General features: G+C 40.5%; 1 protein-coding gene across 5 annotated transcripts; it reads left to right on the forward strand.

Moving 5' to 3' along the window:
• The first annotated feature begins 19,785 nt into the window (after nt 1-19,785).
• tfec (transcription factor EC) lies at nt 19,786-40,107 on the forward strand. Of its 5 annotated transcripts, none has more exons than XM_077593782.1 (8): nt 19,786-19,887; nt 32,989-33,237; nt 33,607-33,708; nt 34,952-35,072; nt 35,849-35,905; nt 35,992-36,067; nt 37,420-37,567; nt 38,576-40,107. In XM_077593782.1, the coding sequence occupies exons 1-8, from the start codon at nt 19,861-19,863 to the stop codon at nt 39,014-39,016; spliced, it is 1,221 nt and encodes a 406-aa protein (XP_077449908.1). In that variant the 5' UTR covers nt 19,786-19,860; the 3' UTR covers nt 39,017-40,107. The 5 variants fall into 5 exon arrangements, with proteins under 5 accessions (XP_077449908.1, XP_077449905.1, XP_077449909.1 ...); XM_077593779.1 differs by lacking the exon at nt 19,786-19,887 and adding an exon at nt 28,347-28,473; XM_077593783.1 differs by lacking the exon at nt 19,786-19,887 and adding an exon at nt 28,347-28,473 and having other exon boundaries at nt 34,952-34,997.
• Nucleotides 40,108-62,956: the final 22,849 nt, after the last annotated feature.

Genomic DNA, 62,956 nt, shown 5'->3' on the forward strand with positions numbered 1-62,956 from the left:
TATAAAGAATATTTTTTTCCATCTTGAAATTGATAAATGAGTATTTTGGTTGTATTTTTTAATGTAAATTATATTTATATATATATAATTTACATAAAAAATACAACCAAAATACTCTATCAATTTCAAGATGAAAATATATATATATATATATATATATATATATATATATATATATATATATATATAATTCACATTAAAAAATACAACCAAAATACTCATTTATCAATTTTAAGATGGAAAAAAAATATATTCTTTAAATTATTGAAATTGTATTTCTCATTAATTGCATATTCTTCATACTGTATTTACATATATTAATATTTTATACATACACACAATCAAATAACAAAAAGCAAAACAAATATAATTTTAATGAAAAAATCATTTATATAAAAAACAGTAATAATTCATTTTCAATTTATTTTGCACTTTTTCTTGCAATGTTTTTTTTTTTTAAATCTCTTTATTATTAGCTCATCTTATTAAAAAATAATGTATTCATTTTAAGAAAGAAAAAAAACCTGTCAATATACCCTAACTCTGGTTGCTCTCAAATTTTACAACATAAATTTGAAATATTAGAGAATAAAAAAAATAAATAAACTTAAACTAAACATGAAGTCAATACTGATAATGCAGACGATTACCGCGACATGCTGCAACTTTGACACCTGTGTGATCACCATTTCTTAACCATCCGAAAACTAAATTCATTCTATTTCCATACCGCTTATCCTCACAAGACATACTGAATTTGAGGCCAGCCAATCGCAGGGCACAAGGAGACAAACAACCAATCACACTCATAGCTAGGGGCATTTCTCCATACAATTAACCTAGCACGCATGTTTTGCGGCAGTGGGAGGAAACCCGAATACCCTGGGAAAACCCATGCAAGGCCGAGGAGAACATGAGAACTACAGTGGTACCTCGAGATACGAGCTTAGTTCGTTTCGGGACTGAGCTCGTATGTCGATTTTCCCGTTACTCAAACGGACGTTTCCCATAGAAATTAATTAAAAACAAATTACTTTTTGCACGGCAACGCGCTCGTAACATAACAAACAAATTTAAATGAACTTGGATTACGATGCAGACACACTCAAAAATAAGTTTAAACTAACCTTACACTAAACTTAATTCTAATTTTGTTTTACATTTTTAAACCTTTCTTCTCCCGAGTTGGCTCTATTGGCCCCGCCTCCAACCTGACTTTCAGATGCAACCAATCGATGGTCGATTGCTCAATATCGAGGGTTGTTTGCGTTTGTATTCCCTTCAAAATATTCCCAAAATGATGCACACAAATGTCCTCACAATTGGATAACGCACGACCACTTGCCAACGAGAAGTAGTCTATATAACTCGTATTAGCGATCGCCTCGCCATTCGCAATGACTAACTGTACAAGTATCTGCCGAACGCTAGCATGCCGTTTGTTTTTGATTGTTTTCGTCACGTCGTGGCATGTCAGGATGACACAGCGATAAAATCCTCCTTGGCAAAGTTCCTCATATGCCACTTCCTCATATGGAGTCACCTGATTTGATATCATTGGGCCCCCTGAACTTCTCTCTTGGGGGCATGCACAACATATGGGCAGAAAAAAAAATGTCATGGTGGATTGGGCGGGGCATTCAGCAATAGCGTGAAAGTGTGCATGTCACGTGCACACTGTTTGGTAACCGTGCTTGATCACTCGTGTCTGAGTCACATCTTATTTGCAAAGTCATTCAGGGAAGCAAGGTTAGGAGTGCTAAATTCAAAGAAATCCATTTAAATTCGCTTTGCATATATCTAAATACATGAAAAAAAAACAGATTCCCATCGTTAAAGGTCTTTGATAGGAAAAAATATCTCTCCATGTTTGTAACATCTTTAAAAAGTCTAAAAATTTATTGAGGATTGAAGGTTTTGAAAGTTCTAACATGGATTGTCTAACGCAAGGGTGTCAGACTCGGGTTGGTTCATTTTTTAATAAATGGATTAAAAGAACTGGATTAAAAGCCCTGAATATTCAGTTTTTTATAGATCTAAAACAATGTTTATTTTAGCTTTTTTTAAAATATATTTTTAGATATTACAAAATGATTTTTGAACTAAAAACACAGAAAAATTGATTAAAAAATTACAATTATTGATTTAAAAGGGGTAAAATCAGGAAATTTAATATACATTCATACTCTTAATTTTAATTTGATCCTAAAATAGAAAGTTAGCACTCATGATTTACTTTCCCGGGCCACACGAAATGATGCGGCGGGCCAGATTTGGCCCCCGGGCCGCCACTTTGACACAGGTGGTCTAACGTATTAGGTGTTTGGGCCTTTTGTGTTACCCAAGAAAATGTAATACTAATTGTTGCAATAATGACATTAAAAAGCATCATTACAATACACATATGCATAAAAAATACATAAGAATGAACTGACAACTTAAGTCATTTAGGAAACATGGAAATAAATAAACTTTGAAATAATACTACTATAAAAAGCTCCAGTGGTTAGCACGTCGGCCTCACAGCTCTGGGGTCCTGCGTGGGTTTTATCTGGGTACTCCGGTTTCCTCCCACATTTCAAAAGCATGCATGGTAAGCTGATTGGACATTCTAAATTGCCTTTAGCGTGAATGTTTTTTTTTTGTCTTCTGTTGCCCTGCGATTGGCTGGCCACCGATTGAGGGTGTCCCCCGCCTCTGGCCCAAAGTCAGCTGGGATAGGCTCCAGCACCCCCTGCGACCCTAGTGAGGACAAAGCGGTCCAGAAAATGAGGTAAAATGAGAATAAACAACATTTTTTGTTGGCTCTAGCAGCCCCTGGTGTTCAATGTAAATAAAAAAAGATATTTTCTACTACCAAATAAATGATTTGCATTATTTTTAGCCACGACAAAGAAGACTATCGACGTATAAAGCCAAGAAGATTTAGCTGGCTCGACGAGAGCGTGTCGGTGGGGCGTTCGGGTGCAAGGCGATGCGCGGCGGAAGAATGTCAACATTGTCTGCTCGGAGGCACGGCTTCAAAGGCGGAGAGCGCTAACCTCCGAACCCTCTTGAAAGCGAAAGTGAATGCTTATCCACGGTCTGCGGATTTGCTCTTTCAAGTCCCAAAATGCAGCTGATTGGCTGGCGTAGTAAAGTCCACGCTCGTTTGACCCCCATTCAACCGAAACTCAAAAGCTTCCCTGTAAATATGAATTCACCTTTAAGGAGGCTCAAGGAGCATTCATTCATTTTCCGTACCACTTATCCTCACAAGGATCGCGGGGGGTGCTGGAGCCTATCAAAGCCACCAGACAGGGGGACACCATGCCAGCCAATTGCAGGGCACAAGAAGACAACCAACCAATCACTTAGAGCAGGGGTGTCAGACTCGGGTTGGTTCACGGGCCGCGTTAACGTCAACTCGATTTCATGTGGGCTGGACCATTTTAGATATAATATTTAGATTTTTTTAAATAAATGGATTAAAAGCCCTTTATTTTAGCTTTTTTTCTATATTTTTAGATTTTACAAAATGATTTTTGAACTAAAAACACAGAAAAAATTGATTAAAAAAATACAATTATTGATTTAAAAGGGGGAAAATCAGGAAATTTAATATACAACTATACTCTTCATTTTAATTTGATCCTAAAACAGAAAGTCGGCACTCATGATTTACTTTTCCGGGCCACACAAAATGATGCGGGGGGCCAGATTTGGCCCCTGGGCAGCCACTTTGACACATGTGACTTAGAGCTAAGGGGCAATTTAGAGTGTTCAACCAGCCTTCCTTGCATGATTTTGGTATGTGGGAGGAACCGGAGTACCAGGGGAAAAGCCACGCAAGCTTGCTAACTCCACCCAGGAAGGTCCGAACCTGGGCTTGAACCCTCGATTTTCGAACTGTGAGACTGACACGCTAATGCTAAAGGAGTGTGAAGTCTAGATTGCACAAATGATTTGGATTTTTTTGGAAAAAATGTGAAATAGGCACAAAATGGAGGGGAAAAAACCCTATTTCTTTCTTTAAAAAAAACACCATTTCACCCTTTAAAAAAAGCATGAAAACATTATTATTATCTTACTATGATAGTCGATTTGTAAGACCTTTCAAATTTCTATTCCAGACCTTTTAGGAGATTTTTAGAGAGGCCTTTCAAATTCAAATGATTGGATTGAAGACTTTTTTAGACCCCGAATCGGGAGACGGGGCAGCCTGCCGTCCTTCCACTGACTTTAAATTTGGACATCAGTATTGTAGCACGGGAAGTTCCTACCTGAGCGATTGCCTTGAGGCCTTCCATACTTTTCTACCTGAGCTGCACACCAGGAGACCTTCACAGTTGGCTAAAAAAAACAGAAAACAGCAACATCACAAGTTAACGACGTCATCGTCTCATTGTCCTCGCATTGTAAAACCATTCAGGAGCTAAACTGCGTTTTCCACGTGAGGCTAGTTAATGACCCAAAACACTTTAGGCTTCTCTTCTAGTTTGTTAATAACATACAGTGGTACCTCGAGATACGAGCTTAATTCGTTCCGGGACTGAGCTCGAATGTCGATTTTCTCGTCACTCAAACGAACGTTTCCCATTGAAATGAACTAAAAACAAATTCATTCGTTCCAACACTCTGAAAAAACACCAAAAACAGGAAATCGGATTGGAATTTTTTTTTTTATTTGTTCTAATTTGCTATCTATTAACAAAGTATCAAATAACCAGTGGTTTAATAGTATACTAAAATGTGTTTAATAGAACTAAAATTAGACGGATTTCACGAAGGGTAGAGAGAGCGGGACTATTTGCACCGGTGAATCTTAATATAACATAAACAAATTTAAATAATCTTGGATTACGATGCACACACTCAAAAATAAATTTAATCTAACCTTACACTAAACTTAACTCTAATTTTGTTTTACATTTTTATACCTTTTTTGGCTCTATTTGCCCGCCTCCACCCTGACTTTCAGATGCAACCTATCGATGGTAGTTTGCTTTTGTAGTCCATTCAAAATATACTGAAAATTATGCACACAAATGTCCTCATAATAGGATAACGCACGACCACTTGTCAACGAGTTTTATATATAACTTGTATTAGTGATCGCCTCGCCATTCGCAATGACTAACGGGAAAAAAAAACACTGAAAAAATGCAACGCTCCGCCCAGTGCTCGCAGAGACATTACAAAGAGGGAGTTGCGACCAGAGACATTACACAAGGGAGTTCCGGGGAGAGAGACAGTGGCCATGATGTTCTTATGAGCAGCATCTCGCGTCCGCTGTCTGCTCGTATATCAAAATTTGTCTCGTATCTCAAGATAAATATTTGCCCGAAATTTTACTTGTATCTCAAATTTCTCGGATGTCGGGCCACTCGTATGTCGAGGTAGTGGTACCTCCATCCCAAATGCTAAAATTCAAGGAAAGAGCATGGGACAACTATTAATGAATTCAATGAAAGGGGCACAGTTGAAGATGTTAGACAAAGATAAGTCTGATGTTTGCAGAAATAGAATTGCAATTTTTCACAAAAGGATTTAGATTCATTCAACTCCTGCTTGTTGGTATTTTAATCCGGTTAATAGAATGCAACTCAAAAAGCAAACCCTTTGATGCCAACGAGGTAACTGGCAATTTATTAAGAGATCATTTGTGTTTCAGAGATGTTCCTTTCCAACCGGGACGAGCGGTGGATGACCAGGCGTGATGGCGGACAGGCTTTGTGGAACTCCGGAGCGCCGGCGGACGGTTTACTGCAGTTCTGCAGCACGTGGCCCAGCGGTTGGGCTCAATTTCCCAACAGTGGCGCCTACAGAAGCGTACCTTCGTCTGCTTTTTACCCCTCGCAAAACACGTGGAAGGTAGGTGAAGAAAATGGTGGATTTACAGCCACGCAGGTTTTTACACCCGAATTAAAACAGGGTTGTCCAAATTTTTGTCCTCCCCATCCTCATAAAAAAGTAAAGACCTACCGTATTTTAACGACTATATGGCGCATCGTATTTTTAGCCGCAGTGTCAGTAACGAGTGCTATTTCTGTATTTTAAACACACAAAGGACGCACCGTTTTTTAGACGCATATATATTATATATTATATATGAATATCTAACTGCAATAGCGCTGGCTACCGGAAGCAGCCCCAAACTCTATTTCCGGTTTCCGGTGCGCAGTGACTGCTGGGATATATAGTTCTTGCACGCTACACCCACACGCTAAAAACACGTTTTTAAAAAGGCAATGGAAGCAAAACTGAGTTCGGTTGTACTTTATTTAGCCATTTTACAACTTAATCACGTCACCATCACCCACAAATCCATCCAAATCCTCATTTTCTGTGTCCGAATTGAACAATTGTCCAAATTAGTCATCGAAAACGCTGAGTTTTATACGTTCGTCCAGGCGGCCACAATCCATTCGCAAATAGTTACAGGCCACAATCCATTCGCAAATAGTAGCTAGCTGGTAGCTAGCGTAACTTTTCCAACAGTGCTTACCATGCTTCGTCAAGCTGTATTGCTGTCGATGTATACAGGCCACAATCCACTGGGTGTATTGACAAAAGAACTACATTTCCCAGCAGTCACTGCGCAGTACTTTGTCTACAGGAAAATAGTAGAGTTGGTGTACCCTATCAACTGATTCATTTTATATTATCGTGATAACAATTTTACTATTGGTCCATATATAAAGCGCACTGGATTATAAGGCGCCCTGTCTATTTTGGAGAAAATTTAAGACTTTTATGTGCGCCTTATAGTCGTGAAAATACGGTACTCGAATGACTTCCATCTTCATTTGTTAAAGAGAGGATTGACTTTGCCTGCATGTGTACGTAAAAAAACGAACCAAAACACAAACATCTCTGAACGATGTGGCTTGCTAAGTTAACCATATCCAGCACGAATGGAGGCAAAATGACTCAACGGGGAACGAAAACAAAGAATTCCCTGCTTTGATGCAAAATTGAAGGCCAACTGGTTCAAAAAAAGGGCCCAATGAGTCCCAGTATGACCACGTTGAGAAGGGAACAGAAGATGAAGGTCCACTTGGGCTGATATGAATCAGATTTGTAAAGGAGGAGGAAGAGAAAACATCCCGATGTTAGACGGGCGACTGATAGACGGGCGACTGATAGACTTCAAAGCATTGTTACGTGAGACGTTCCGCTTCCGCAGGGGGGCTTTCATGTGTTAACGTCGCTCCGGCGAGGGCGAGCGTGTGTTCGTATCGGCCTCGAGGTACAAGCCAGGAGCTTTCCAGAGGAGGAGATGATGAGCAGTTCTCGTGAGAATGTGCTCAGGCATGGGCGGATCCATCAGGGTGGCATGCGGGGGCAAGGGCCACCCCAAAAAATTACAGTAAAACCTATCACCACATCACGCTTTGGATCTCCCAAATCGGTATGCACTGTTTACAGTGTATGAACAATATTACAAACATGAAAAAGGAGTGAAACAGGCAAGTCACAATTGGAGAGTATTTCACTGGCCACTAGGGGGCAGTGTCTACCTTCGAGAGTTCAATAATAGTACAGTGAGGGTTTTTAAGTCCAAATAAACAACATAAAAACAAGGTTCCTACGTAGCGGTTATCCATCTATTGCGGCAGATCTTGGAACATATTACCCGCGATAAACGAGGTACAGTGTTACCTTGAGATACGAGGTTAATTCGTTCCGGGACTGAGCTCGTATGTCGATTTTCTCGTAACTCAAACGAATGTTTCCCATTGAAATGAACTAAAAACATATTAATTCGTTCCAACCCTCTGAAAAAACACCAAACACAGGATATTGGATTGGAAAAACATTTTTATTTGTTCTAATTCGCCATCTATTAACAAAGTATCAAATAACTAGTGGTTTAATATTACTAATATGTGTTTAATAGAACTAAAATTAGATGGATTTCGCGGCGGGGAGAGAGAGAGGGACAGAGAGGGGGGGAGACTTTTTGCACGGCAACGCACTCGTAACATAACATAAACAAATTGAAATGAACTTGGATTACGATGCAGACACACTCCAAAATAAATTTAATCTAACCTTACACTAAACTTAATTCAAATTTTGTTTTACATTTTTATACCTTTCTTCTCCCGGCCGGGTTGGCTCAGTTTGCCCCGCCTCCACCCTGAGTTTCAGATGCAACCTATCGATGGTAGTTTGCTTTTGTATTCCTTCAAAATATTCCGAAAATTATGCACACAAATGTCCTCACAATAGGATAATGCACGTACTTGCCAACGAGTAGTATATATAACTCTTAGCGATCGCCTCGCCATTCGCAATGACTAACGGAAAAAAACACTGAAAAAATGCAACGCTCCGCCCAGTGCTCGCAGAGACATTACAAAGAGGGAGTTGTGACCAGAGACATTACACGAGGGAGTTGCGACAGGAAAGACAGTGGCCATGATGTTCTTATGAGCAGCATCTCGTGTCTGCTCGTATATCAAAATTTGTCTTGTATCTCAAGACAAATATTTGCCCGAAATTTTACTCGTATCTCGAATTTCTCGTATGTTGGGCCACTCGTATGTCGAGATACCACTGTATTACTGTATTCCTTCCCTCTACTCATTACGTCACTCAGTGCACAAAATCCTTCTCATGAGAACCGCAAAGTGCAAAAATTGGTTTGAAAACAGGACTGGCAGCACATCCTATTCTAGTCTGGCTTGCTGGGCTGTCACTTTAAGGTCGAAAAACCACAAGTAAACGACTCCGCTACGCTTGGGACAAGTCCCAGCTTGTTGTGTTCCAATCAGTGAGTCACGGTGGGAAGTCGGCGTGTCATCAGGTGCCGTGGGACAAACTGAGGTTTTTCAACAGATTTAAACCGTGTCCGAACATACTCCACGCATGTGCGGAATTCAACGCAACGATACGTGATTGGAATATGTTCCCTTTTGCCTTTGGAAAAGCCGATTTTTGTTGTGTTTCCTGACCTATTACCAGACCGTCGTTAACTGTTGAAAAAATAAAGGCACACTCATGATAAATGATAGAAACTCATCAAGGAATATTCAAAAAGAAATGATCAAGGCTCACACTGATCCATAACGATTGAAATTCTACAGTAAATATCATTGATGTAACAGTTTGCTGTAGGAAATGTCATTTCACCACATTTAAGAGTTACACAATAGAAAAATGCGGTCGAGGAAGTTTTCGCACTTTGGGGCTACAGACCACCCATCAGGACCGCCTGGGCAACTGAGAGATTTGAACCCGAACGGATGAATGGAGGTGCTGGCACCTTGCACGAATCCGGCGCAGTGACTCGGCTTGAGAAAAGCTCAAATATAGGAAATCCGAAATACAGTGGTACCTCGAGATACAAGCTTAATTCGTTCCGGGACTGAGCTCGTATGTCGATTTTTCTCGTCACAATAACGAACGTTTCCCATTGAAATGAACTAAAAACAAATGAATTCGTTCCAACCCTCTGAAAAAACACCCAAAACAGGATATTGGATTGGAAAAAATGTTTGATTTGTTCTAATTCACCATCTATTTACAAAGTAACATAACTAGTGGTTTAATACTACTAAAATGTGTTTGATAGTACTAAAATTAGACAGATTTCACAGAGGGTAGAGAGAGAGGGACAGAGAGGGGGGGAGAGACTTTTTGCACAGCAACACACTCGTTACATAACATAAATAAATTTAAATGAACTTGGATTACGATGCAGACACACTCAAATATAAGTTTAATGGAACCTAACACTAAACTTAATTGTAATTTTGTTTGACATTTTGATACCTTTGTTCTCCCGGGTTGGCTCTTTTTGCCCCGCCTCCACCCTAACTTTCAGATGCAACCTATCGAGGATTGTTTGCTTTTGTCTTCCCTTTAAAATATTCCGAAAATGATGCACACAAATGTCCTCACAATAGGATAACGCACAACCACTTGCTCTACAGCAGGGGTGTCTGAACTTTTTTCTACAAAGGATGTTCCCTGCCTGGTGCCTATAGTTTGCTGGGATAGGCTCCAGCACCCCCCCCGTGACACTCTTGAGAATACGTCGTTCAGAAAATGAAACAAGTCATTGATTTAAACATGTCAAGTTTTGACCTCTGAGCTAAAGGAGAGGCACTATTTAAGTAAGTAGCTCCATCTACAGTTAGAAGTGAGAAGTGGAACAAAATGTAGGCTGAATTAAAGCTTCTCATGTGGCCATATTCAAGAATATTTTTATGATTTGTCCCGGACCAATAAAAACTGAGCATAGTCAATGTACTAGTCCGACTGCACATCAAATCAGTTGGTATCCGAACAAATCTTCCTCATAAGTTTCCAAGCCTCAAACGTTTGGCGTGCACGACATACACTCAATTAAATTAGAGGATTAAATCAGGCTTCCAGTTGAAATTGTCTTGTCTGACTAGAGGACAAACGACCATTCTTTCCCTCATCTCTAAAAAAAATCCTTAAATAAAGCCACGCACTAAAATGAGGAAGATGATGACTGTTTATTTTCCTTTTGTGTGCATCATTTTGGGAATATTTTGAAGGGAATACAAACTCAAACAACCCTCGATATTGACAGCTCGATATAGTCAGTGTGGAGGCGGGGTAAAAAGAGCCAACCCGGGAGAAGAAAGGTATCAAAATGTCAAACAAAATTAGAATTAAGTTTAGTGTTAGGTTCGATTAAACTTATTTTTGAGTGTGTCTGCATCATAATCCAAGTTCATTTAAATTTGTTTATGTTATGTTACGAGCGTGTTGCCGTGCAAAAAGCCCCCCCTCTGTCCATCTCTCTCTCTCTCCCCCTTCGAAATCCGTATAATTTTAGTATACTATTAAACACATTTTAGTAATATTATACCACTAGTTATGTTACTTTGTTAATAGATGGCAAATTAGAAGAAATCAAACATTTTTTTCCAATCCAATATCCTGTTGTTGGTGTTTTTTCAGAGGGTTGGAACGAATTCATTTGTTTTTAGTTCATTTCAATGGGAAACATTTGTTTGAGTTACGAGAAAATCGACATACGAGCTCAGTCCCAGAACGAATTAAGCTCGTATCTCAAGGTACCACTGTATTTGAAAACCACTAATTGGATGAGTTCTAATACTGTTCTTTCTCTCAAATGTGCCTTATAAACGCCCCCCCTAATTCACCCTTAACCCTTCCCAACCCAGATTGGATGAAACATATCGTAATCCCTCACGGTGGCCAACGTTGCGACGCTTGGGGCGATCCGAGGCCACCAAGACAGCTTATTCACAGTGTCCAGACCTCCGGGGAGGAGAGATGTTGTGAGGTGTTGGTATGAGACCCCGTCTGACACACATGGGAAGAATGGTGATTAGCGACAAGCGACGGATGATAGCGTTTTCAAGCTTTCGTAAATGGTCTTGATCTTGGCTTGTTCTGGTCTGGAATTCTAACAGTCTTAGCGCGAGTGCTTAACCTAAGCGTCCCCAATGATGCGTTCCAACCGGCTTTTTTTCTTGGCAACGCTATCGTAACATAACATAAATAAATTTAAATGAACTTGTATTACGATGCAGACACACTCAAAAATAAGTTTAATTGAACCTAACACTAAACTTAATTCTAATTTTGTTTGACATTTTCATACCTTTCTTCTCTTGGCTCTATTTGCCCCGCCTCCAAACTGACTTTCAGTCAATATCGAGGGTTGTTTGATTTTTGTATTCCCTTCAAAATATTCCCAAAATGATGTACACAAATGTCCTCACAATAGGATAACGCACGACCACTTGCCAACGAGAAGTAGTATATACACGCCATTTGCACTGACTAACGGAAAAAAACCCTGAAAAAATGCAAGGCTCCGCCCAGTGCTCGCAGAGACATTACAAAGAGGGAGTTGCGACCAGAGACATTACACGAGGGAGTTGCGGGGAGAGAGACAGTGGCCATGATGTTCTTATGAGCAGCATCTCGCGTCCGCTGTCTGCTCGTATATCAAAATTTGTCTCGTATCTCAAGATAAATATTTGCCCGAATTTTTTTCTCGAATTCCTCGTATGTCGGGCCACTCGTATGTCGAGGTACCACTGTATTGTGACAAAAGTACATTTGTGTTGACACATCGGCAAAAGTCTCAACCCGTGAACAGAAACAATTTTCAGTTCATGTCACGTAAAATAAGCCCAAAACCTTGTAACATTGTTAAATAAATCCTGTGATATTACCATTTGGATATCGTAATATTAAAACTGCTAATCTCTTCATAAAATGACTTGAATTGAACCTGTGACAAGACCTGATTGGAATTTAAATTTGCTTTCAAAAAATTCATGGCAAAAACCCGGCCAAAGAAAAACGAGTTTGTGACTATACCCCTGAGAAAGTGATCAAAAATGAATGGACAGTGTCTTTAAATAGCTTCACCTACTTTATGTTATCTTTGTATTGTATTAACTATTCATGTATTTGGACAAAGCTAGACTCTTTAGCAATGACATTCCCATAGGAGCCCGGTTCTGGACTTGGTCGAGGACTTAAAATAAACATTTATTTGAACTTTGAACTCAGCTACCTCTAATGGTCCAGCTTGGCGGAATGTATAGATTTGACTTTCTGACCTGTAGGTTTTTACATGCTTTATCTGCACCTTAACCATGTAGTCCATACTACAGATAGCTTTTTCTTTTAATCTAGTTATTGAACTCTTCTGTTCTAATTGAGTTCCATTTACAGTCAAGCTTTTCTTCTTCTGCTAATCCGATCGGATTGTTTTTTGTTGCAAGCCTTTAAAGTCCCACTGCCAGCAGGAGTTTTTCTTACACACTAATAAAAGGATAGAATCTAAGAGTATTCACAAAATCAATGATCAAGACTTCAATGCATCATAATCATTGACATTCTGCAATAAAAATCATTTTTATATACAGTCATACGAGTGCCCCGACATAGGAGCAATTTGAGATACGAGTAAAATTGTGAGCAGATATTTATCTTGAGATACGAGACTAATTTTGATATACGAGCAGACAGCGGACGCGAGATGCTGCTCATAAGAACATCATGGCCACTGTCTCTCTCCCTGCAACTAACTCGTGTAATGTCTCTGGTCGCAACTCGCTCTTTGTAATGTCTCTGCGAGCACTGGGCGGAGCGTTGCATTTTTTCAGTGATTTTTTTCCCCGTTAGTCAGTGCGAATGGCGTAGATACTACTTCTCGTTGGCAAATGGTCGTGCGTTATCCTATTGTGAGGACATTTGTGTGCATCATTTTGGGAATATTTTGAAGGGAATTCAAAAGCAAACAGCCCATCGATAGTGAAAGTCAGGTTGGAGGCGGGGCAAATAGAGCCAACCCGGGAGAAGAAAGGTATCAAAATTTAAAACAAAATTAGAATTAAGTTTAGTGTTAGGTTAGATTAAATTTATTTTTGAGTGTGTCTGCACCGTAATCCAAGTTCATTTAAATTTGTTTATGTTATGTTACGATTGCGTTGCCGTGCAAAAAGCCCCGCCCTTCTCTCAGTCCGTCTCTCTCTCTCCCCCCTGCGAAATGCGTATAATTTTAGTACTATTAAACACATTTTAGTCATATTAAACCACTAGTTATTTGTTACATTGTTAATAGATGGCGAATTAGAACACATCAAAATTTTTTTTCCAATCCGATATCCTGTTTTGGGTGTTTTTTCAGAGGGTTGGAACGAATTAATTTGATTTTAGTTCATTTCAATGGGAAGCGTTCGTTTGAGTTACGAGAAAATTGACATACGAGCTCAGTCTTGGAACGCATTAAGTTCGTATCTCGAGGTACCACTGTACCGCCAATTATAGATGTTACGCTGTTACTTTACTATACGAACCCACCGTGAAGGAAAAGACTACAAGTTGTGGCTCAGTGAAGTCCAATTAATGAAATTCAGCTAAACTACGGGATAAGAAGATTGTCATTTTGCCCATTCTGACGCCAGGCCTTGCAAATCCAAGCATATTAAAAAAAATCAAACTAACGGAATGTACGCTTTACAAAAGATTATGATCTAATCTCGGACAACTAGCGCAAAAGCAAAGGGACAACCGAGCGGTTGAAAAAAAAAAAAACTAAAGACAATGAGCTTGCATCATCGCTAACGTGGGTGAGCTTAATTGCGTGGACCGAGCAGGTGTCTGCAAAAAAATTCCACCGCCGTTTGAAAAACTCCCGGCCTGTACAGGCATCCTTTAATCCTATTACGCCTAATTGAGTGAAGTCGACAGTCTTTTGCAGTTAAACTATGTTCACAGGCTAATAGGATTCAAAAGAAGCAGGGTGGGTGGGTGATAGCTTGAGGGACACAAACGTACAATGCGTGGCGAGTCGTGAATGGCGGTGCCGGTGAAGCGGACCGCTTGCTGTAGAGACCATGCTGATTCGGGGGTTCTGTGTTTACGGAGGGTAGTGGGCCAGAGGTCTTCCCGGAGGTTGGATAAGCTTAGACTGAGGTGGGAGGGCTACAAGGTGCACATCATTGCTATTCGGGGACCCCTTGGTGTGGCACTAAGTGATTGAATGGGGAAACATATACAGTGGTACCTCGAGATACAAGCTTCATTCGTTCCGGGACTGAGCTCGTATGTCGATTTTCTCGTAACTCAAACGAACATTTGCCATAGAAATGAACTAAAAACTAATTAATTTGTTCCAACCCTCTGAAAAAACACCAAAAACAGGATATTGGATTGGAAAAAATGTTTGATTTGGGGTTATCTATCATCTATTAACAAGGTAAGAAATAACTAGTGGTTTAATAGTATACTAAAATGTGTTTACTAGAACTAAAATTAGACGAATGTCGCGGAGGGTAGAGAGAGAGGGGGGAGATTTTTTGCACGGCAACACGCTCGTTTCATAACATAAACAAATTTAAATGAACTTGGATTACGATGCAGACACACACAAAAATAAATTTAATCTAACCTTACACTAAACTTAATTCTAATTTTGTTAGATTGTTCTGTCTGCTCGTATATCAAAATTTGTCTCGAATCTCAAGATAAATATTTGCCCGAAATTTTACTCGTATCTCAAATTGCTCGTATGTCGGCTGTCAAATTATTTTACGTGTCCTGTAAAAAGCATGTGAAAGGATTTCCTGTTTCTTGCTCAGATTGATTGTTTGTTTTTTCTCATTCTTTTCACATGGCTCACAGAACTTTTATTTTTTTAAACCAGAAAAAAAGTTTGTTTCTACTCTTTCCTTCTGTAGTTTGAGCAGTTAAACAGTGATATGTCTCCTAATGGCTGTTATTTTCTTATTTTGAATGAAAATTATTTTTAGGTTTATTTGACTATTTATTTGTATTTATTTGTATTTTTGGCCAAAAAGTAAAAAAGAAAAATTCTTCTGAGGGGATTGGGTTGCCAATTAAAAAAAACCTTATATGTTGACAAAAGAGAAAAAAAATATTTTTCGGGGCACTCCACAATTGACAATTAAAATTCCTCTATGAGCCTGGACTAAAAATAAGTTGAACGCCAATAAAATGTGATGATAATACATTAAAAACACTGATTCTACCCTACAATAACTGAATCAATGCTCACGTAAGTGTGGCAAGAACACACACACACACAAAACTAAAACAGGAAATGGAACCATCTATGTCGATTAAAAAGTGGAAAAAAAATGCATTCGTTCCTCTGCGAAAAAACAGATAGTACATTGAAATATTGTCGTGGGTCAGTCCACAAGACCTACAGGGACAAGACCCTTGAACTACTTCAGATCTGACCGGACCCCAATAGAAGGTGGACTTTTGTTTTTGGCCTTGTGCCTATTATTTGACGCCATCATCTTAATTGAAATTCCATGCTTGTCGTTAGGCTCGACTATCAAGCCTCTTTGTTCCTATTTTAGGACGAGTGTTGGCTTTTCACGCCGGGTTAGAGGAGGTCAGAATGGGGCACAAACGTGGCCCCCGGGCACCAACCTTACGGGGTTGTCCATGGCCAGGGGTGCTTGGCAGGGCAGTCCTTTGAAGAAAACAGGTTTGGCCAGACAAAAGGCAAGGGATGGCGTGCGCCTGTGACCTCATATGGCCTTCCTAAGTGACATGAGCGCCGTCTCAGTATGACCAGCTTTTAGCTTGAATTATAGCAGTTGCAGCTCTACGGCCATAAGTGGCGCCGATCCTTTAAATTGACAATTTGTGATAGTCTCCCCAAACAATTATGAACATTGCTGCTGGGCAATTACAGTGGTACCTCGAGATACGAGCTTAATTCGTTCCGGGACTGAGCTCGTATGTCAATTTTCTCGTAACTCAAATGGACGTTTTCCATAGAAATGAACTAAAAACTAATTAATTTGTTCCAACCCTCTGAAAAAACACCCAAAACAGGATATTGGATTGGAAAAAAATGTTCTAATTCGCATTCTATTAATAAAGTAACACATAACTGGTGGTTTAATATTACTAAAATGTGTTTAATAGTACTAAAATTATACGGATTGCGAAGGGGGGGGAGAGAGAGAGACTTTTTGCACGGCAACGCGCTGGTAAAATAACAAACAAATTTAAATGAACTTGGATTACGATGCAGACACACTCAAAAATAAGTTTAATCGAACCTAACACTAAACTTAATTATAATTTTGTTTGACATTTTGATACCTTTCTTCTCCCGGGTTGGCTCTTTTTGCCCCGCCTCCAGACTGACTTTCAGTCAATATCGATGGTTGTTTGAGTTTGTATTCCCTTCAAAATATTCCCAAAATGATGCACACAAATGTCCTCACAATAGGATAACGCACGACCACTTGCCGAGAAATAGTATATAGGCCATTCACACTGACTAACGGGAAAAAACACAGAAAAAATGCACCGCTCCGCCCAGTGCTCGCAGAGACATTACAAAGAGGGAGTTGCGACCAGAGACATTACACGAGGGAGTTGCGGGGAGAGAGACAGTGTCCATGATGTTCTTATGAGCAGCATCTCGCGTCCGCTGTCTGCTCGTATATCAAAATTTGTCTCGTATCTCAAGATAAATATTTGCCCGAAATTTTACTCGTATCTCGAATTACTCGTATGTCGGGCCACTCGTATGTCGAGGTACCACTGTATTAGCCCCAGCGGTTCAATGAGTCAACGGATTAAAACAATATGTAAATAACCTTGGCGGTTTTTCTGGAGTATCGGATTTTGTCACACAATGATTTTTAGCAATACTGTGCTTTCAAAAGCCATAAATGAAACCGGTAGGCAAATCGCCAAGCTACTTCTCTTTAGAAACTATTAATCGTAACAGAGCATTGCGTAATGTTTGTAAAAAGAGCATTCCTTGAGCATGTACCAGCAGGGCTAACTTTAAAACGAAAAATATATTTTTGAGTCATTTGCTGGAGACATTATTGTTAGCATTATTTTGATTTTTGCCTAAACATCGGATCAGCATTGGATCATATAGGCAAAAGATATCCTGAAAAAAATTGGTTCAAAGCTTTGGGATAGGCCGAACAAAAGTAACTTGTAATTTAACTTTTGCTATAGCATAGCATCTTTAAGAATAAACTCTAACTTCAGAAACTTTCAAGTGTTTGGGATACCCCACGTAGCAATGTGGTGGCGCCAATTTCACATGACTATAAAAACGAGGGTTTCAATTCTGTTGATTGGTTTTTTTTTCTGCTTTTAAAGGTATGGTTAAATTTTAGGCCACACATTGTCATAAATAAGAAGGCCAAATGTTCTAATTCCCATGCGAAATCACGACAAATTTCACAACTACTCTAGTTAGCATTAAAATATACCCAAGTTATATACGAGGTAGAGACCCAAAGAGTCTAATGGATAAATCAACACTGGTATGCTGTCTTTCATATAATTACATTCAAGATGAATCGACATCACAGACAAGATCTTTTCCTAATCTGATTACATGGTTATCGCTGGGTAAAATTGAATTTCTTTTTGTTTCCTGCCGTTTTAATGCCTTTATGAAATACACCGAGGCATCAAAGCGAAAATGTCATTGACACTCCCCCTTTTCCTGTGCGAGACAATGTGACCCAAAGTCTTCCGCATTGACCCAAAACCAAGCAATGCGTTGCCAATGGCCCGTTAAAACTGTCCCAGACTGTGAAAAATCCTCAGACACAAACTGGCCTCTGTAACTCTGGGAACCTGACAAGCTTGATGTGCGAAGAAAATAAGCTACGAGGACTTGGGAACTCTTGGAAAATGTGAAGCCAAATTGATCAAAAGGTTTACAAAAATAAGCCTCATTAAAACGTGTGGAGTACATGTGCGCAACTGATCTGGGATCAGCAAAGATCTGACAGTACGGGCTACGACGCGCTATGTAGTGGCGCAAATCAACCAAATAGGATCATAAATTCACATTCTGCATGCATAAATTCATTCTATAAAGATGAACTCTATCTGCTAGCCTCGTGCTAATCACAAATGATCTCATCTCATCTCATTTTCTGAACCGCTATATCCTCACTAGGGTGCTGGAGCCTATTCCAGCTGACTTTGGGCCAGAGGCGGGGGACAACCCTGAATTGGTGGCCAGCCAATCGCAAGGCATTAGGAGACAAAGGACACCAAATCATAGCTAGGGGCAATTTAGATTGTCCAATCAGCCTACCATGCATGTCTTTGGAATGTGGGAGGAAACCGGAGTACCTAGAGAAAACCCACGCAAACATGCAAACTCCACACAGGTGGACCGACCTGGATTTGAACCTAGGTCTCCCACTGTGAGGCTGACGCGCTAACCACTCAGCCGCCGCATTTCCCCGTGTTTGTTTCCGAACGGAGGCGCATGTTTCAGTGAACTGATACAATGTTGGAATATAACTGGTATAGGCAGGTATGTTACACTTACTCATTTTATTTGGCTTACCTGGAATAACATTTGCAGACCAGAGAAATAATCATTTTTTTTGGAGTCCGTATCAGTTTGAGTCTGTCACGTGGCAGATTAAATCACAAATGAGCTACTATATATTTATACAACTATAGTAAAACCGCAACAATAATATTGAATTCTTCTATAACTTTTAATCATGAAGCATTAAGGTTTCAAATCTATAACATGCTGTGGTTACTGAAGCTCAACATGACAACAACAGCTCTTTACGTCAACATAAATGCACACTTTGTATGAACAAGTAAGTAACTGGTTCGAAAATCTTAATGAGATAACAACTGTTTTATTTGATTTTGAAATGACATTTCGTAGCGGAAGCTTGCTCGTCGCATTCACAATGCTCACAGAAGGAATCTCAAAACGTAGCCATCATCGACGAGAGTTACGTCATACTCCCTCCTTCCACCAGAGGGCAGTGTATACTCCCACACCAATAAAGCTAAATACAGCACGTTCAAAACAAACATTACAAAGCGCCAGTCTATCACCTAAGCAACGATATTGAATTTGAAGCTTTATTTGTCGTCAAATCACTCTACGTAATCGATGAATTGCCGTCCTTGCCGAGAGATGGAAACGGCTAGCACAATTAGCCGCGGGACCCCCGACCCCGCTCGGAATAATTAATGAATAACAGAGGGGATCAAGACAAAAGGCGCAAAGTGGTCTGCCTGAGCGACGGGCTTGGCGTAATACATCCAAGAATGCCGTTAATTGGCCCTGCGGCTTTCATTCCTTTCCCTATTTCTTTCAATTCATTGACTCAAAATAATGGGTTCAGGTTCATTATCAACAGGTCAGAAGCTTTGGGAGTGCCCAAATTCGACGGCCGAGGCTTGCCAATGAGGGCTTGGTCCACGCATGTGGACACGCGTAAGCCCAAATGCTTTGTCCCCCGACTATTCCGCCCGACTATTCCGCAACCCGGCCGCGTTTTTTTTCCCCCCGTGTCTGGTTCCGAGCGGAGGCGCACGTTTCAGTGAACTGATACAATGTTGGAATATAACTGGTATGGGCAGGTATGTTACACTTACTCATTTTCTTTGGCTTACCTGGAATAACATTTGCAGAACAGAGAAATAATCATTGGTTTTTTTTGAGTCCGTATCAGTATGAGTTTGTCACGTGGCAGATTAAAAAAATTGCTTTGTGATAAATGGGATTTTTGTCTTTTGGGAATTAAATCCAATCTGATGTCAAGTGGTATAACATTTGTTTCCAGTCCAATTTTTTTGGTAAAACTCGAGAACAGTTAGTGGAATGGCTCTTGTAACATACTAATGTGTTACAATGGATGAATTAATTTTGTTATAGATCCAAAACATACTAAGCACAACACTTGATGAAAACATCAAGACAATTGACAAAGACATTAACATATATGGAAATAAAACTGCACATCTTACCTTGTTGGCTGAGTCAGGAGAAAATTCATTCGGTTTTCTTCTCATATTTTCCCCTTGTTGGTTCGCTTTCTTTGCTTGTGCTAACATTTTGAAGCCTTTCATTCAATGTCGAGATCACTTCTCTGCAAAGCAAATTACAGAAGGCAATTCTGTTGAGTCTGGAGATACGCATGATATCTGCATTTGACTTTGTATTGGCCTTTAATGCTCTTTTGAAAGTGCAATCTTGGCACCAAAGTAAATGTTATGCAATTTTAAACACATTTCTTCGTTTACATCTGCTAAAATGATCCAGATTTTAACCTGCAGATAAATACTTAAGGGTAGCTGCATCCCTACAATCACGAGCTATGCACTTTGTGTACTTTATATCATTTATCTTGAGAAAAGTACTCCTCACCTCTGTTAACTTAGCATAACTTTTACGGCCACGACACGTGATTCGTGCAGACGTCAAAGTATTTCAACTATTTACGTCCCCCCCGCCCCCTCCAAGTGTGTTTAATTGCCGCACATGCAAGGTTTCCCATACCTGGGTGAGCCATGTCAAGCAATTAATACCCTGAAACACGCCTTTTAAGCTAGTCTTTTGGTCTCTCGGGCTCCCCATCGTGATGAAAAAGATTGGTGTCGTCTCACGTTAGTCTTGCACAGGTGTATGTGCAGATGAAGAGATAGACAGAGGCAAATCTGATCAAGAGAGCCACAGAGACAAACATCAAGGCGGCCGAGATGAGAAGGAGACAGAGTAAAGTGTGCAAATATGTAATGGGGAATGTATTTTTAATAGATGACAGCTGAGAGAGAAAGTTTGAGGTGACTTGAGGTTGTTTTTTTTCCATTTTCGCTTAGCTTGGACAGATCTCCATGGTTTAATGTCAATTTTTCAAACACCCAACAAGAAAAGTACTAGGAAAGAATGGGTTTGAAATATTATGGGATGTAGTTGTGGGCAGAAATTGAACTCAGGCACAGTTTGTTATTCATTTAACCGGATTGACAGACTAGTTTTAAGGATGTGAGTACCGTATTTTCACAACAATAAAGGGCTCTTAAAAGTTTTAAATTTTCTTCAAAATACAGGGCCTTATAATCCAGTGTGTTTATATATGGAAAAAAAATAAAATGTGTCATTCATTGAGGGTGCACATTTTAATGCAGTGCACCTTATAGTCGTGAAAGTACATTATTTACCTGGATTGTCCATATTAACTAACGTCAATTAGGTGTACTTGGTTTGGCGCCAAGTTTTTGGATGCTTGAACATCGAAAAGTGAAACTATCTGAGGTGAACGTTAATTAATGTAATGTTTTTTCAACAAGTTTGACTTTTTGCTTGAACGACTTTTTAACTGGCAGTCGAATTGGATTGCACGTCTGCCGCCGTCAATGGCACCAAAACAGTTTTTATTCAATGCTAGCTATCCCAGTTCAAATCAATTGAATGTCTATTTCTGTTAACGGCAGTGGAAGAGATAAGATTGTAAGTTTCCACTTTCTATTTCAATTTCTAAGAACTATTTTTTTTCCATGACTATTTTGTTATAGAACTCATTTTGGTTTCGTTTTCATGGAATTTTTTTTGCACGTCAACGCACTAGTAGCATAACATAAACTAATTTAAATGAACTTGGATTATGATGCAGACACACTCAAAAAAAAGTTTAATCTAACCTAACACTAAACTTAATTTTAATTTTGTTTCACATTTTGAAACCTGTCTTCTCCCGGGTTGGCTCTTTTTGCCCCGCCTCCACACTGACTTTCAGTCAATATCCTAGGTTGTTTGAGTTTGTATTCCCTTCAAAATATTCCGAGAATTATGCACACAAATGTCCTCACAATAGGATAACGCACTACCACTTTCCAACGAGAAGTAGTATATACGCCATTCGCACTGACTAATGGGAAAAAATACACTGGAAAAAATGCAACGCTCCGCCCAGTGCTCGCAGAGACATTACAAAGAGGGAGTTGCGACCAGAGACATTACACGAGGAAGTTGCGGGGAGAGAGACAGTGCCCATGATGTTCTTATGAGCAGCCGGCTGTCAAAATATCAAAATGTGTCTCGTATCTCAAGATAAATATTTGCCCGAAATTTTACTTGTATCTCGAATTGCTCGTATGTCGGGCCACTCGTATGTCGAGGTACCACTGTAATTACAATTGACAGCGCTAGACATCTAATCTATTTTGACGTGTAGTGCCATTGATGGCACTGAATTTTGGACCACTTTTGTCCTGTTGATGATATGGCAGTTCCAACCTGCTTCCTATTGATAGGTCATTTCCTGCTGATTTTGGTGCATTTTCTAGTCACTTCCTTGTTACCTCACTGGCTGCCACTGACGTACATTGGGAAGGGGCGAATGAGGGCGAATGATGGTATTTTGTAGCTTTGTAGAATTTTCCACTGTTTAGGAGTTTGATGCCCTTTTTTTTAATCTATTTCATGAAGTGTTGTAATTGGTCCTTCTGCGGATAACTAATCACATCTTATTCGTAGAATAGAAGTTTATGATTGTTGCTGTTCTACGTGAGTTTGCCAATTTGAGCTTTCTTCTACAGTAACCTTCATATGTCAATTTACCAATTTCATCATACGCAGTTTCTGGGAATGATGACAATTAGGCTTTTTTGTTCGAGTCAATGATGATGACAAAGCCTATGTCCGATTATTATTATTATTATTACTTGTATCTCAAATCAATTTTTCCCATTTAAAATAACTAAATACAAATGAATTCCATTAGTAATGAAGGCTAAATTTGAAGAATTCTGGAATGATCCAGGAAAAATTAGCTGGCCAGCTTCTATTCTCGAGAAAAACTAACGTTAGCACGGATTTGCTAACATTACGGATTATTCTATCCGTTTTAAGCATAAAAACAATGTCTAAACTAAGAGAATATGTCGCAGCGGACCAAGAATTCCGAAATCAAAATGTCTAATTCTGGATTTGAACCAATACAATTTGGATTATGGTTCATATCGGCCTTTTGCTGGTTGGTTAGTTGTTGGGAAGAGATGCTAGTCTTCTTCCCATCTCCCTAAGATAGCCGAGCGGAGCCAAACACAAGCCTCTCTTTGTGTCCACGGCACAAACCGTATAATATTAGTTCGGGTAAGGTCAAAGCTTGATCTAATTTTCTGCTTAGTTCTCATTAAAAAGCTATTGCATTATTTCATTTTCCTCAATCAACGGAGTAGGGGGGAGGTGTCATCAACATATTTCCACCAAAAACCTTTTGAACAGTGCTTGACAAATGAGGTTAGGTTGACATTTTTGAGGCCGTATCCAACTTTAAAGTTTCCACTTTCAAAATTCATTCAAAGTTCATTTTCATTTTTGTGTTTCAAATGATTCACAGCTGAAAATGAACCAGAAATGAACGAGTATTGATGCTTTCTTTCACATTCTTCCTTTGCTATAGTTGTCACATATTACAAAAAAAGTGGTGCTTCCGTGTGGTTTTATTCGGTTTACTCAAGTTCCCACTTCATTTATCGAATCAGTTTTTTTTCTTTCTCTTCCACGTTCAACTTTCCAACACCGCATGATCACGATAGGCTACCCCCTGGTAAATTTACTGTCCAACCAATGGGGTCTAGGCATCGGTATCGGCCCCCAACGTGACTGGACGATTCGCCGAAAGACGTTTCGCCGACGGACGTTTGGCCGACGGACAGTTTGCCGAACGGACGTTTCGCCGAATTTTCGTATGTTGGGCCACTCGTATGTCGAGGTACCACTGTAATCATTATTTACTTGAGTTTTCGATTGGTTTGACCATCTTAAAATGTTAAAATGGCAAAACTGCAAAAGTAGAAGAAAAATATACTTCAGAGTTTTTTTCCCCATAAACCGAATATACCTCTGATGATTGCACAGTCCTGGAGTTGAGCGCAGGCCGTGCAGGTGTATCTCACGTCGCGTGTGTGTGAGCGTGCGAGAACGCAGATTGAGGCACGTGCACGTCGTTGAAAATTCCAACAGAGAGCTCTTGTGAACAGGCCTAACCGATTTAGCTGCAAAAATTGTATTATCCCATTTGACTAATCGCATCTGCTTGGTGCTGACTGAAGATGCTCAAGCACCCCCTTCCCCATGTTATTTCTTTAATATTGGACCATTGAAGGTGTGAGAGTTTGAACCCGAAAAAGGGAAATCCTGACCGCTTACTTGGTACAAAAGCGCATCGGTCTTTAATGCATGACAATTCCTCCTGTCACATCGCTCGTTGCGGTGTGATTTGTGATGAGGAAATGACATTAGGAGATAGACAAAGACACTTATGTTTACTAAGCGGGCAGTGTGGTTTCAAATTTATTTTAAACATCAATGGTTTCTCTTTTATCCGGTCAGTTACACTATAAAAAATAAGAAACTAAGTATTCAGCTTAATTTTGTTGTCACAGGGATTTAATAGGAAAGAGTAAATCTACTATATACTATATATATATTTCTCTCTCTCTCTCTCTCTCTATATATATATATATATCTATCTTTATATATATATATATATATATATATATATATATATAGAGAGAGAGAGAAATAGATAGACATAGATATATAGATATATATAGAAATAGATAGATATATGCAAAACTTTTCTCTCTCTATCTATATATCTACATATATATAGAAATAGATAGACATATATATATATATATAGAGAGAGAGAGATAAATATAGATATATGCAAAACGTATCTCTCTCTCTCTCTAGATAGATATAGAAATAGATAGACATAGATATAGATATAGAAATAGATAGACAGATATAGATATAGAAATAGATAGATATAGAAATAGATAGACATAGATATAGATATAGAAATAGATATAGAAATAGATAGACATATATATATATATATTTCTCTCTCGCTCTCTCTCTCTATATATATATAGATAGATAGATATAGATAGACATAGATATATAGAAATAGATATAGATATATGCAAAACTTCTCTCTCTCTGTCTATATATCTACATAGATATAGATATAGAAATAGATAGACATATATATATATATATATATAGAGAGAGAGAGATAGATATAGATATATGCAAAATGTCTCTCTCTCTCTCTAGATAGATATAGAAATAGATAGACATAGATATAGAAATAGATAGACAGATATAGATATAGAAATAGATAGACATAGATATAGAAATAGATAGACATAGATATAGAAATAGATAGACATATATAGATATAGAAATAGATAGATATAGATATATGCAAAACTTCTCCCTCCCTCAACGTGAACATGATCATCTAAAAAAAGCAAGAAAACAAATCAAGTCGACCAAACTAAACTGCTCGCACCATCTTAACCGAAACGAACAATGCGCCGTTTCGACGCCATCCGGTTAAAACGGCCGCGATATTGAATTCATTTGCCGATCATTAAAAGTGCAGCGCTTCCACTCTGTTATTACACATTCTTTTTCTAGCAGGATAAAACAGGCCTCAGATGTGCGAGGCGCACTTTGATGCGTGGCCTCAGAAGCCGAGAAGTCCCTGATCTTTAAAACATGGCACGTGCCACGACCAAAGGTGAGCACTTGTGGCTCCCCCGTCACCCCCGAAAAATGGAATTTTCATCCATTACGGCACCACAAACGTACATTCCATGGGCGGATGGTAAAATTTGAGACGGCGCCATGTGATCAAGGGTTACCAAGATCGATAAGGCGCCGACCGCAAGTCACGTGGACGGACGGGCGAGGCCAACGTGAGCCTCAAATGGCGCCACAAAATCTCTTTGGTTCCGGCGGCTAAAATAATGCTGCGAAGGATGCGCATTTAAAGCCTTTAATGAGAACCCCAGTCAGTGGAACAAATGCAGACAGACATTTCATTACGCTCTGTATTGAACGCTAAAATATTTCAAAAGCACTCGTTGCCCAACCGGATTTAACTGCATTATAGAAATTTTATTTGCTTAATTAGATTTGGCATCGATGCCTTTTTTGTTTTGTTTACAGAGCACAGTTGTAAAGAGAATTTTCCGATTTTTCCCCGTGGAATTTATCAGCGAGCCTTCCAAAAATAAAGCTCAATAGGATCTAATTTTTAAATAGTTTCCTTTTTTCAAGAGTTGCAAAGAAATCTAAAACACAAACAGGATATCAACAATGACTCATGGTTTGGTTTTTGGCAAACTACACTGTCTGAAACAACTAGCGTGTCGTGAAAAAGGAAGTGAGCATGCTACATGACTTTCAAAATAATGGAAGGTTTTGACAAGGTGCAAAATGCTCAACTTATTTATAACTTGACGATGCGCTTCCAAATGAATCGTAAGTTAAAATGGCCAGCCAAATATGAAAAACTTTCAACATTTTCAATTTTTTGTGAAAAAGGAAGGGAGCATGCTACTTGACTTTCAAAATAAAAGGAAGGTTTTGACAAGATCCAAAATGCTAAACTCAAATTCGTATTGCGACGATCCCACGATAAAGCGAACAAGTCTCGACGACCATTTTCCAGTTGATTGTGAGGCCCACTCCCGGAATCCTCTCTTTTGATGACGTCCTCGCTTTCATCTATGCAGAGGCAAACCGTCCCCAAAAATGATTTTCCGTGCACAATTCAAATAGCAAATGGATCTGTGTGAGCCTAGATAATGACTTTGGAGAAAATTCTCTCATTTAATGACTACGTCAAGACTCTTAATTGCAGTGGTGGGCGGTCAGGGCCTTCAAGGCCTTCTCTGCTGGCCTAAGAAATATCTGAATCATATTATATTTTGTCCATCAATACGTACTTATTATTCCAAATGGTCTGTTAGCTTCCTTTCATTGCTTTTCCCCCTGGTTACACTGCTTCCAGATGTGTGTTTTCATATTGAAGCATTTAACCAATCACATTTCAGCCATTATTTGTTGCCAGGGTCAGAAATCTGCCTCAAGGCCTTCACAATCAGTTCTGCAGGCTCTGCTGCATTAAACAAGCGTCGATAAGACTGTTGCTTTAACCAATCAGATTTCGAGTTGGCAACACCACCTTGCCTTGTCGCAGGCGTAGGGATACGTCATCGCTTTCACCAACTATGATTGGCTAGTGATTAGCCAGAGCTACCAAACTGTATTTGGAGCGAGCTGCACAAGCAAATATATTGTTGTGTTGATTTAAAGCCCTTTTCAAGACGGACTATGCCAGAATTACGACAGGACAGGTCGACTTTCAGCATTAGCTTCGATGGCGATAGAAAAGAAGGAAGAAAGAAAGGAGGATGGATATTGTGTACAGTTAAAAATGATTTTTGGTGAGTAAAATATGGCTATATTCTGAAATAATATTTCAATTGTGGGCCAAGTTCTGATATCTGAAAAGCTCCAGTGTTTGTATTTAAGCTCCAGTGTTTGTATTTAATCACTAAATACTGCTAGGAAGTGGATTTTACCCCATTTTAGTGCAATTTTTGCCATTTCGCCATTGACGTCCATCGCTGTCTTTTCCTGGGAAAATCACCCCCCCGGCCCGGTTGTAATGTCTGAAAAGCTCCAGTATTTGTATTTAATCATTAAGTGCTGCTAGGAAGTGGATTTGACCCGTTGAAGGCGCTACGAGAAAATGCACGGACCGCCACTGCTTAATTGTAGGATTCTCAAGTCTATCACTGCAACGCTGAACAGGAATTCTGCAATTGTAAGAAAAGGTCAACTCAAGGGAGGCCTTAGCACCAATCACAAGCGTGTACAATTTCAAATCGTTGACGGCGTCGAGAAAAATAAAAAGCCTAACAAGGGAAGCGACTGTCATGGAGATAACCTGGCAGAATGTGCTGAATTTTCTGCAGGAAGGAAAAGTGTGGCCATGTGCACGCAGAGGCAACTCATTGCCTGTTTCGTCCTCTTTTAGCTACGCGAGCAAACTTAACCGCCGTCTGTGTTTCTGCTTCTGTCAGGTTTTTCTCTCTCGCTCAGTCACACACACACAAACATACAGACGGAGGAAGCGGCCCGTGTTGCTCCCCAAATAAGCTGATGTGTCATGCCTTCCTTTCCTCGCCGATATTTCTCGTCCTTCCTCTTCTCGGGTCTCCTACGGTGAGACACAAAGCTCCGTGAGATCGGCTGCCGAATTGGCGCGTTGGCCCGCAATGGGAGAGGCCGCGGGCGCCATGAATCGGTGTTGCGTGGTCAAACTGGTCACTCTGACGGAGATCCAGCTACTGCAGGTATGGGCGAGGAAGTGGGACGTGGGCAATAAATGATGAGGGGACGATTACGGCTTTAATGTATTCAGATTTGGAATTTTCGGGTTGCCAGGGTATTGCACAAAATGGAATTATACATCTACACTGTGTTGTTACTGTCGTTATTATCTGGATTTTAATTCACTTTTTTCATTGTTTGATAGCCCGCGATTACGATTTTAATGTTTTCAGATTTGGAATTTTCGGGTTGCCAGGTTATTGCACAAAATGGAATTATACATCTACACTACTGTCTGTTTTATCTGGATTTTAACTCACTTTTTTCATCGTTTGATAGCCCGCGATTACGTCTTTAATGTATTCAGATTTGGAATTTTCAGGTTGCCAGGTTATTGCACAAAATGGAATTATACATCTACTCTGTGTTGTTACTGTCGTTATTATCTGGATTTTAATTCACTTTTTTCATCGTTTGATATCCCGCGATTACGTCTTTAATGTATTCAGATTTGGAATTTTCGGGTTGCCAGGTTATTGCACAAAATGGTATTATACATCTACACTGTGTGGTTACTGTCGTTTTTATCTGGATTTTAACTCACTTTTTTTCATCGTTTGATAGCCCAGTTTACAGCTATGATTTTTTTTATGTTGCATTTGTTGGGTTCTGATGATTAAAAAGTCCTCCTAAATATTCCGATTTATATGCCAGAGTACAGGTATCAAACTCAAGGACCGGGGGCTAGATGCAGCCCGCCACATTGTTTTGTGTGGCCTGGAATTAATCAAATATATTTTAAGAACTACAAAGTTAGGAGAATATTTATTCATTTTCTCTTATTAACCGGAAGAAAGACTAAAATACAATATTTATGTTTTTCTTAAAAAAAACAACAACTGCAAAACCTCATACTTTAAGGTTTGAATTTTTTTGTAAACAAAAAAATAGAACTGACTTTTTTCTTTATATTTTGTTTTCTGAATAAAATATCTAAACGCACTTAAGAATAAGTAAAATTTTAAATATTTTCATTTTACAATCAAATAAATTAACTTATTCTTTGTTTTGGTTTTCTACTGTATGTACAACAAATTGAAAATGAAAACAAAAGCCCCACAAAAAGGATTTAGAAAGTTGAGGTCAATATCATTTGTAAATGATTAATCGACGGTCAAAATAGTTGTTTATTTAATATATATTAATATGAAATGAGCAATCGACTGTCAAAATAGTTGTTCATTTAAAAATTAAATCAGAGGAATTGAAGCAACGACAAAGATAACTCTCACATATTTTCCTCCATCTTCATGACACAGTATTTTTAGTTACTGTGCCTACACTCAGGTGCTATTTATAGTCCCAAAAACATGGTAAACTCATAAGAATTATTGTCAATCTACCGTTTTACTGCAAGCAGGCATTGCTGGGAACAAAGGATACACCTGCCCATAGTGTTTTCATGTCTTTCATAAGCAGCTGGATTTTTCTGAAGTGAAAGGAGAACTTGAGCAAGATTGAAACTTTCTTGCGCAAGTTTGTCTTTTGGATAGAAAAACTCCAAAGTATAACTGTGAAATGGGTGGGGTTTGGTTCTTGGTTGGGGTCTCATCCTGTTCTGGGGTCGCTTTGCTTCTAGGGAGACTAGTGCACTTCAAAATGGAGCAATGACCAAACTGGGTAAAAAAGTGACTGAAGGTTTGCAAAGTCTAATTTTATGTCATGAAGTTAAGTCTCTGTGGTTTCTAATGCAGATGAATACAAGAGAAATTCACTTAGCAATGAGCAGGGAATGTACTCGGTATGAGCTCACATGCACAATACACGTTTTCTGGAAAATTTACCATGATATGCTTGATGAATAGTCGGCATCTGCTATGACTCACATTTGTAAAATTGTAGATGTGGAAGGGTGGAGTTTTCGCATAGTCACGGTCAACATTTTTTTAAAACTTGAGATGACAGGTACAGGACGCAAGAATGATAAACACCTATATATATATATACATATATATATTTATATATACACATATATATACATATATATATATATACACATATATATATACATATATACATATATATATATACATATACACACACATATATTCTATATATATACATATATATACATATACATATATATATACATATACACATACACATACATTCTATATATATACATACATATATATACATATATATATATATATATATATATATACATATATTCTATATATATACATATATATATATATATACATATATTCTATATACATATATACAGATAGATATATTCTATATACATATATATACATATACACATACACATATATTCTATATATATATATATACATATATATATATATATATATATATATATATATATATATATATATATATATATATATATATATATATATATATATATATACACATATACATATATATATATATATATATATATATATATATATATATATATATATACACACACATACATATGTATAAATATACAAAATATACACTTGGTCCATTGTGGTGGCAGGTGCCAGTGCAGCTCAGCATCCCCAAAAAGAAACACCCAAGCGTCTCAAAAAGAACAATTGAGAAGGGGAGACAAAAAAAAATTCTAAACTTGACTCTGGAATTGTTTGGAATCTTCTTCCATTCCTGTGCATACGTGCGAGTGTGTGTAGGGCCATTGATAATCCCCCAGCATGCCCTCTTCACACATGAACACAAACGTGGCATTGTGCAGTTCAACTTCGGTGACTGAAGCAGCGCAACCTCTCCAATCTAATCGGATTCCTTTAAGTGGATAACAAGCGTGTCTCCGTCATTTACAGTATGGAAAAACGGCAAAGCGAAAAGTGCTGTGCGGTGTCTTGTAAAAACAAAACGGGTTGACTAACAACTGGCATCTTGTGGAGGGACAGAAGAGGTCTTTAGTGATGACTGACAAGATGAGTATTGTGGACAGAATTCTCTCATTTAACTGAATGCCTGGCAAAAAAAACAGCAACTCCGCTTAAAAACAGTCTGTTGCTGCGTGTAACTTCAAAATATAAACAAAAATCCAAAATCAATGATGGCTTTCGTATGCGTTCTGGAAACTGAATCGTCTTTGTGCTCTTTAGGTGAGGAACTATATACACATTCATGTACATTTATGTACATATAAATATTGCTACAACAGCATAAAGAGTAGCTAAAGCAAATCCATATTGAACCATTAACCACCACGCAATTATCAAGTATGTATTTAAGATGAAAAGCCAAATAAATAACCAAAAACATGAGTAATAATTGGTAGTCCCCCAAAAAGTTTGAAGAATTCCTGCATAAAAGCACAACGTTTTTGGGTAGTACATAAAAAAGACATTGTATGATAAGGGCTCCATAATTGTTTTGTGAATTTCTAAGGCTACTTCTAACTTTTCCGACTCCTCGGAACGGACTCTCCCTAAGAAAAATGGTGACATCAATGCGACCGCAAGCCAAAATTGAATTCATCTGAAATATCAGCGCAACAGGTCAAGTGGCAATTAAATACTTCTACTTACAATTGATTAGCTTGGTCCGGTCAAGGAGAATCATCCGAATAGAGATAAAAAAATAAAAGTTCAGGAAATTTCATTCCATGCCTTTGATTAGAGCACTAAAGACATCAAGGGTAATGTTTTCCAAACTTGTTTACACTATAGGATTGTCTCAAAATCGTCACTAGGCTACACATTGACGACAAAGAGACTCCTTGTCAGTTGAACAAAAGTCATTAAATATGTCTTGTGTGAATTACGGAAGTGGACTCAGACCTCTCAATGGCTTTATTGACGCCATTGTTGGCGTAACCGATTATTCTAATAGCCCCGCGGTGATGGCGGTCGGTAAAGAGGAGTGAGTGAGACTGGTTAAAAATGGCATTGGTAGAGTTATTTAAAACTGCTATTGGTGAGAACAAGGGTCATTTTGTGCGGATGCAAACCCTGGAGCGGGCAGGAGTGGCCCTTAGGAGCTGAGTGTCGATTGGTCGTCGAGACTGAAAAGGGCGGTCCCAGCGAATTAGTGATAGACGGTAAAGGCAAACGTCCTGCAGTGATCAAACCCCGGGTGATCTGACAGGCAGCTGTTTGAAGTGATTGTCTTCCTACGCAACAGGAAGGTTTACCTCCAGCTTTGGGCCTAATTAGTTCACTTTGGGCCCTTTATAAAGGCCCCACTTGGACACCGCGAGGGACATCCACTCAATAAGGAGCCAGAAGAGCGACAAGCTAAACTGAGAATGCCACATTTATCCGACTGCGGCTACTTCACGATGCGGGATGCGAGCGGAGCTTTGAACGTAAGACCGATAGGGCCGCCACGGTGACTGTTTGGAAGGATTTTTTTTTTAAAAAAACTCACAAAATAAATGACTAAGCGCTGACTTTCCAGTTCTGCGTCCTGAGTCAGATCAACTTCTCGCCACAGCCCGGCGCCACGCGACTCGGAAAGTGTCCACACTACCGACTCATGTCCCATCCTCCCCCTCGCAGGTGCAGAACCAACTGGAAAACTCAAAGTTCCACCTCCACCAGAGCCAGAGTCAGCAAGTCAAGCAGTACCTGACACTGGGCTCCAAGTTGGCTTCGCCGGTGGCGCAGGGACACGCCGTGCCTCATCCCCACGCTACCGGTCAACCGCTGGCCACCGTCCCCGTCATGAGGAACGGACACGTGGGCTCGGTCAACGACGGCCCCGAAAGTCCCGTCACCCTAATGACGATGGCTAACCACGAAAGCGAGGTGAGTGCCTTTCCGTTTGTCTGATTGTAAGGAAGTGAAATCCAAAACATAAAGCGTGAAGTTGCAAAACTCTGTCCGGGAAAGAACTCTCAATGACACGTCTTCTCGTCACATTATGATCCACGGTTAGTTCCGAGTGATTGTCAGTCCTCCCCTGTTCTTCTGTTCAGATAAGAACTTTTAACATTTACTGTATCTCTTCTTCCGCGCCTCATCAATAACATTAGACTTTGTCACTGTCGATGAAACGTTCTCACAGGAGTTGTTTTGGTAACAGTTTTTTCCGCAACTAACTCCACACTAATCTAATACTTTTGTGGTCAGAGGTGCATAGTTCCGGACTCTTGAGTCTCTCTTTCTGTCTTTTAGTTCCCGATGGATGAAGTCATCGATGACCTTATCAGTCTGGAATCGGGCTTCAAAGACGGTGGCCTGGATTGCATGGAGTCGAACATCCTAATGCAAAACAATGTAAGTACACTTTCTTGAGTCGGCTACTTTTGCATTCTTTCCGGTTTTGAACATGAATGGGAATGTCAGAAATAGAAGGTGGCAGCCCGGGGTTAAAAGAACTAGGGTGGCCGTTCAAGGACCCTAGCTTTGAGGTCAGCTTGAGTCGGGAGATGAGTCAAAGTTCATCAGGGCTTAGGAATAGTTCTCACATCATTTAAGAAGAAGAAGAAAGCTTCCAAAGTTGATTCCGACAGGAATCCCCATACCTGTCAACCTCTGCCGATAACTGCCCTTATAAATGATTATGATTCCCCTTCCAAACCCCCAAAAAACCTTACAAACACCGTACGCCGTACGTCGTACGGTGTTTGTAAGGTTTTTTGGGGGTTTGGAAGGGGAATCATAATCATTTATAAGGGCAGTTATCGGCAGAGGTTGACAGGTATGAATCCCCAAACCTTGCTGTCCAAAAAAAAAACGATGTTACAGGAACTGGGAAATAGTGTTGAGGAGGAGAAACAATCCCACCCACTGATAATGTGACACGGACTGAGCCCAAAAGCAGGGGGAGGCGGAGATAAGGCCTTCAAACCAAGATTTTCTGGTGGTGTTCTCGGTTCAAATTGAATTACTCAGGAATGACACCACACCTAAATATATTAGCTCTGGTGAGTTGGCATCGATGATTTTGCCAACTTTCAGGAATGTTTACAAAAGGGAGATGCCGAATTACGAATTGTTGGACTGTTTTTGATAAGCTCTCCTCTGAGATAACTGAGGACAAAAGCACTGCTGCTTCATTTTGGTCTTGAAACTGTAAGGGAGGGTCTCGCGGGTGTTCCCACAATTCACCAATTGGCAAACCGATAACCATGGGGGCAAGCACGCCACATCTTGACCTTGGAAAGACATCATTATCAAAGGGTGGACACGCTTTCTCAGACAAAACGAGGGCCCGTATGAAAACAGTTTTGTCTCTGTTTCAAACATTTGACCCAGCATGGCCTTTTCCACCAATGGGATGCTATTTTCAACACAGAGACCGTCATTGTTTGGGGTGAAAGGGTTTTGAAAATGGGGCATTAGCGGAGGTCAGGTCGCACGGAAATTGGTTCCGCCGCCACTACATTTGTCTACGACTCCTCTACTCTTTTGTCTAGTCATACTCTACTACGTTGCCAACACACAATTCATATCTCAGCTTAAGCACACCCAAGAACTGGAAAAAACAATGACCATGTGACCTTCTTGTTGCCAACAGGTGTCCCTCAGTGGCAGCATGCTGGACGTGTATGGGGGTGAACCAGGTATGAACCCCCTTAGTGGTGGACTGAGTACCACATCTAACCCCACAAAGCTCACAGTAAAAAGGGAATCCACAGGTATGAAACCATACCATAGTGTTAACAAGATTTAAAGACTACTTAGTCGCTACCGTACAATCGGAAAAGAGTAAAAAAATAATGCATCAGCACGGGGGCGGAACTTGATCTGGGTGCGGGTGCACCCGGTCCCTGATTTGAGGGCGTAAAGTGGGCGTGGTTGGGTGAGAGTTAAAAAAAAAAAAAAAAATACAAACGTGAGTTGCCTTTTTGGGTGGGTCCGAACTGATGATTAAAAAAATATCAAACTTTGAGACCATCTGAGACATAACTCTGTTAACATTGAGCTTGAAACGATTTAGGAAATGGAAAATATGGGCTGAAAAAGCCTCCATTCTCAGCGAAGGCGAGGACAATGTGCACCTCCTCAGACTCCAAATTGTCTTGATTGAATCAACAGAGACAAATTGGCAAATCCAATTTCAGCTTAATGACGTAATTTGGAAGAATGCGAATACAAATAGAAATGCAGTGGCATTTTCTTGCCCCTCTCCGAGGCCGCTTGCTAAATCGGCTTAATTACGGAGTCCGCCGCTGGAAAAGTGCCCACTTTTTGGTCACAATGAGCCGTGGACGTCCGGGCGGGAGATAAACTGGGCTCTCTTTCATTCTGCGTGCATGCGTGCGAGGGGTCAAGCTTGTCGAGGCTAATGCCCGCGTGGAAACGGGACATTTGCGCTGACCTCGGTGTCTTCCTTGACTGGACCTTTTTGTCTCAATCAGACTGCGTCGCTAATCAATTTGTAAAATCATTTTTTTTACCCCCTCCTTAACAGAACACGACACACGAGTCATGGCCAAGGAGAGACAGAAAAAAGATAACCACAATTTGAGTGAGTGGCTCACAACATTTGTTTCCTTGCTTTGCTCTCTCGAAACTTGTATCTTAATTTCGAACCTTTTTTTTCTTGATTTTCAGTCGAAAGAAGACGACGATACAACATCAACTACAGGATTAAAGAGCTGGGGACGCTCATCCCAAAGTCAAATGATCCGTAAGTATGTTGTAAAATGCTTCATTTTGATATGAGGTGAGCTCACAAATGCTTTGGTTTTAGCGCCATCAGCTCTGGAAATAAAAGTTAAAGCTTGAACTATTGAGAAGACTACAGAATTATTATTACAGAATTGGAGAATTTGACATCCCACCTTATACATTTGAAACAAGCTGTGTACAAAGTACCGAAACATTTAGTTTCGGAGGTCATTTGCCTGTCTTGCCGGTGCAATACATACAAAACCGTTATAAAACGGTATCGTAGATAAAGAAAGCAGCGGATCGCCTCAACTGAGAGTTGTACTTCTCGTCGGCAAGTGGTCGTGCGTTATTGTGAGGACATTTGTGTGCATCATTTTCGGAATATTTTGAAGGGAATACAAAAGCAAACAGCCTATCAATAGTGAAAGTCAGGGTGGAGGCGGGGCAAATACAGCCAACCCAAGAGAAGAAAGGTATCAAACTTTAATACAAAGTTAGAATTAAGTTTAGTGTAAAGTTAGATTAAACCTTTTTTTGAGTGTGTCTGCATCGTAATCCAAGTTCATTTCAATTTGTTTATGTTATGTTACGAGCGCGTTGCCATGCAAAAAGTCCCCCTTCGCCTACCCTCCGCGAAATCCGTCAAATTTTAGTACTATTAAACACATTTTAGTAATATTAAACCACTAGTTATGTGTTACTTTGTTAATAGATGGCGAATTAGAAGAAATAAAACATTTTTTCCAATCCAATATCCTGTTTTTGGTGTTTTTTCAGAGGGTTGGAACGAATTAATTTGTTTTTAGTTCATTTCAATGGGAAACGTTCGTTCGAGTTATGAGAATATCGACATACAAGCTCAGTCCCGGAACGAATTAAGCTCGAATCTCGAGGTACCACTGTAATTTGTACATTTTCACTAACTACACTTGACAGGATCCCAAACAGGGTAAAGTTGTTCATTATCGCAGGGAGAGAATTAGAAAAAGATTCAGAACTCTGATCGTCCAGTGGCCATTTGAACCTTGACGTACATTTAAAAGCAAGGTCGGCCTTTTCACGGCGGTACCATTAACGCGGGATAAAGAAGATTATTAGCCCGATCCAACATAAAAAAGACCATTTCACTACCTTGCCTTAAAAATGGAGGCAATCTCGCACCTTGAGTTCCCAAGTCTTGGATTAATTTGAGATGCCAAGAAAGTCCGAGAATGGACTTTCCACTTAATTATTCTATTAAAATCCCCTTTCAGATTTCCATGTAACGTCCGAGGATGAATAATGGCCTTGTCCGAATTGAGAAAGGAGAGGAAGGAATGAGGCAGGAAAAAGAAAAAAGCTATTCTGAACATTTGGTTGTGTGTGCAGCGACATGCGATGGAACAAAGGAACCATCTTAAAGGCCTCTGTGGAGTACATCAGGTGGCTGCAGAAGGAACAGCAGCACGCTCGGGAACTGGAAAGTCGCCAAAAGAAGCTGGAGCAGGCCAATAGAAGGCTGATACTCCGAATTCAGGTAATCCACTTATTAATGAGTCAGCAAAACTATATTTTGATAATTTGATCATTTTACACATGACTTACTGCCTAACAAGTTGATTATCGGTCTGCAAAACAACACTAAAACTAATTGAAACCATTTATAAGCAGGCTTTCAAAGTATTGAGCCAACCCGGCCGGGAGAAGAAAGGTATAAAAATGTTAAACAAAATTAGAATTAAGTTTAGTGTTAGGTTAGATTAAACTTATTTTTGAGTGTGTCTGCATCGTAATCCAAGTTCATTTAAATTTGTTTATGTTATGTTACAAGCCTGTTGCCGTGCAAAATCCGTGTAATTTTAGTACTATCAAACACATTTTAGTACTATTAAACTACTAGTTATTTGTTACTTTGTTAATAGATGGCGAATTAGAACAAATAAAACATTTTTTTCCAATCCAATATCCTGTTTTGGGTGTTTTTTCAGAGTGTTGGAACGAATTAATTTGTTTTTAGTTCACTTCTATGGGAAACGTTAGTTTGAGTTACAAGAAAATTGACATACGAGCTCAGTCCCGGAACGCATTAAGCTCGTATCTCGAGGTACCACTGTGTTGTGTTTTAATGTTATTTGTCTCAATTGTGTTGTTCCAGAATTCAGGAAAAAAATCGTAGTTCTAGAAGTTATTTTAGGGGTTATCCTATCATTCTTATGGAAATGCAATGTTAATTGACTATAAAATACAGTTCATGTACTACCATACCTGTCAACCTCTGCCGATAACTGCCCTTATAAATGATTATGATTCCCCTTACAAACCCCCCAAAAACCGTACAAACACCGTACGAGTCGTACGGTGTTTGTAAGGTTTTTTGGGGGTTTGTAAGGGGAATCATAATCATTTATAAGGGCAGTTATCGGCAGAGGTTGACAGGTATGTACTACCCACTCTAGGTACATTGTGAATTCTAATTATGGAGCTAGTTAAGGTAATGTGCTTAATTTTGACATGCTGTCTAATTCATAGGCTTTTTTTCCGACAGGAACTTGAGATCCAAGCTCGAGCGCACGGCCTCCCAAACATGGCCACCTCTTTGGGGACAACAGAGCTATCCTCGCACCTCCTCAAACAACAGCAGTCCTCCCCTCAGACCCAGCAGCCACCTCTCTACCAGGAAGACCCCAATGGCGATTACCTACCGAGGATATCCGTGGGGACCGGCGTCACGGCGTCTTCCGTCGTCCCGCAGGACCACGCGGCGGGCGCCGACGGCTGCGGCACTTTCTCCGACCCGTTGTCTCACTTCACCGAGATCTTCAGCGCCACGCTCAAGGGCGAGCATCCACTTGACGAGATCCTGATGGACGACGCGCTGTCCTCCTTTGACGCCGACCCGCTGCTGTCGTCCGGCTCGCCGCCAGCCGCCTCCAAGGACAGCAGCCGCCGCAGCAGCTTCAGCTCGGGGGACGCCGACGACCTATAATGCAAAAGCATGGGTTAAAAGGGGTTTGAGACTTTTCAAAAACTGATCAATTCCCTCCTGTTGTAAGTATTGTACAGTGTGTGGAGCTCCCAGAATTTCCAGTAAAAACAGCAGAAACAGACTGGTACCAAAAAAGGGAGAAACTTTTATGATAAGTTTTTTTGTTGTTGCAACACTGTAGTCAATGTACACTGAATCGTAGTCCAGAAAACTGCTGAAAACTGTCAACACACAGTGGAAAAATACAACTTCCTATTCGTCAGGCTGAAGATTTCAGAGTAAAGTGAACTTGAAATGAGAAAATGTTTGAACCTGGCATTAGCCTTACTCCCAATGCCTTCAAAAGAACACGCTAACCTCTGGGCAGTTAGCCAGAGTACTTAGCTCAGGTTTTTTCTGCGAAATCAAAAGTCCAGTTTACTTCAAATGTTGAGTTCAAACGGTGTATCGCACAAGTGTCTGTGTACTCATTTAACCCAGGGGTCTCCAAACTATTCCAGAAAGGGTCGCAGTGGCAACGGGTTTATGTTCCGACCTATAAGAGGAAACCTTTCAACCAATCTGGCATCTTAGAAGTCCAATCAATGGTTAAACTGTTTGTGTTGGATCGGTAGGAACCAAAACCTGCACCCACAACAGCCCCCCAAGGACCAGTTTGCCGACCCCTGACCTCTGATAGCGTTAACTTATTTTTTCTGTACTTTTACATTACAACTAGCTAGTCTGCACCGCGTTAGCATCTGGCTAGTCAGCAAGGGTGTGCAGTTTAGGTGTCTAAAGATGTTAAATTTCAACCCAGTATTTGTTTATTGGAGTTTTCAATGACGCTTTTACTTAACATTTCAAGTGAAGCCAATTGTTTGAATTTTAAACAGTGCACTGTTCTATTTTTTATATCCAATGTGCCTTACTCAATATAATCAAAGTCTACACTGCCATGTCTAACACTGTGGCTTTTCTATTTCTTTTTGTATTTATACTTGCTTAAACCAGGTAATCATATAATATATACAGTATATATGATCTAACATGACACTTTTTATATTCTAAGTAGGGGTGGGGAAGACTATAATAAACCCCTTTTTTTGATATGATTAGCTTCCTGTTGTTTTCTCATGCGAAAATCAGTCCCTCAAATTGGACGGGAAGTTTCCCGGTATAAAAAGTAAAGGTGGCTGATTGGAAAGGACTTCTCCTTTTCCTAAAGTGGACAATAATGAGAAGTAGTACTAACACTGATGAGTACTCAGAGTTGATGAGCCCTCGAGGGTGTATAATGAAAAAAAATAAAATGAAGAGTGCTCTAAGTGGCAAACGCTGGAGTTTCTGCGAGGTGGGTTTCTCCAAAGAAGTTGGTCAAAGTACGATTGATTGCAAAGTGCAAGAAAGGATTCGACACAGTATTCCGTAGTAATATAAAAATGTAAGATTCAAATAATGAAGATCAACTTTTTGGTTGCAAGCCTATTTTTTTACAATAAATATACAGTGGTACCTCGACATATGAGTGACCCGACATACGAGCAATTCGAGATACGAGTCAAATTTCGGGCAAATATTTATCTTGAGATACGAGACAAATTTTGATATACGAGCAGACAGGACGCGAGATGATGCTCATAAGAACATCATGGCCACTGTCTCTCTCCCCGCAACTAACTTGTGTAATGTCTCTGGTCGCAACTCCCTCTTCGTAATGTCTCTGCGAGCACTGGGCGGAGCGTTGCATTTTTTCAGTGTTTTTTTTCCCCGTTAGTCATTGCGAATGGCGTATATACTACTTCTCGTTGGCAAGTGGTCGTGCGTTATCCTATTGTGAGGACATTTGTGTGCATCATTTTGGGAATATTTTGAAGGGAATACAAACTCAAAAAACCTTCAATATTGATTGAAAGTCAGTGTGGAGGCGGGGCAAAAAGAGCCAACCCGGGAGAAGAAAAGTGTCAAAATATAAAACAAAATTTGAATTAAGTTTAGTGTTAGGTTCGATTAAACTTATTTTTGAGTGTGTCTGCATCATAATCCAAGTTCATTTAAATTTGTTTATGTTATTTTACCAGCGCGTTGCCGTGCAAAAAGCACCCCCCCCCCTCACTCTCTCCCCCCCTTCAAAATCCGTATAATTTTAGTACTATTAAACACATTTTAGTAATCTTGAACCACTAGTTATGTGTTACTTTGTTAATAGATGGCGAATTAGAACAAATAAAAAAAAAATTCCAATCAAATATCCTGTTTTTGGTGTTTTTTCAGAGGGTTGGAACAAAATAATTTGTTTTTAGTTCATTTCAATGGGAAACGTTCGTTTGAGTTACGAGAAAAATCGACATACGAGCTCAGTCCCGCAACGAATTAAGCTTGTATCTCGAGGTACCACTGTACTAGAAATTCTGTTTATCGTCAAATCCGATCAATTGATCAATGAACGGATAACCAGACGTCAATGTGTTTCAAATAGCTAAAAATAAGGTGCAAATGCTCATTAGCAATACTGAAGACCCTTTAAAAAATACGACTTAAGGGTAACCCCCCCAAGGCTATGATACGCATCACATTTTCTTTCTATTACTTTGCAAGTGTATTTTCTCAAAGCCAAAACGAATTTTGGAAGGTTTTCCATTTTCCGTGAAGACTTTTTTTCAAATCATGTTAAATATAATATAAATTCCAGCACGTCCGATAAATTGAATTGAATTGAATCAGTGTATAAGTAGTCAACATAATAAATAAGTGGTAGTCAACATAGATAAGTAGTCAACATGAATATTGCTTTGATTTTTTTTTACTGGATTGATTTTTGATGAATAAATGGATAACCACATGTAAATATGATGATAAAAGGCAGTGTGTGGTTATGAGCACATTTATTCATTCCTTTTCTGAAACCACTTATTTTGCCCCAAAAATATTGAAGTCAGTTTCTATTTGTTATAAATAAAACGCTGGATATTTTCCATCAAATAACAGTTTAACAGCAGGTGGCAGCAATGTACTGTGGTGTACACAAAGTCAAATGGGTGCGGTTTAAGTCTCGCTCATCCAAAATGCATTGTAAAAATCAATGCATAAATGAGTACAAATGCAATCATTCAAATAAATATAAAAAGTATATATTTGTAGCAGTTGTGAAAGCTTAAAATAATTAAGAAAAAATATTTTTTACCTGCAAAAATGAACATTCTCATGTCATCATTGGAAAATGTGTCATTTTTTACGGTTCATTTTTAACTTGAATTTAATTCCATGTTGATTCCACTCATTTTTGGAGGAATGTAAATACATTAAAAAAGTAAGTAGAAAAGTTTGAATTTTGTAAAGACCAAAATGCCAATTGTAAAGACTCCAATTATTATAATGAGTCAAAAAGTGGCTAACCTTTGCGTCCATGTACATCAAAATCAATGCATAAATGAGTACATATGCAATCATTCATATGAAAATAAAATGTATATATTTGTAGCAGTTGTGAAATTACCAAAATAGCTTAAAATAATTTTAAAAAACTATTTTTAACTGCATTCCCCATAGAAAAATGAACATTCCCATGTCATCATTGGAAAATGTGTCATTATTAACGGTTCATTTTTAGCTTGAATTGAATTCCATGTTGATTCCACTCATTTTGTAAAAAAAATGTAAATACATTTAAAAAGTAATTAGAAAAGTTTGAATTTTTTAAAGCCCAAAATGCCAATTTTAAAGACACGATTGATTCCAATTATTATAATGAGTCAAAAAGTGGCTAACCTTTGCATACATCAAAACCAATGCATAAATGTGTACATATCCAATCATTCAAATAAATATTATAGCTTAAAATAATTTAAAAAAAACTATTTTTAACCTGCATTCTCCATAAAAAAATGAACATTCTCATGTCATCATTGGAAAATGTGTCATTATTAACGGTTCATTTTTAGTCCATTTCCTTTCCAAATCCCTTTAGCATAGCACGGGACGAAAAGAGAATTAAAAAAAAAACATTGAATCCCCCAGCGGAGCGCCGTCCTGTCACGGAAACGACATTGTCAGAGCCCCCGTGCCGCAATGCTCTCACCTGTCGAGCCTGCCATCGCTTCCACTTAATCACCTCCCCCATATGCATGTGTACGCGCGACCTGTGTGTCAATGCGTGTCAACACACAAAAGCAACCTAAAAAGCCTTCGTCTGGAATTCCAATGACACTTCTTATCTGCAAATTAGACGCTGCGCGAGTGGAAATAATAATATAGATAGAGCACGTGTCATTTCTATTTCCAGCTAAGATTCAGAGATGGGTGACAAACAACAATAATATCATGTCAGTTGGCCTATTAAACGGGAAAATGTGGAAAAACTATGACACAAAGGTTGGGTCCATTAAAAGCCTTCATAAGGCAAGTTTCCATTTGACGTTAAATGTAATGTCAATCTAAATCCAATCAATTAACGGATGACTACTGGTGAAGAAATGGCGAGAAATGATGCGAGGATTTTTGAGTCGTGTGCTTGATTACGAAACACTAACCATGTGATGTCATCATTAGGCGAAATAACGATATAACCCTATTTATTAGCCCCTGCTAAAAATAATCCCAAGGGACCCCTCCAGTGGATATATCCCGATATATCGCCTCTCACTGGCTTCTTATTGGCTAGAAGGGATCTGCGTCCCCATGATGCTTTTCGTGTGACTACAACCGCCATTTGTCGGTTCTAACATGGTGTTTAATCTGCTTAAAGCAAGCTTTATTCTTCGATTTTCATCCTGGGCCCCCCCAAAAAATGATGTTTAATTCATAGTTTGAAGTTGTTAAGTTGTGTGTTTACGTGCGTGTGTTTGTATGTTTTGTCAGTTGCCAAAAGTTTGCCTCCTCCTCCTCTGGTGTGTTTCTCATCTTTCCTACAAAATGGATATACCTTGAAGAGGGTTCAGTTAGTAGTACAGTGGTACCTCGACGTACGAGCAATTTGAGATACGAGTAAAATTTCGGGCAAATATTTCTCTTGAGATGCGAGACCAATTTTGATATACGAGCAGACAGCGGAGGCGAGATGCTGCTCATAAGAACATCCTAGCCATTGTCTCTCTCCCCGCAACTCCCTCTTTGTAATGTCTCTGCGAGCACTGGGCGGAGCATTGCATTTTTTGTTTTTTTTTCCCCGTTAGTCAGTGCGAATGGCGTATATACTACTTCTCGTTGTCAAGTGGTCGTGCTTTATCCTATAGTGAGGACATTTGTGTGCATCCTTTTGGGAATATTTTGAAGGGAATACAAACTCAAACAACCCTCGATATTGACTGAAAGTCAGTGTGGAGGCGGGGCAAAAAGAGCCAACCCGGGAGAAGAAAGGTATCAAAATGTCAAACAAAATTAGAATTAAGTTTAGTGTTAGCTTCAATTAAACTTATTTTTGAGTGTGTCTGCATCGTAATCCAAGTTCATTTAAATTTGTTTATGTTATATTACGAGCGCATTGCCGTGCAAAAAGACCAACCCCCACTCTCCTTTCCGCGAAATCCGTCTAATTTTAATAATATTAAACACATTTGAGTAGTATTAAAACACTAGTTATTTGTTACTTTGTTAATAGATGGCGAATTACAACAAATAAAAATGTTTTTTCCAATCCAATATCCTGTTTTGGACGTTTTTTCAGAGGCTTGGAACGAATTAATTTGTTTTTAGTTCATTTCAATGTGAAACGTTCGTTTGCGTTACGAGAAAATTGACATACGAGTCCAGTCCCGGAACGAATTAAGCTCATATCTCGAGGTACCACTGTATTTCGAGGACCGTGGAACAACTCAGAGAATTGACTTGTTAAATAAAAAAAACACTGGAACAAATACAATTCACAAATAGAGGTATCACTGTATTCAAATGCGTGACCTACAAAAGGTCCTTGTGAAGCTACGCATAAATCAGGAAAGCTACAGTAAATGGAAAGAAAAAAAACACCCCCCCCCCCCAAAAAAAAATCTGCATTCCAAAAGAAGAAGAAACAAAGAAGTAGGCCTTTCCCAAATGCTATAAAAACGAATGTGATTTCCAGAGTTTTTTATGAATGGCGCCAGATGCCAAATCCATAACTTCAAACAAATTGACTAGCAATTATTGGTGGCGGTGCACCACTTCCAGATGTGCAACAGATGGGGCCGGGGCGACCCAAGGTGTCTCGCCCGGCGCTTTGTGTTATTGTGCAGTAAAACAGCGGTGAGCGCCAGTGTTTTTAATCACAGTGTGGGCTGGAGGTGAAGGGAAGGACAGGGGACAAAAGTCAAAGAAAATAAAATCGCCATCACTAACGGAATCCAAAGGGTAGAAAAAAAAACACAAAAATCTGCTCGGTTTTACAGTGTTGGGAAGAATGAAGGAATTCGATGAAACCTAATGTACTACTTAACTAAGACGTTTTTTTGTTTATTTTTATTTTTTTAATTGACAAGCTTTAACTTTTAACATTCCGACTAATTAATGCGCTAATGCTCCACCCCTACTTCAAACATTCTCGCCATTAACCGAGTCCTCCAAACCTGGCAATTTGAAAACATAAATACTTTCTTAACGACTTGATATTTTTCAACATTCCGACAAATTAATGCACCCCTACTTCAAACATTTTCGCACATTAACCGAGTCCTACAAAAATGTCTTAACGACTTGATATTTTTCAAGTTCCCTTTACTTGAAATGTAGCGGTTGCCAGGTCAAAATGAATGAAAATTCCAAACTGTGATTAACCTGATTAGAAATAAGACTTCAACAGCCGTCAACTCGAGTCCCATGTCTGTTTTTATCACTCCAAATTTCTCCGGAAAACCAACACGCACACGCCTAGTGGTTACGGGGCGATCTTTTACTAGTGTAGCCCCCGGCTAATTCCTCAAACACGCAAACATACACCCACACCCACACACTCACACACACACTCTTGTCTTGCATTATCACTTTGAGGACAGAATTATTTTCTTGCTTTTTTTTATCCCTCCAGTTCGACAACGTTCATTAGCCAGCGATAGCCCCCCGCCTCAACCCGACTGCCACATTTAGGTCCTCTGATGGCCACCTCGTCTGCATTATTCATCATTTCTGTAACTCTGCCGCGTTACACTCTTGCGACCCGGTTGGCGCTAGTGTTCATCTATTATAGATGGGTAATTGTTTATTAAATGCAGGCCTGACCCTATTATGCCTATTAGCCCAACGCCAGACGAGTGGTTGTCTTCCATTTTCCCCTGTCAATCCCGTTACGCGAGTATGGGGGAAGAAAAAAAAAACCTTATAATCCACCTCTGCCCTTCGCAGGGCAATCCCTGCTTCAAGGCGAAAGATTGCCGACTCCAGACGCGGATTTATCTCCTCGGATAGGACTGACTAGAAGCGAGGAATTGTCTATTTTCCCCAAATTCGCTTGGACACTAGAGGTCAGCGTCGTCACAGACTTGCGAGTTGAGCGGCTTTGGGCTACGAAAGGGAAATGAATTGAAACGGAGTGATTAATTTCACTTAATTGCTCAAATTTCTATCAAAATCATTGTTTCGGACCACATTGAGTCAAAATAACCACAAGACGTACTTTTGAGAAAAAAAAATCAAGGCAATTTTAAATGTGGGGTGAAAGCAGTGCATTCTGATAGGACGTTTGTGCTAATTGGCCTGTCGCCTGTGACTGACCATGTGGGGAGTGATTAACCCAAGTTGTTAATTAATGGTGTGGCTACGATCAGAGTTTGACATCCATTTTCATTTATTTGGAAATAAAAAGTAGATTTAGTTATTTCGACGATACAATAGTTGATTTTTTTGGTCACCATAATAATGCAAAAAAATGTTTTATTTAAATTAACTCATTTTATTTGATTTATTTATCATGTAGGCCACACAAAGATCTCAATTCTATTGATGTATACTATTATTAATAGTTATAGCACAAAATCAATGTGCTATGAATAATTGAAACTCCTTCAAAATCATAGTTATGCGGATAAATAAATAAAATGGCATTAATACTAAAACATTTTGTAAAATTCCACTCTTGTTTTTAAAATAAACATTTTCAATACTTAAAGAAAAATTGCAGATTGATTTTTTATTTAAACAATTAAAAATATATCATAAAAAAGGAATATTTCCATTTGCCTTTGTTTTGTAATTTAAACAAAAGGTACAAAAAACCCTTTTTTAAACTATGTAAGAGAATGTTTACTTTTAAGTAATTGTCTGTCATTGTCAATGATCAATGTTATTTAAACTAGCTGTCAGCCCTCCCAGTCAAAATGAATTGGCCCCATAATAGGTTCAGTTCGATGATTTCAATCTTTTTTGACCTAAGGCATTATTTTCATATCAAATCATTAATGTAAAATATGCACATTCTTAGTTGGACATATGAAGGTTAACATCACCCCCATCAATAATAATGTTTATCTCTAGTCTAAAAAGAATAATCGATATACGCAATACTAGAGAAGCATTGTCCCATTTCTGACCCCTGTCACCTATACACTGTCACCATACACTGTCACTTATACACTGTCACCTATACACAGTCACCTATACACAGTCACCTCTATACCGTCACCCATATACGGTCACCCATATACGGTCACCCATATACGGTCACCCATATACGGTCACCCATATACCGTCACCCATATACCGTCACCCATATACCGTCACCCATATACCGTCACCCATATACCGTCACCCATATACCGTCACCCATATACCGTCACCCATATACCGTCACCCATATACCGTCACCCATATACCGTCACCCATATACCGTCACCCATATACCGCCACCCATATACCGCCACCCATATACCGTCACCTATACACTGTCACCTATACACCGTCACCTATACACCGTCACCTATACACCGTCACCTATATACCGTCGCCTATATACCGTCACCTATATACCGTCACCTATATCCTGTCACCTATATCCTGTCACCTATATCCTGTCACCTATATCCTGTCACCTATATCCTGTCACCTATATCCTGTCACCTATATCCTGTCACCTATATCCTGTCACCTATATCCTGTCACCTATATCCTGTCACCTATATCCTGTCACCTATATCCTGTCACCTATATCCTGTCACCTATATCCTGTCACCTATATACTGTCACCTATATATACATACCCGACATACCCTGCACGTGTGAGCTCCTTCATTCATTCTTAAGTTATCTCAAACACAAACAAACCCCAACAAAGGGAAACAAACACAAACTCCGCCTTCTTTCGGTTCCACCTACTGGCGGAGGGATAAGGTTCACGTACGTCAACGAACGCAGGAAGCAAAATGCAAATATCACTTTGGTGTCGGCCTGGGAGAGCCAAACACCAGCTTTTCCCGCACATTATGGAATTTGTCATGTTCAGTCGGGGCTGTCATGGCTAGAACAGTGCGCGCTAATGTGTGTAATCTGCTTTGCAACACATCAATTATGACGGATATTGCTCGAGCGCCACGCTTACAGGATTTTTTTTTCCCTCCCCGACGCCGGCCTGCGGGGGAATCAGTCTTCTCTTGTTAGGCAACCTGTTTAGTAAATAATGATCCACTTTGAGCCTGGCTGACGCCTTATAATGGGATGTGTGTATGCGTGTGTGTGTGAGTGTTTGTGCGGTGGCGGCGGCGCTCCATTGCACATGGATTAAGCCGACTCCATCAAAAAATAAATAAAAAAACACACTTAACGTGAAACCTGGAATTCAATCACGGCACCGGTGCGACACCTTGAGAGACCGGCCCATATGTAAAAATCCAAATGTTATCTGCAGCTTGTTCAAGTATCTCCAGAGCCGTCTGAGCTAACAGGGACATTGCAAGTTAAATATTTAGATCTCTGGCGAAATTGAGTTTTGTTAACCGTCCCTGCTCTATTCTGTTCAGCCAAACTTCATACTTTACAGGATGCATCATAGCGATTCTCTGATTTCAACATTGAGTGGACAGGCTGTTTTGTAGGCTGGCCACTGTTTTGTGTCATCCCGATGCTTGAAAAATGGCATGGGAAATATCAAACAATAGAGAAAAAAAAATCTAAAGTCCTGATACTTTTTTTTAATTTTTATACCGCACTTTTGAAGAAGTCCAGACCTTTAAAAGAATCCTAACATTTAGCTTGGCTCAGATACCTCTACATCCTGCTTTGCACCCAGGGCCAGACTAAAAGACAGGCGTTCAACGAAAATATCCGTAGCAACCATTGCAACAGCCCTGTTTTTTTCACTGTTTTTTTTTCAAGCCGGGGCCAGGGCCATTTTGACTAAACATACAAGTTCTTTTCACTTCAAAAAGCAAGCAAGCAAGACTGGCTTCGGGACCCTCCGGGGAGCCGATCGCATAGAGATCCCTGTCAGATCTCAACTACACTTTGCTTCAGTCTGTAAGTCAGTCGGTAAGTTGCTCCATCAGCACAGGAGCTGGGCAGGTAACTCCGAAAAGGCTCGAGAGAGGAGGCCCCTTTAGTCCAAACATATTTTTTCCACGTCAGCATAAAATCCCCGAGCTGCATTGAGACCTGCTTCCTCCTACGTGTGTGTGTTTTTCTTGTTTGCCCGTCAGACACAAAGAAACGGGAGATTTTGCCGGCTTTGTGTCAGATTGCGATAGACCCCGATGGGTATTCTATTTACTCCTCGCGAGCTGCTCCCCAATGTCCCATAAAGCCCCTCTGCCTCCAAACTAAGCCAGACGGGGTTAAAGCTACCCAGAAGCCAGCAGGACTGCATCACTGCAGACCATGTGTACGGGTGCTTGTTTACACGTACCTCCCAACGCCACCTCCCTCCAATGAAATGGCTTTATTATAATGCCAAAAGCTGGGTAAGTCACGCGCAACGGCGCGGCCTGCGGCCATGTTAGCGGTACGGCTTTGGTTGGATTGATACCAGCCGGGGGCGGTGGCGTAAACGGATTCTGGGGAGATGGTATATCGGTAAGGAATAAGTCAGAACTGCTCCACATGGAATAGTGCTGCAACGATTGATTCGATTAGAGTGGCCGTGGAATGGTTTGTTTTGAAAGCGTTGTATTTAGTAGAATCACTTTGGGAGGATATACCACCTTCTGGTGGGAAAAGTATATATGACATAACTTGTCTCATATGGCAATCTTTTGAGACCAAAGCAAAGCAAGCATCTGGTACAAAATTCAATGCGAAAGATCCTATAAAACAATGTCAGAAAGCAAAATGGCGTTGAAGTTATCCCTGAGTGCAATTCTGTACAGACTGAAGATACGCTTAAGTATCCTACTTGGAATTGGGATTTAATGCTCCTTTGAGAGCGCAATGTTGGTCGGCGCCAATGGATGTGATGGTCAAAATTAATGTTATTGTAAGCAAAAACACTTGTTTCTTTGTTGTAGATTATTGTGCAACATATATGTTTGCTATCTGATGACTCCATGTGATAGGTTTATTATAAATACACTTTAATCTAAACAGGGAGACATCATTAACATACTCTGGCTACAACTTGCAAGCAAAATCACTCCCGACTCGCCTTCGTCCAAGATGATACTGAAGAAACGGCATCTTCCTCTGTCAATTTAGTCGGCGCATAATCAAAACATTTAAGGTAATCTGATTCAAACAATTGCATAAGCTAACCGAATAACACCATTAAGGTCAAAAAAACAACTGCCACAACAATCTCATATTAGATCGGAACCAAAAACACCTGCGTAAGAATTTGCACAAATAAGCATAATAATTTCTTTATAAGGTAAACAGAGCGACCGTATTTTTAAACAATAATGCGAGTATTTCCGGAAGTTGATTCGATTATCGCCATCTGCCAGAATCCAAGTCAAAGCAATTTAAGAGTCCCTTGTAGATCTTCATTGCCAACTCAGATCAACAGTCTCGGCCTGGAACATGGTGTCCTGTTCGGTCATAGTAACATCCCAGAATAAACCCAACACCATGAATCGATTTAATCACTGACTTCAATTGCTGCAGACCGTAATCCAACTTGACCAACAATTTAGAAGTAGCACTTCCACAGTAACGCGAGAACAAATATTTGGGTGGATGACAGACTTGACAAAACAGAAGAACAAACGCATAGATTACTGGTTATTTTTCTTGACCCCTCCCCAAACTTTGTTTTTCCTAAAACAAAGAGAACCTTTTGAAATCCTCAAGAAAAGGCAATGTTAGACTACCCTGTCAAAAACAATACTAAACAACCTCCCTGCAAAGCCCCGCTGTCATCGTCCTCACAGAATGCATCAAAAGAAGAAAAGGTGAAAACTCGAGTATAAATAGCTTTCGTGGCCTCCGCTCGACACCATCGTATTTCAGTCCGACCCCGATCCCCGACAGCCTAGATTTACAGCTAAAATAACAGAACCGGTCAGACGCACCATCTCGGTAAACTGCTCATTTGTTAGCCACCTCGTCATAATTGCCACGGCGTCGAGGTTCCCGTCATGTTTTGCCAGGTGTACGGACGAGCTCAATCCGGCCAATCTGATCCAAAGCAGCTGCTGTATTAGTCGGAGAAATCAGACTGTGCAAACAAACACCCATCCCCGCACAGGACGGCGCATCTGCCGGCCATTACAAGCGTGTATCTGTCTTGAGTCCGTCTCAAAATAAGCCAGAGTGAATAAACAAAACGGACCGGGGGCATCGTTATTCATTTTTACACCCAAAAAAAGTTGCTTGAGACATCTGCAATCATTTAAACCCCTACAAACAACCACATCTCGAAGGTCATGCTGAGGTAACTCAATAGAGAAAGAACATATTTACTGCCTCTCCCTTTGACTAAATAAGTTGCTAGAGGGGGGCTGGGGAGGGGGAGTATTGCACCGGTGAATCGTAATATAACAAACAAATTTAAATGAACTTGGATTATGATGCAGACACTCAAAAATAAGTTAAATCTAACCTTACACTAAACTTAATTCTAGTTTTGTATTAAAGTTTGACATTTTGATACCTTTCTTGTCCCGGGTTGGCACTATTTGCCCCGCCTCCAACCTGACTTTCGCTATGGATGGGCTGTTTGCTTTTGTATTCCCTTCAAAATATTCCGAAAATGATTCACACAAATGTCCTCACAATAGGATAACGCACGACCACTTCCAAACGAGAAGTAATCTATACTCCTCGTAATAGCGATCGCTCCGCCATTTGCGCTGAGTGACGGGGAAAAAAACACTGAAAAAAATGCAACACTCCGCCCAGTGCTCGTAGATATCTGTTATACACGAAAGAGATGCGGCAAAAAAGACCATGCGCTAAAATCATAAACAGCCTCTCATGTCTTGGCCACCTGGCTTTCTCGTATCTCGAAATGTGTCTTGTATCTAGAGATAATTATTTGCTCGAAATTTTACTCGTATCTCGAAATGCTCTTATGTCGGGGTGCTCGTATGTCGAGGTACCACCGTATTCGATAAATATTGACCATTTTCCCGAATTTATTGAACCAAGCAGTGGCGTGCCACAACAGGCTGAAGGTTGCTACTCAACCCTAATATAAAAATACAAATCTGGTTCCAAGGATTGATAGATAATGCAACTTTTCAGTTAAGCCTTTGTACGGGACTTGTTCTCAATCCGGAGTCTGATGGCGATCCCTCAATTGCCGACCTATGCTCTCACACATCTGGACAATAAGACAATGAATTCAAAGGTCTTCCCCCCGTTCAACATGGTGTGCGATACCCTGGCTCACTTCTCAGCGTGTGAAAGCTCCTCCCCGCCAGCTACTTGGCACGAATGCTGCCTTCAATCCGCCCTCCAATTAATCTTCATCACCCCCAACACGCGTGCACGCACGGCTGATGATAAATAATGATGTAGGAGACGCAGTAAATAATATATTTACAGGCTAGTGTGAACGGGTATCCCGGTGGCTTTACAGTTCAAACCATCATTCAAAGCTTAATTGTACCCAATCACGACTGAAGGTCACTCTGCAATCCACCCCTATGCTTTATCTACCCTGACCAGTGATAGATGCCTCCTTAACACTCCTCTTTGCTCATCGCCGGTGATTAATAACAAAAAAAACACTCCCCACCCCAAAAAATTGAACGAGAGAACGGAACGCTCGTTATTCAAAGGCGAGCCGTCTCCGGCGTAAGAGAGACAGACGGACAGATTCGGCAAAAACGTGACCCCCTGGAATCAGTAGTCATAATCCGGCACGGGTGCCCCGGCGAGTGTTAAAAGATGGCTGAAGGTCGGGCAGACATTGGAGCAATCACCCTAATGAAAACAAACGAGGGATCGGGTTGAAAGAAAGGGGGCGCCGGAAGCGAAGAGTCAACGTGTCTACCCCCGTTCCGTCAAACGAGGGGACGGCCGCCTTGTACAGATCTAAGCCCTTAACCCAGTGTTTGCCAACCACTGTGCCGCAGGAAATGATTGGCCAAGAACATGTACATTGTCATATTCCAAGAGAAAAATCGTAATAATACGAGATTAAAATAGAAATAGGATGACGATTGTACTATTACAAGATTCAAATCTTAATACAATGAAGTTAAAGTCATTTTGTAGCTTACTTTTATGTAACGTGAAGTTGTTTGGATTCACAGACTTCAACTTTGGCCGATGTTAAAACTCATTTTCGTGTAATATTAAAAGATTGAAGTAATATTAGGAGAGAAAACTGACGTAATATTACGAGGTTTAGTAAATCATGGTGTTATTATGTTTGGTGAAGCGGAAGATGTTTGGTTTCAAAGGCAACGACTTTTGGTGACATGAAGTCTCCGTGGGCACAAAACTGCTTATCGTGGAATATTAGTAGATTGAAACAATATTAAAATGAACTGTCATCAAATTTTGAGATTAAAATCGTTACATTGCTTAATTTTTACATCACTCAAACCGGACGTTGTTCGGGTCGGGCAACAACGGTTGAAATTGAAATAGTTTTTGGAGGGTTTATTTGATTCCTGTTGATAAAAGTTGGATGAGAATGACTTCATTTTAAATGAGAAGATTTTCAGATGGTGCTGTGTCTTGAGATTTTTTCCTAAAATGATATCTGGCTGAAATGATGCGACGACCGCCGTACACAAGCAAACACGCATGGCAGTTGCGATATGTGAAGGTTATTCCTGCAAAGGGATGGCAGTGTTTATTCAGGGCGAGCAGCAGCACTCCGTGACATTCAGCACCGGGCATCTTGATTAATGCGACCGTGCGCATGCCATCGGGCAGGGCTGTCCAACTCACGGCCCGCGGGTCGGGACCACTGATCCGATTGACCCTGCGGGGTTCGTTCTGGCTGACGGGCATGTTGTAGCTCATTCATATGATGCATATAGCATCACATAGCGATTTATTTGGTCGAATGAATGCGCTACTGCACTTGGCAGTCAATGGCGGCCATTGAGTTCACAAGAAAGTGAGCTAAAAAAGCCCCCAGACAAAAGGAGGTGACCCAGAATGAATTCTTTGCCTTCCATTGACAATGATAGACGTTCCCCGCCTTCCAGTACAAAGATGCTGACACAGCTATTCAAAGGAACTCCTCGTAAAATCAGTCACTTCAGAGGCTAAACACAAGCTTAACGCAGTTGACAAGCCAAGTCACACAAACAAACCACCCAAACAGTGAAAAAAAAACAAAAAAAACGGAGTCAGCACCTCTCTTTGACAGCCCGGGTGCTTCAGAGGAAGCCCCTCCAGTTTATTTTTTTCGTACGGAGGGGATTTGGCAGCTATCAAGTGGCGGCGGGCCAGTATCAAACACGTGTCGGGCTTGTAAACAGGACGCTGGCGCTTCTCCAAGCTCCCCGCGGCGTCTCGCACCAAGTGACACTGAATGGTAATGGGGCTAATGGAGCCTTTAAACATCCTCGCTGCTATCTGTGTTGAGCTTAAAGTCCCACCATCATCTCTGTGGGTACTTCATTCAATTTGATGAATTGACCTCGACTGGGCTACAACCCGTAGTCCTTTAATAAGACCAAAAAAGCGAAAAACACAGGTTTAACCGAGAGGCGTGAATAAAATCAATTTACCAATATCATACTCCGACTCATCGCAAGATAAACACAACGAGTCTCGACGACTGTTTTCCACTGAGTCCTCTTGCCACATCCTTAGCCTTAATCTCTCTCTTGGACATGTTTCTATCCGTGACCGGACGTTTTGTTGAAAGACGTTTGGTCCCCGGACGTTTGGTCGAACGGACGTTTGGTAGAACAGACGTTTGGTCCCCGGACGTTTGGTCGAACGGACGTTTGGTAGAACGGACGTTTGGTCGAACGGATGTTTGGTCAAACGGACGTTTGGTAGAACGGACGTTTGGTAGAACGGACGTTTGGTCGAACAGACATTTGGTAGAACGTACGTTTGGTCGCCGGGTTCGCTCGCTGTCAAATTATGACAGAGAGTTTACTGTTGATATTTTGATATTAGATATTTAGATATTAAACTCACTCTCTCTCTCTCATGATTATAATTTTGAGAGCTGGTTTCAACAGTAACAACCCGGCGACCAAACGTCCGTTCTACCAAACGTCCGTTCTACCAAACGTCCGTTCTACCAAACGTCCGTTCTACCAAACGTCCGTTCTACCAAACGTCCGTTCTACCAAACGTCCGTTCTACCAAACGTCCGTTCTACCAAACGTCCGTTCTACCAAACGTCCGTTCTACCAAACGTCCGTTCTACCAAACGTCCGTTCTACCAAACGTCCGTTCTACCAAACGTCCGTTCTACCAAACGTCCGTTCTACCAAACGTCCGTTCTACCAAACGTCCGTTCTACCAAACGTCCGTTCTAACAAACGTCCGTTCTACCAAACGTCCGTTCGACCAAACGTCCGGTCGACCAAACGTCCGTTCGACCAAACGTCCGTTCGACCAAACGTCCGTTCGACCAAACGTCCGTTCGACCAAACGTCCGTTCTACCAAACGTCCGTTCTACAAAACGTCCGTTCTACCAAACGTCCGTTCTACCAAACGTCCGTTCTACCAAACGTCCGTTCTACCAAACGTCCGTTCTACCAAACGTCCGTTCTACCAAACGTCCGTTCGACCAAATATCCGGGGACCAAAGTCTTTTGACGTAACGTCCGAGTACCGTTTCTATCATTTAATCAACGTGTAAAAACCTGTGACAGCGTGACTTTCAGGCGTGCCGTTAAAACGTGTACCCTCGCCTGTTGTTGACACAGATCTTTTAGGCCCCTTAGCAGTCAGCGGCGGGAAAGTGCTAAGCTGCTGCCACACGCGCATACACAAACGCTACTTCACCAGTCAAAAAGCATTATTCAGCAGGTCAACAAGCACTTTTCCTCAGCGCAGGCACTAGCGCCAGCGCTTCGGGCTACACTACTCCCAGAGAAATGATGTTCTCAGACTGGCGCCGTGTTGCCCTCTTTATCCTGACAGGCCACAAATAAATAAGCATCTCCCTCTCTTCCCCCCACGGACGTGACCGCCATGCCTTACGAGAAGCGTGAAGAAAACACAATTGCGTTTTAGAGTGCAGGCGGTGGGGAGCGGGGGGACGCGCAGGCGATGAGCGCCGTGCATTTGTTGTATTTGCGCCACCGTGGGAACTGCTCAAAGGGCGTGTGAGGACACCGCCTGCATTCTCAGCGATGCTATTTTGGAGCACAAATAAAGTCAAAACTGGAGTAGGATACATTAGCTTTCTGATCATTTCTGTTTTTAGATTTACGGTCATTTCGGTCGAGACCTGCGACTGATGTCGATTATCGTTTATTCCATTTGGAACAGGGGTGTCAGACTCGGGTTGGTTCGCAGGCCGCTTTAACGTCAACTTGATTTCACGTGGGCCGGACCATTTTAGATATAATATTTAGATTTTTTTTAAATAAATGGATTAAGAGAACTGGATTAAAAGCCCTGAATATTCAGTTTTTTTATATAGATCTAAAACAATGTTTATATGAGCTTTTTTTATATATTTTTAGATTTTACAAAATGATTTTTGAACTAAAAACAGAAAAAATGGATTAAAAAATTACAATTATTGATTTAAAAGGGGGAACATCAGGAAATTTAATATACATCGATACTCTTCATTTTAATTTGATCCTAAACAGAAAGTCAGCACTCATGATTTACTTTCCCGGGCCACACAAAATAATGCGGCGGGCCAGATTTGGCCCCCGGTCCGCCACTTTGACACAGGTGATTTGGAACAATCTGATCGAATCGTGATCCGGATCAATGTATCCATACAAGTCATTGGATTTGGTCACGAGATCAGATTCGGTCCAGTATTCAAAAAGAATATTTTAAAAAGAAAAGATTTGTCAATTACTGCTTGCATAAATAGCATTATTTCCTTTACCATTACAAAGAAAGAACATATCCTGAAGTGTAAAACCTAAAAATCTGCATCGGTGACATCCCTAATCGATCGATTTTGGGTTGCTTACAAAGGAACCCCCCGTTTTACGACGCATTGATTACGCTTTTATTCAAAAGTGCAAAGCAACGAAACAGGGAGTTAAAAAGGGGATTTTTAAATGGCGTCGAATGACAAAGAAGCCCCTCCCCAGCGTGAGCCTTGCAGAAAGACATCTTTGAAGGTTCTCCTTCAAAAACCCGCCGCGTCCCAGCTGCCGCATCAGGGGATTTCGGTTATTAATTGAAGTTAATTTTCTGGGATATCAGTTTGCCGGCACGTGGGGGAAGATTGATAGCCCCCACGCGGTTTCAAAGAGGAGCAATGGGGGCGGCGAGCCACTCTACCCTCGCCACCCCATGCGCCTGCTTTCACTTTTATTCCACCCAAATCAAATTACAAACATTGGAGGCCAACGTTTGTCTGGAGGGAGATTTCCATAAGATTAATTAGGCCGGAGACATAGCGGGCAGGGCAAATATAAAAATAATAAATACGGGAGGCGATGGCGGGGGGTTGGTAGAGTCATCAAGATGAAGGAGGAGGGTGGCGGGGAGCGGGATGAAACGCCAAGTCAATTGGACAATGGGTAATTAGTGCAAGCAGACGCATTCTCAAAGGCACGGGGAGGACGGCGGCAGCCAGGCGAGGGCTTCTCGGGTTGGCCCCGGTGATGCGGAGGGCCGTACGGTGGGGCCCGCGTTTAATTAGCACCACTTTGATACCCGCAGGAGCGCCAGGGGCCCCGAGGACAATGGAGAGAGTGACTGACAAGCGCACACCTCCGGACAGCTCCTTCTCCAATTATAGATGCGGCAAGCTGTGTAAAAGCCAAATCTATATTTAAAATAAAACAAGCTTCTTCCTATTTGCGGGCCTCCAAATTGGCATTTGGATTAAATGGAGCTCGAGACGCCCCCGAGGCGGCGAAGGACGGCAATCTCTCACCTGGATAGAAAATGAGGAAGAAAGTGGCGTGACAGAACAAGCGCCATGTGCAAAATTGATGAGCGGGAGTTTTATTTTTTAATGCGGCGGGGACGTGCCGTTGCTGACACGTTTTGCTGCGAACAAACAAATGCGAGCGGCAGCTGAATTATGCAAGCGCTTGTGTTTTCATCCGGGCCCAAACGCGTGTTTGGTAAACAAACTGCTTACTCTATAGCTAACACCCCGTTTGTGTAAATAATAGATATACCAAATGTGTTCTGTTTGTTATTTGTTATATTATTTAGTGCCTTATCACGGCTCTGATGCCTCGCGAGCAAAAGAAACAAATAGGAATGAAACTCCAGGGTTTTAGTATCATTCCCTAATGTGACGTATACTTTTGGTTCATCTTTTAGAGGAATATGACTCCACCACGGTGCATGAATGAACAGGGCTAAAGGTCAAACTAAAGGTTATTGCAAGCACAAAGAGTTTTACATCTCCAAAAAATGGGTACTCGGACGATTCGCTGAAAGACGATTCGCCGACGGACCGTTCACCGAACGGACGTTTCGCCGAAATGCTCGCCCCGCCCCCGGATCGTGTGTGTACATGTTTTTCAACCTCAGCCCGCGGGCCATATAGAGCCCGTTACAGATAACATTCATTTAGGAATAACAAGGGCATGTACTGCCCCCCGCTGGACATATTTCTAAATACAAATTTGGAGCTTTTCTTTAGTCTTATAATTAATAGGGCATTAAGTATGACTAAATAGTAATTCGCAGTTTGTATTTAGGTATTTTGAGCAACGATTTAAATGGTAATTATCACTTACCTTCCGGGCGACCAAAAGACCGGCGACCAAAAGATCGGCGACCAAAAGACCGGCGACCAATCGACCGTGTACCACGGCTTATATGCGGAGGCGCCTAATATGCGAGAAAACACGGTAATCAATAGCTGCAGACTTAGACACAGCTTTCACCAAGATCCGTGCTAATTTCTCAGCTTGCCTCGTTCTAATCCAACCAAATCAATAGGACGATTATCGGCGTAACAATATGGCAACTAATCATATGTCATTGTTTGTGCTGCCAAAGGATAATCCTTGTTCTCATTCTTGACAATTTGGCACACGGACGTTGGGTTGTTTAAATCGTTAACGTCTGTTTGACTGCGGCTCTCCGTGAAATCGAATGCTGGGCCACGAGACAAGCACAGACTGCTAATCTGTGGCCGGGCGCAGGACGCTTGATCCAGTGCGCAACTGTTAAGACACATGCTCAAATACTCGATGTCAGGCTTTGAAGAGAGAACCGGCGTGCTTCCAAAAAAGCTGGAACGGGATACAAATGGTTCCAGACCTTTCTATGAATTCGATACCTGTAATAAAGCTGAAAGGGGAGCAACACAAGACTGGGAAAGTGGAGGACCGCCCTAAAAACAACAGTTACGAAGATTCATTTAAAGAAAAGTGAGGGTTATAATTGGAGCGAAATCCAAGGATGCTGTCAAGTTGAGGATGTCTTGTTTGAGAATTGATAAAATGACGGTAGCAGATACAGTTCATGGAATACTTATTGTCGGAACATTGTGAATGAGTGGCTACTTAAGGTCATGTTCATTTCGCCATGCTGTATCTTACCTAAGGATGACATACTAGACCGCTACGGACACACTTTCTGGTTGTACTGCTCACTCGACTTCTTTTTTGAACTCACCCTGGTTTTATGCAAAGATAATGCTTTTATTGCTATTCTACTAGTATCATGAGATGGTACACAGTTGATTGGTCGCCGGTCTTTTGGTCGCCCAAAAGGTTATTGATAATTACCATTTAAATCGTTGCTCAAATTCCCTAAATAGAAACTGTGAATTACTATTTAGTCATACTTAATGCCCTATTAATTATTAGGCTAAAGAGAAGCTCCAAATTTCCCGGACTTTTATTGTTTTTGTTGGAGAACTTGTTAAGACCCTGACTGACGTAGCTTCTTAAAGGGACAACGCATGTACATACAAACTCTTAGACACACACGTCGGCTCAGTGAAACTGCTCATGGCCATTGTTGGTTTTTATTGATGCGTAGACCGTGTTGTTTTACCTTGTTTTGTCGCTGCTCTTTTGGTCGTCGGTCTTTTGGTCGCCGGTCTTTTGGTCGCCCGGACCGCGACAACGGGCGACCAAAAGACCGGCGACCAAAAGACCGGCAACCAATCGACCGCACACGTCATGAGATGTGGTGAAAGCTTGAAATCTCATGATACATGTATAATGACAATGAAAGCACTCAATTCAATCATTCATTATCTTTGCATCAAACAGGAGGGAGTGCATTGTGTCCCTGAGAATTGGTTAAAAGCAGAATAACGATGGAAATAAATCATGAATTCATAGTGTGAAATTTGATTTTTTTTAAATATTGGATTGTTCTGATCCATTTTAAATGGATTGATGTATTTCCTGCCTTGATATAGCAAAAATGACTGAGCAGAGGACTTGAGAACCAAAGCAAAATGAAAGTTAAACCCAATAGAGCAGGGCCACCCAACTTGACCAGAACCACCGGCAGGTAGAATAAAATACTTATGACTCCACATGACCATCGCCTGCGACCACTTCACACGCGGCCACGGAAACCTAAAGCAGGGCCAGATGGGCCCGCCAGCCCTCCTATTCCTTTTCATCAGCAAATTTGGCGCCGCCTTCTCTCGCCTCTTGGATGTATCCATATTGATGCGCACAAACTTTTGCCCGAGTGGAGCGAACACCCGCCTCCGCACCCGACAGCTGTCAGACATTAAATCCAATCAGTTTGGCTCTAGAGCGGCCCCTGAGTGTCGATGGTCTTTATTGGAGATGACAAATTGGAGCTTCTCAAAATACTCGGCCATTTGCAGCGTAATGCAATTTGTCAGAGCTACGCTTTCCTTCCGGAGAGCAGATCACCTTTCCTTCTACCGCGGCGGAGAGCTGTCAAAGTTACCCTTTTTACCCCGAGTCACGTCACTGGACTGCTCCTAATTTGGGTCTCTTGGGTGAAACAATGCGCCATTTTAAACGCAACAGGGGTCTTCCTTTCATGTTCTGAAATGTTACCTACACTTTTGAAGGAAAGGAGGACTCGTACTAATTTAGAAGGAAATCAAAAGTCTTCTTGGTTTGGAGAAATAATCCTGAAAAATCAAGATTGGACCTGCCGCTATCTATTATTACAGCCATGGATTCACTCATTTAATCACGAATTTCACAAAGGAAAGTCAAAACCCAGCGGGGATCGTAGCCTCAATCTCAGAACTCTGATCCGGATGTGCTTATCGATTGACTAGTTTGATGACTTGAGTCATTCGAAAAAAGAAATGTTGCAGAATCATTTGAAAGCAAAGAAACAAAAGTTTGTGCTTGCAATAACATTGACTTTGACTTGCACAAGATTGCACTTTTAAAAAAACATTAAGTGGTAACACAAAATAAAATACCCGAGTACACTTTCCAACTCAAGAGAATTGTGCTCTAACAAAAAATATGACATTATTATCTTATTATCTTATATACTATTTCCATCATGTACTGAATAACCAATACGCAAATATATACTATATGCATAGAGCAGGGGTGTCAGACTTTTTTTTATAAATGGATTAAAAGAACTGGATTTAAATCCCTGAATATTCAGTTTTTTTATAGATCTAAAACAATGTTTATTTTAGCTTTTTTTAAATATATTTTTAGATTTTACAAAATTATTTTCGAACTAAAAACAGAGAAAAAATGGTTTAAAAAATTACAATTATTGATTTAAAAGGGGAAAATCAGGAAATTTAATATACATCCATACTCTTCATTTTAATTTGATCCTAAAACAGAAAGTCGGCACTCATGATTTACTTTCCCGGGCCACACAAAATGACGCGGCGGGCCATATTTGGCCCCCAGGCCGCCACTTCGACACATGTGGCATGAGTGTCACTAACACAAATATATTATGAATCCAAAATGGAACATTTTACATTCCGGTTTAATACATGTATAGAACCAGAACTGGATCGGATCCTCCGGCGGTTGACGTTTGACACGCCTGAACTGGGAATCCTTTGCTATGATAGACACAATGAATTGCTGGTTGACAAAGTGCACCACGCGGGTTGGGCTCCCTCTTGTGGTACGTGATAGACCGGACTGGACCGCCACAAAGCCAAAGACTCCACTCAAGTTTCATTTTAAACAGAGACCATCAAGTCATCTACCAACAGACACCTTATTTATCCCGCAGCTGCAAGGCATTATCATTTGTTACCGATTCTGTACATCAACCAGAAAAACATGACATAAAAGTTTCCATATGCTTTCATGGAAATTCCAGTCAGAGCATTGGACACTAAATGCTTGGGAGTCATTTAGCATGAGAGCGATTCCCGAAACCCCTGCCGACTCTCCGCCCCCAACAAAAGCCAGAGGAGCATGTGGTGCTGACACATGCCAGCGGAATAACGTTTACTCTGCAAATCGCAACCACATTGGCCTGCGTTGTATCAGGTACGCTGACAAATTAGGACCCAAATGAGCAAATCAAGTAATAATACACATGTTGCTGGGACTGCCGTTGATAAACACGGCCATGAACATTAAAGGCTT

The sequence above is a fragment of the Stigmatopora argus genome, chromosome 23, assembly GCF_051989625.1.
Source record: "Stigmatopora argus isolate UIUO_Sarg chromosome 23, RoL_Sarg_1.0, whole genome shotgun sequence".
In the NCBI taxonomy this organism is placed as follows: domain Eukaryota; kingdom Metazoa; phylum Chordata; class Actinopteri; order Syngnathiformes; family Syngnathidae; genus Stigmatopora; species Stigmatopora argus.

Bases quoted from the DNA above. Each gene is read 5' to 3' on its own strand.
- tfec (XM_077593779.1), top strand. From the start codon at position 28,396: ATGGGAGAGGCCGCGGGCGCCATGAATCGGTGTTGCGTGGTCAAACTG. The intron at 33,709-34,951 runs GTAAGTACACTT...TGTTGCCAACAG, and splicing joins ACATCCTAATGCAAAACAAT to GTGTCCCTCAGTGGCAGCAT. The intron at 35,906-35,991 runs GTGAGTGGCTCA...CTTGATTTTCAG, and splicing joins AAAAGATAACCACAATTTGA to TCGAAAGAAGACGACGATAC.